We start from the raw sequence: 60948 nt of genomic DNA, 5'->3' as shown, positions 1-60948 counted from the left end.
TAATCAAGAAAATACTATGCAATTATTTTTTATTCTTGGAAGATTGCACAATTGTAATAATACAAGAAGACTGTACTGAAAATTGTAAGATATTCCTAAAACGAAAAACAATACTGTATATTTGAAGTGTTCTACCTATATTTTTGTAGGCAAAATGGCCATAGGTCAAAGAATTCTTGTGCCTCAACTTGTTGTCATCCTTCTCGGATTGTAATGGTGGTGGCCGAAACTATACATCATAAAATCGTAAGATTTTAATATCTGAATCGAGATCTTGACAATCTTGCACTCAAGCTTATTGAGTTTTTTTTCCATAAACGAATGGATACGCTCTATAAAATAAGTTTAAACTTCAAATTCAAAATCAAATTTAAGTCCATGAGAAGCCTTTTCATGATATTATAGATATATAGGTAAAAGAATTATTAAAAAATACATGTTAATTTCAAAATAGAGACTAATACTGCGAATAAGAAAATTTTGCAGTAATGGAGAAGAGATTTTTTTAATGTGGCCGAAAAACAAAATTAGGTAATTTTGTAAGGAATATATAAGTGCAATAGAAAGATGACAGGTTTCTACTAGTATCTATAGTATTTGTAAGAATTTTGGAACAAGACTTAATAATAACACTTCTTTTTTTCCAATTTGGATCTCATGCAAGCTAATAAACATGTATAACTTCGCTACAATGAATTATTACATACAGCCAAAGAAGAAAATAAGTTTATGCAAAGATTATGCCTAAAATGATGGATTTCAATATTCTTATGGACTGGTGAAAATGTGTTGAGGTACTACAACTCTGCTGTGAATTTTGTAGAATGAAACTGTCATTCTGAACCAAACCAAACAATCAATTTCAATTCTTATTGCATTAACTTGTGAATTCATATTCGTTGGCGGTATCGGATGCATTCACTCTAACTCAGCTGGAGTTTGCGCAATGACAGAGGTTGATAGTGAGGGTCGTAGGAGAATGTATATAGCAGGACCCAGCAATGGTATCAATGATACTGGAAGAAGCCAAGAACCTTTGTCAAACCTGCATATTGTACTAGCATTAAATATCTTTTATACGATCTAGGATCTCTGAGTAAAAGTTGAAATAAAACTCATGCTAATGAGCATACCATTTTCTAGCTGTCATGTCATTGTAAACCCAAAATGGTGCCAATGTTGAGAGTAATGTAAAATCAATGGACATAATATGGATCTGCAAACATGAAAACCAGATTTTAGCACTTTGCAAATTTGGCTCAATGTAACTAACTAGGTTCTAGTAGACCAGTAAACTTTTGCTTGAAAATCAACATAGTAGAGAATTATATGGCATTGCTAAAGCTCATAACGAATACAAGGACAAGAGTCGGGCCAACTATATGTAGAGTTGAGTCTGAACTTACAAATTTGCTTCCTCTGCTATACTGGTAAAATTCTTTCCATACATCTCCCCCGGCTAAACCGGCGTAAATTATGAGGCCTATCCCCGAAGCAAGCAGTATCTGTTTCACAGTTGAGATAATATATAATGATCTGTGTGCAACAACTTTGTCCTTTAAGGTTGAGATGAGAACTTACCGATGCAGTAACTTTTGATTCCAGAAAATTGAGTGGCCATGTTTTAAGCTGAGCTTCTTCGACAGGAGGTGGTGGAGGTTTCCATAGCACAAAATAAGGAAGAAGTGCATATATGCCGCCGAAAAACGAGAGTGACAGGAAAGGCCATACAGGAACCTTGCTTTTTGAGCTGTAGAACAACAGCAATTTAGTCTTATGTAAGAAAGCCAATCCTTAATAGGGTTCCTAGTTACAATATATAACAGAAAAAAAGAGAGAAAAATGCATATGAGAATGGGGATATACCTTCTTCCGGTGGGAAGTAACAGCATGCTATATACCAAAGGCCACAAGCCCATTAGATACCACTCAGATACAATCACTTCATTCATTCTGAAACCATCACCTCCTTTCAAATTCAACAGCTTTTCCAAGAAATACATGTCCATAGACTGAATAATAAACAATGAACATAAGCATATTGAAGGATGTAATGTTTGTTTGAAACAACAATAGTATTATTATTACCGGTGTTTGGTTTGGAGAGAGAAAGGAGACATAGTAGATAAGTGCAGCCCATAAGAGAAATAGCAAAATTGAGGTTGTCCAATCTCTTTTTCCTTCCTCCACAACCTCAACAACGCTTCTGCTAACCTCACTCTCTTTGTTGGAATCATGGCAAATAACAATACTACCCTTTTTCCGAAACGAAGCAGCAAAGGGTTTTTTGGTCATCACCTTGCAGGAGCTACTGAGTCTGATGAAACAACATCGTGAGACCAATGCTGTTGTTGTTGTAGTTGATGTATGTGGTTGAATTGAATACTTGTTTTTGAGAGTTGGAAAGTTGCAAGAGACAAGATTGGGTTTAGCTACTACTCCCACCATAATGTTTTCTCTCATAAGATACACAAACAACATCAATTACAATGTGATATAGTACAGTACCTTTTAAGCAATTACAATAAATAGTAATTTTCAATTTTATCAACAGTGGTAATTTATTCACATTCAGTAATAATAAACCATATTTAATATTATTTTATTATTAGATAAATGATAAAGTTGAGATTTTTGGGAGCACGTGGTGTTCTCACAACAACTCAAAATAGGAACAAAACTCTAGTACAAGGTAAGGTTTTTGTTTTGTGAAAGACAGCCATGGTTGAAGCTTCAGGGATGATGTATACCAACACAAACACTACTCTTGTTCCAGCTTTTAACCCTTCAATTCAGAGAAATCATCTTCGTTTATGTCAGCTACCTCTCTTACGAAGACACCATGTCCAATTTTCACTCTCTGCAACTGCAAGTGAAACCTCAGCATTTATGGAAACTATTCCCTGGGGTTGTGAGAATGATTCACTGGAAAACTCTTCTTCTCTTCTGAAATGGTTGTCACAGTCAGGTCTTCCTTCTCAGAAGATGGCCATTGATAAAGTTGATGTGGGAGAGAGAGGACTTGTTGCATTGAAGAATATTAGGAAAGGGGAGAAGCTTCTCTTTGTTCCTCCTTCACTTGTCATCACTCCAGATTCTGTAAACCTTTCTTTCTTCCTTTTTCTCTTCATTATTACTATTATTAGGCTAGTGAAATTTGATACTTTATGATGAACCTTAAGAACTTGATTTGAATTTTGTGTTATGATGATTTATGATTGTGTTTGGTTGTTGTTTGATTATCAGGAGTGGAGTTGCCCGGAAGCTGGCGAAGTATTGAAAAAGAATTCAGTGCCGGATTGGCCATTGCTTGCAACTTACCTTATAAGTGAAGCTAGCCTCAAGGAATCTTCAAAATGGTTCAGTTATATATCGGCCTTACCTCGTCAACCTTACTCACTTCTATACTGGTACTTGAATTCAGTTGCTCTTATCATAATATTCTTTTCAGTGTTTGAAAAAGGGTCTACTCTCAAAGTTTTCTTATACAGTTCAATTTTGTCGTTTCAGGTCACAGTCTGAACTAGATCGCTACTTGAAAGCTTCGCAGATTAGGGAAAGAGCAATCGAAAGGACTAATAATGTTGTTGGAACGTATGGACCATTTTGTTTGTACCTGATATTTTCGTTTCTCTTTTTTAGTATAATAATGCTTCAATGTCATGTGTTCTCTTGATTGAATAATCTCATGTTTTGCTATAACTCTCCAGATACAATGATATGAGGCTCCGTATATTTTCCAAATACCCTGATTTCTTCCCTGAAGAGGTAACTACCTCACATTCAACAGGATGAGAATTAGTAGTTTCTGAAAATAAGTTGTGAATCTGAATCTGTTATTTGCATGGCTTTCAGGTGTTCAACATCAAGTCCTTCAAATGGTCATTCGGCATTCTTTTCTCCCGCATGGTAAGTCAATCTGGTAGATGAAGTGGAAAAAAATGATATTCTGTTATTTTTCAATCATTTAATTCAATGATACTCAGTTTTTCTGTTTTCATATTCTAAGAGAAAAGGATGATTGTTAGAACAGATAATTCATGATATCAGTACGGTGTAGGTTCGGTTACCCTCGATGGATGGAAAGGTGGCCTTGGTTCCTTGGGCAGATATGCTGAATCATAATTGTGAGGTATGGTCTCTTCTCAAACACAAATCTTAGCAAGTTTTTCTCAGCAAGTTGAACTCTTATTTGTTATTTTCGCTGGTTTAGGTGGAGACGTTTTTGGATTATGATAAATCTTCGAAGGGAATTGTCTTTACGACAGATCGTCCCTATCTACCAGGTGAGCAGGTAAACATAAATTCATAGTTAGAACGATTAAGTACCTAAATGGAATGCAAATCCGCCGTGCCTCGCCAAAGTCTTTAAAGTTAGCAATATTGCCACAAACTGTGATTAATTTCTTGTATATCAAATTACACAGGTGTTTATTTCATATGGGAATAAATCAAATGGGGAGCTTCTGTTATCTTATGGATTTGTTCCAAAGGAGGGCACGAATCCAAGCGATTCAGTTGAGCTGCCATTGTCCCTCAAGAAATCTGATGAGTGCTATGAGGAGAAGCTAGAACTGTTGAGGAAGTATGGATTATCAAGGTGAGTACCTAAATTTTCATAGTTATTATACCTCTCACGACAGAGCGTCTCAAGATTTTGGAGGCCCTGTATAGGTTATGCGTAGTTTACTCGTGCCAGAATAAATAGAGTTCCTATTTATCCACGATTTAACTATGACAATATTTTATGAAGCCTCTATTTAGCCACGATTTAACCGTGACAAATTGTGGGCCCTGTGTGGTAGCCCGCCTTGCACGCCCTCAAAGACGATCCCGTCTCATGATTGAACCGGCTACTCACTCGATTGTTCTATTTTTGTCAGATCTCAGTGTTTTCCGTTAAGGATCACTGGTTGGCCGTTGGAGTTAATGGCTTATGCTTATTTAGCCGTTAGCCCTTCAAGCATGAGAGGAAAATTTGAAGAGGTATGTCGTTTACTATCTTCGCGAATTCTTTCTCCGAATGTTGTATAACCATATGCATGATTCTTTCTACAGATGGCTGCAACTGCATCAAATGAAACTACCTCCAATAAGGACTTGAGATATCCAGAAATAGAGGAGCAGGCATTGCAGTTCATACTAGATAGTTGTGAATCTAGTATCTCAAAATACAATAAGTTCTTACAGGCAAGGAACCTATAAATTTATTCGAAAAGCATGTCGCCAATCTCTAGATAGCGAGTTAATCTTAATCGTGTTTCCCTTTGATCGATCCGCAGGCAAGTGGATCACTGGATTTGGACGTGACTTCTCCGAAACAACTTAACCGGAGACTCTTTCTAAAACAGCTAGCCGTGGACTTGTGTACGAGCGAGCGGAGGATACTATTCCGTGCGCAATATGTAAGATTTTAAAAACTCATTATTTAGTTACTATGATTAGTATACTGATATAAATGTTGTCAAGCATGTATGATTATACATTGGTCCTTTGTACTTATACACAACAAAAATGGATTACAAGTTCACAGCAAAACTCTTACATACTAATATATTATTTGTTTATCACTAAAGCTAACTAGTTTTTGAATATTAATTGCAGATATTGAGAAGAAGATTGAGGGATATGAAGACTGGTGAATTAAAAGCCTTAACTATCTTCAATGGGTTCAGGAAATTTTTCAAATGATCATGAAATGAACTTGATCACTCTTTGACATGATCATGAACTAGTTCAAGTTCATCGCTTCATGTAATTGATAGTTGTTGCTGAGGAAAATAGGTTAAGTCTTGAGTGATAAAACAATCTCTATTGAAAAAGAAAAGAAGCAAGAAAAGAAAAAAGTGAGGAATGATTGCATCCAAACTGTTTTTTATTTTTTATTTTTTATTTTTGAGTGCTTAAAGGAAGTTGTTTATGTATACATGCCACTCCTTTTATAACTTTTTGTTAATCATGTAATTTATACCACAAATTCCCTATGCTAAAGCTGTAAGTTGCAGGACAAGTTACTTCTCTGTGTTTTGTGAATTGCATGACTTGCTATTATAGGTTGCTAATTTGATGCTGTTAGTTAGAATTTGCACTTACTATAAAAGGAAGCTTGTAACTAACTAATAATCAATCAATTTCACTTCTATCGATACAAATTAGTTGCATTTTCTCTCCTTCTAGTTTCTTTCTTCTTCATCATAAAGAACATTATGATAGTATCAAAACTCTTTTGAACTCTGTTGTGCATTGCTCATCATGATTCATGGTGCAAACAATGTAGTTAATCCTTTGATTGCAAGTCCATTTCAAATTCCTGGCAATGTTTATTATGTCCATGCATTCGATGGACATACCTATGTTGCAGTTGAATTAGTCCTCAATTGTTGAAACTATCATGCTTGGCCTCGGTCAAAGAGACAAGCACATGGTGGTAAGAATAAGTTTGATTTCGTTGACGTATCTACTACCATTCTGTTGTAAATATTAGATTGTAAATAGTAATTATTTCTATTAGTAATGAGGCCCATTAGTCAAAGCCCATTAGGTCTTCTATTCTCTCTTATTTAAAGCATGTAGATGTAACATGTAAGAGTCACTTTTTAATATATCAGTAAAATATTTTATAACATGGTATCAAGAGCTCCCGATTTTGGGGGATTCGCTTCCGCCTAAACCCTAGCCGCCTTGTAGCGGAGTTTTTTTTTTTTTTTTTACTGCAGTTTGCAGTTTGTTGTTGTTTTTGGGTGTTCGGGTCATTGTTGTTTTGCGTGCTTCTTGTTTTTGTTCACTCATCTTTGAAACCCTAACCCATCCTGTTTCTTGGTTTGTTTTCTCTCGATTGTCCTTTCAATGGCTGAGATTATTAACGATCAACCACCTCCACCTCCACCTCCACCTCCACCTCCCACAAATCCACCAGCCCCATTTAATGCTAAGGATTTTGTCGTTCAAAAAGGTTATTGGCTTACCGGCAAAAATTATTTTCAATGGTCTCAGTTCATCAGACACACTCTTAAATGTTGCGACATGCTTGATCATATTGAAGGAAATCCTCCTCTGGTTACTGCTCCTAACTTCCCTTCCTGGGATAAAGATGATTCTGCTATTATTACTTGGCTTTGGAACTCCATATCTCCAGAAATTAGTAGAAATTGCATGTATCTCTCAAGTGCAAAGGCAGTTTGGGAGTATCTTCGTCGCAGTTATTCCATGAAACAAGATATGTCTGCTTGTTATGATTTAAAGAGGAAAATCTTCAACACTAAGCAAGGAAATCTTTCGATCACTGAGTATTTTGGAGTTCTTAATGGTTTTTGGATTGAGTTGGATCAGTATCAGAATTTGAAGATGGAGTGCAGCAAGGATACTGCCACCTTGAATACTATTGTTGAGCGGGATAGGATCTTTGATTTCCTAGCAGGCCTTAATGCTGAATTTGACCCTATTCGGGTGCAGATTTTGGGTAAGGAAAAATTTCCTGATCTTAATGAAGTTTTTTACACTGTCCGTAGTGAGGAAACCCGTCGTCAAGCTATGCTTCATGAACAGCCCCCGGATGTGTCAGCATTAGTAGCTAGCAAAACAACAAGACAAGGACCACCACCATCATCATCCAAGAATGTTCGTGACAAATTCTATTGTGAGCATTGTAACCGATCAGGGCATACAAAGGATAGGTGTTTCAAACTTCATGGGAGGGAGCAGGTTCTTAGCCGAGGTGGCGGTTCTCGCAACATGCACCAGTATCAGGCACATGTTGCTACACATGTCCAGGATACTGAAAGCTTTGAAAAGAGAGGAACTGATCTTTCCTCCTTCAGTCAGAATGATGTGGAACGGTTGAAATCTATGCTTGACTCCATGAGTAAGCCTTCTGGTTCTGAGTCTCTAGTAGTTACTGGTAAGAGTTTGTGTTCCCGATCTCTTACTGTTTGTGGTAATATTCCTAAGAATGCGTGGATTCTTGACTCTGGTGCTACTAATCATATGACATTTGATTCCACATTATTATGCTCTTATACCACACCTTCGAGTATTCCTTATATCACTGTTGCTGATGGCTCTCATGCTTGTGTTGTTGGCACTGGAAATATTGACTTGTAACCTCCATTCCAGTTGCAATCTGCGCTTCATGTTCCCACACTTTCCCACAATTTAATTTCCATCCATAAGCTTACCCGTGATCTGAATTGTAAAGTAATTTTTTCTATGTCCCATTATGTTTTTCAGGACCTTTTACCACGGGGCAGACGATTGGAATTGCTAAGGAAAAGGAAGGGTTATACTACTTCTCTGATGACCATCCAAAGGTGTTGTCCTCCTGTTTCCAGTCTCAGTCTTCCTCTTCAGCCTCACAAATTTGGCTTCAGCACAAGCGTCTCGGTCATCCTCCATTTTATATAATTAAGTCTATGTTCCCGTCGTTGTTCTTACACCATTCTGTTGAGTCTTTTAAGTGTGATGTTTGTCAGTTGGCAAAACACAATCGTGTATCTTTTCCTTCCAGTTTTAATAAAAGTGATGAACCTTTTGATTTGATTCATTCTGATGTTTGGGGACCTGCCCCTACCTCTAATATTTTTGGTGCAAAATGGTTTGTCTCATTTATTGATGATTGTACTCGGGTAACTTGGATTTTCTTGATGAATACTAAATCCGAAGTACCATAAATATTTATCCAATTTTATAATATGGTACAAACGCAATTTGGGAAAGGCATAAAAAGAATTCGTTCTGACAATGGTAAAGAATATGTCAATCATACCTTTTCCAACTTCACTAGTAAACATGGCATTCTCCATGAATTCACATGTGTTGACACCCCACAACAAAACGGTGTCGCAGAAAGAAAAAATCGTCATTTACTTGAAGTTGCTAGATCTCTCCTTTTTCAAATGTCTGTTCCTACCTCTTATTGGGGTGAGGCAATTCTTACTGCTGCCTATCTGATTAACCGGGTCCCATCTCGAGTGTTAGGTAATCAAAGTCCTGCCCAATTTATGCTTTCACGTTTTCCATTTGTTCCTATCTTACACACTCTTGAGTCTCGCATTTTTGGTTGTGTTGCTTTTGTTCATGTTCACAAACAATATCGCAACAAATTGGATCACCGTGCTGTCAGATGTATCTTTCTGGGTTATGCACCCAACAAAAGAGGGTACAAATGTTATCATCCCCCGAGTCGAAAATTCTTTGTCTCCAAAGATGTCACCTTTCATGAAAATGTGTCATATTTCACTCGTTCTCAGTCTCAGGGGGAGAACATAAGTGACTTAGAGTCAGAGTCTGAGTCCGAGTTTCTGATCCTTGGTCCTAGCCTCCCTAGAACACCTATCAGTGTTCCCTCTCTTGAACCCGAGTTGTCACCTAGTTTGAGTTTGAGTCCTAGTTCAACACTTGAATCTGAGCCAGTAAGTGTTCCTGGTCCTTCAAGGCCTTCTGTTTTACAGGAATCAGCACCTCCAGCACCAACTCTAGTGTATCAGAGAAGAAGTAAACCTGACCTTCTCCAGAAACAAATTCAATCGCCTGAACCGGAGGTAAGTACTGAAAATGATTCCTCTAGTGATGATTGTGCCATTTCTGATACTTGTGACACTAATCCAGTTGATTTACCCATTGCTTTGAGGAAGGATAAAAGATCTTGGCCCTCCCTATATCGACACCCTATCTCTCAATATGTCTCCACTAAACATCTTTCCACACAATATCAAAGTTTTGTTGCAGCTGTTGATTCTGTGAAAATCCCATCATCTGTTGAAGAAGCATTGCAAAATAAAAATTGGGTCCAAGCTATGGATGAGGAAATGAGAGCACTTGAAAAAAATGGTACTTGGGAGATTATTGAAAGGAAAAGAGACAAAAGTCCAGTTGGATGCAGATGGATCTATACTGTAAAGTACAAATCTGATGGTACACTTGATCGGTACAAAGCAAGACTAGTGGCAAAAGGTTATACTCAGACGTATGGTATTGATTATGAGGAGACATTTGCCCCAGTGGCAAAGATGAATACTGTTCGAATTTTACTATCTCTTGCTGCTTCATGTGGATGGGAATTGCAACAGTTTGATGTTAAAAATGTGTTCTTGCATGGAGACTTAGAGGAAGAAGTGTATATGGAGATTCCACCAGGTGTTGGCATAACAAATGGAGCTAACAAGGTGTGTAAATTGAAGAAAGCCTTATATGGACTAAAGCAGTCTCCTCGGGCATGGTTTGGAAGATTCACAAAGGCAATGATGTGTTTGGGCTATAAGCAAAGTCAAGGAGACCACACTTTATTTTTTAAACATTCACAAGGAGGAAAACTGACTATACTTCTTGTTTATGTTGATGATATTATTGTTACAGGAGATGATTTGACTGAGAGACATTTCCTCAAAGAGAAATTATCAGCAGAGTTTGAGATGAAAGACCTTGGGCAACTCAAGTATTTCTTGGGAATTGAGGTAGCCTACTCAAAGCAAGGCATCTTTATTTCTCAAAGGAAGTATGTGCTTGATCTTTTGCAGGAAACTGGCAAACTTGGATGCAAACCTGCAAGTGTTCCCATTGAACAAAATCACAGGATAAGCTTTGAGGAGGAAAGTGACAAAGTTGACAAGGGTCAATATCAGAGATTAGTGGGAAAATTGATTTACTTGGCACACACTAGACCAGATTTGGCATATGCAGTCAGTGTGGTGAGCCAATTCATGCATGATCCGAGGGTGAGACATTTGCAGGCTGTAGACCGCGTTCTACAATATCTTAAAGCAAGTCCAGGGAGAGGACTTTTGTTTAAAAGAGGTGGAAATCTAACTATGGAGACTTACACTGATGCGGATTATGCCGGATCAGTGAGTGACAGAAGATCTACGTCAGGCTATTGTACTTTTCTGTGTGGTAACCTTGTAGCTTGGAAGAGTAAGAAGTAAAGTGTAGTTGCTCGATCAAGCGCCGAGGCAGAATTTAGAGCTATGGCATTAGGAATTTGTGAGCTATTGTGGATGAAACAAATTCTAGAAGACTTAAAGATACAATGTGAAGGTCCTATGACATTGTTTTGTGACAATAAATCGGCTATTAGTATTGCTCATAATCCTGTTCAGCATGACAAGACTAAACACATTGAGATTGACCGACATTTTATCAAAGAGAAGTTGGATAGTGGACTGATAACTACATCTTACGTTCCTTCCGGGCATCAACTGGCAGATGTGTTAACAAAAGGCTTACCAACAGAAAGATTCAGGCAACTTACTTGCAAGCTGGGAATGATAGATATCCATTCACCAGCTTGAGGGGGAGTGTTGTAAATATTAGATTGTAAATAGTAATTATTTCTATTAGTAATGAGGCCCATTAGTCAAAGCCCATTAGGTCTTCTATTCTCTCTTATTTAAAGCATGTAGATGTAACATGTAAGAATCACTTTTTAATATATCAGTAAAATATTTTATAACACATTCCTACTCAATTTGATCCATGTTTTAAGGCCTAGAAATGTTGCAATATGTTAATTCATTCTTGGGTCATGAATTTAGTAGATTATTCTATTGCTTAAAGCATTGTTTTTCCCGTACGAGAGGCCAAATTTTACTGATGAATCCCTTATCCGTGGAACCTTGTTTTACAGGTTATAGAACATGATTTTGATAATGACAACTATTAAAGATGAACACGTCCTTGATAATGACAATAACTAAAGTCAAGGATAAAGCGGTTAAGCGGTTAAAGATGCAAACTAGGATATTAGGGTTTGATGAACTTGACTCTTTGATGATGGGAACTAAATGGAATATAACTCAACTCTCATCTCAAAGAAAAATCAAGCAAGTGTCTATAAGGATGAATCATTTGACAAGTCTTGAAGTATATGAAAGCCTGCCTCGACACGTCTGAGTGAATACATTGTAAAAAGCATAAGGGCTTTCTCGTAAAACTATAAGGCTAAATCACACACACATAAACAATTTAAAAACTTATTTTTCCAAGAAAATATTTCTAAAAAGACCATGGAGTCGTGTCAGACAAGTTAGAAACTGTAGAAAATATATGACAAGTTTTTGCTCTTGTCAATCGATTGACACCTTATGGCAATCGATGAGAGGTTCAAAAATGCGCCCTGATCAAATAGGACGATGTCTTAATGTCTGTTAATGTCTAGATATATTTTCTTTCCTTTTTGAGTTTATTATTCGATTAGTTTAGATTTACTAGTCGATTGGATTTTGATGTCAATCAATTGAAACATCATACTCGACCTTAAAACTTTTCTTTTTTTGTGCCAACCTCTAGCATATCAATAGAGGTCCCTCCCACATTTTTCTTCATCCAGAAAACGTGATTTTATTTATCACTTCTCACTCTCTAAAATATTTTTGTTTGCGTTCTCTCACTAGCGCCTTTTGGGAAAGTCATTTTGCGAGTGATGAAGATGTAATTCTTTGCGAGTGATGAAGATGTAATTCTAGAAGGGTGGTTTTGTAAGTCCACCAAGGAAGTTTTGTTTTTACTTTGGTTGAACATTTTATCCACTTAGGGAGTGTTTGCTTAAGTTCGAATCTAAACCCGTAAAAATCTTTGGTTTGAGATTCGTATGATCAAGTCCCCGTTTAGGTTCGAGACCAACCCGATGGTAAAATCTCACAAGTAATTGGTTAGTCTGGTATAAAACTAAGTTTCGGTTCACAATCTCATCCCGGTGTTAAAAGCTCCAAAGGTTTACTTGAAACTTGAAGACTAACCACTCCAAAATTCTTGTGGAAAAGAGACTAACCGCTTCCATCCATTGTTTGGAAGGAAGACTCATCGTTTCTCTCTCATGTTTACTGTTTGGTTGTAAGTTAGCCGCAAACTTTATTTTTCCTTGTATAAGGTGGTTCGAGAGGTCAAATATTGGAGACAGAACTACGTCATTTTTTATTGAACCTGTATAACTCCCGGTGTTATTCTCTTTCACTTAAACTCTTTATATTTTCTCATTTTAATTTTCCGCTGCTTATTAAAACTTTACTAAAATACTTTTGAACTCTGATTTTAATCCTAAATCCTTTTCAAATTTAAGTTTTTCTAAAACACACAATTCACCCCCTCTTGTGTACAAAGTCACATATCCAATAAGTGGTATCAGAGTCTAACTCATATTTAAAGACTAATCGTCTCAGGAGGTTCCAGCAAGATATCTTTTATAAACACACCACCACTTTTAAAAAGTAATAGATTTGATATATGGCAAGTTAAGTTTATAATTTTCATTCAAAGTATAAATTATGAATCATGGAAAACTATAACCAATATTTCATTTATCCCTACTTACCAACTAAACAAAAAAATAGTAGATAAACATGATTTCCTTTGAACCAAAAAGGACAAGAGAAAGTTTGAGATAGATTACAAAACCAAGAGCTTTATAGTAATGTCTATATATGATAGTAAATTGTTCTATGTTCATCAATACAAAACGATCAAGAAAATGTGGGATACTCTTGAGTTGATATGTGGAGTTTATCCAAATATCGAACAAGAGGAGATGGGCACACGAGGAGAAGAAGATAAAAATACAATTTTTAATTGTTTTTCAAATTTTAGTAATATTAGAAATTATATTGGAACGTTCGTCACTAACCAAAGTCTAAGAGTTAAAGAGGTGGAAGTTTAATCTAATCCTTAAATCAAAAGATAACAGTCTTCACGAACTTCAGGAAAAATCAAGAAAGAATGAGATCAAGAGAGAAATTGAAAGAACTAGTTTAATTACTCAAAGATGAAGAAAAAAACTCAAAGAATCATCAACTTCATCATACTTCTATCACACAACTTCGGTAGAATTATTCGAAAGAACATACTCAATAGTTGAACAATCTCTGGAAGATTCAACATCAAATGAAGGAACCTCATATTCAAAAAACTATGAAGAAGAAGAAGTATCTTCAATATTCAAATGAAGAAGAGGAGGAGAGACATCAACCTCAGGGAGAAATATAAATGAGTCTTCTTCCAACGAATAAGATGAAGTTTGCTTAAAGGAATCCGACGAGGAAGATATTATTAAGGTAACCAAGCTACCTTACGAACAATTGTTTAGAATGAATACTTAGTTAGAGAAAGAAAATTATAAACTTAGGGAACATAACTTAGGTCTTAAGGAGTATTTAAGATATCTTAAGGAAATCAATAAATCATCCAAGACATAAATAATTAAGATCATATATTCAAGAGAAACATGTGAGAGGTGTGTCTCCCTAAAAAAGGAAGTAATTGGTTTACATGAGACACTAAGTAAGTTTACCCAAGGGAAAAAAAGTTTGACTTGATCCTATCGAGTAAAAAATCTTCCTTAAATAAGAATGGACTAAGATTAAAAAAAGATATAAAACCTAATAAAGTTATAAATCACAAGAAAAAAATTGTTCGATTTAAAAAATTTGTTTTGACAAATTAAAAATATCTAAAGGTAGCAACTTTATATATTATGGAACTGATACACCTAGACCAGTAAGATATGAGCACCAAAGGTGAAACCTTAGTGTTTTGCAGGTATGCGTTGCAGCTCGAAGCTTTAACGATTATTAATGGAGTTGTGCAAAGAAAATGTATACTTTTAATTATACAATATGTAAGAAGTCTTTGACCAAGAATGTACGATGATGGAAAATATCAATTACAGTGATCAAAGTAAATGTTATTGAAAGTACTCAAGGTTTATGATCTTTAGCGATCAGTTGAGTGGACATGTATGTAATGGACTTGTTCATCTCGTTGTCTATACCAACTCTTGCATCCAACATTGTGTAGAGAAGGACACACCATAATATGCTTGGTGTTCCATTTTAAGGGGAGTTTTTATCAAATTCTTCTGATATGAAAGGTAGTACACTATTTTAAAGTTTAAATGATCTGAAAACTCCGATTAATCCTTTAAAATAGTGGTTTTAATTTTTCTCATCTCGATAAAATATTTTCACTAACAAAAAAGATGAGTTTCTAACTATTTTATAGAAATGAGGTGCAATAAAGCTGAGTGGGGATGCAAATAATTAAAAAGAATCCAGTATATGGTCCAAAATGCACCAATGAGGTTGAACAACGAAAGCTCATGGTCTCCTTAAAATTCATCTTAAGAATCTCAAAATTCATCTCTTCTAGTTTCTTTCTTGTGTGAGTTCTTTTTTTTTGTAAGCATCATCATGGCATCCTCAAGCCAAAAAACCCGGCCAAGAGGAAACATGTTCGCTCCAGAATTGATAAATCACAATCAAGAAGAGAAGATGACAATTATAGCCAAGAAGGTAATTCATCATTGGTAGATGAAGTTAAGCCTCTTGAAGAGTCACAAAACTTATCATTAAATATGTCAAGCCTCCTACGAATATTTCTTCACCCAAATACCGGATAGATCCTTCCCAAGTCTAGTAAGAGAGTTCTACCTAAACCTAAGACTTGTAGGAACGTCACTAAGAACATATGTAAGGGAAGTGGAAATAGACATCCACAAAGATCAATTTGTGAGAATCTTTGAGCTGCCTATTATAGGGATATCCTACACCTTTGATAGACCACTAGGTCTTAAGAACTTCAAACTTTCTACTTCCAAGAGAGTTTTGAAGATGGATATCTGATGGTTTGAGAACCAATGAATTTTTCGCTTGAGGTGGCAGTGACCCACTTTTGTTTGATAATCACAAAATTTGTTTTTGTCAAGAATTTTGGTGATCCTTTTCATTCTTCCAAAACATGGAGAAGTGAACATTGACATCGCATCAGAATGAACAACATCACTTGAAATCTTACAAAGTTATGTTTTCGTCTCATTAGAGTGGAAATCGTTCTAACTTCTTGCGCATGGTAAGAACAGAACTTTATTTGCATCGTCTTAGAATAGACTAAACATCTTTCGTTTGTCAAAATGTTTTGACATCGTACTAAGGCGGAAAATATTTGATTGATTGAGTTTATTTTAGGCGGATGAAGAACACTCAAACGGGAGGCTAATTACGACCATCATCTAAATATTCGGGGATTAAGAGGGACACATACGTCCAACTATATCCTTTTTTGTCCAAGTTATTTATAAAATTTGTGAGGTAAATTAAGTCACGTATCTTCAACGGATGACGAGTGTTCGTGTGGGAGGATAAGTACGTCTATCACACAACTACTCGGGACTAAGGAGGACAATTACGCCCAACTAATCTTTTTCGTCCACAAAAGAATGAATTAGATTCAGCTATTTAATGTATTTTGAAAACAAAAGGCGAGTACTCAAACGGTAGGATAAGTAAGGTCATCATCCAAATACTCAAAGATTAAGAAGGACAAATACGTCCAACTAAATCCTTTTTCATCTGATTGATAATTGCAAAAAGACTTTTGAAACATTAATTTGAAAAGAAGAACCTGATATCGATCAAGTGTTTGATTAGTGTTATTAAATATGTTTTTGAACGAAAGACGTATACTCAAATGGTAGGCTAAGTAACACCTTAGCCCACAATGACGGTGTAATACACGGAAATAAAGTTGAATCAAGTTGAAGTCGCGAGAAGTATCGGTGAAACCAATTTTTTTTTGTTGCTAGAGTGCGAAGGGTGGTCGAAAGTGGTTGAACGCCAGCGTAGTTGTTTGGACGACAAAGTGAGAGGCTGTGGGTGGATCATAAGTGATGAGTGGAAGAGGAGAAAATGAAGTGTGAGTAGCTGTGAGCTTGATTCGTCGTCGGAATATGAAGGTGGGGTGGTGGCGACCGTGATTGTGGATGTAGTGTGGTGGTAGTATGAATGGGTTCGCCAAAAAAAGTCAACAGAAGGAGATGTATGTGGTGGATGACGGAGGAATATATGAAGTGTTTGTGTTGGTGAGAGTGAGAAGAGTGTGAAGGGAAAATATGTGACCTAAAATGCTCGCCAGAATGAGGATGAGAGGCGCGACAGGAGGGAGTGTTGTTTGAGCAGAGGTGAGAAATGGTGTGATGAAGTTGTATTGAAGGTTGTTGTTGGCCGTAGTTGATTGAAGTGGCAGGCGGAGGTGTGTTATGTGGTTGAAGATGGAGTGCAAGGGGCGGAGCAAGTGGTTGTGAGGGTGGCAGAATGAAGTTGCAAGGCAGGGCCGGCCCTGTGGGGGTGCGAAGAGTGCTACCGCACAGGACCTCCTACTTTTTAGGGCCCCGAATTTGATAGATGTGATCAATATAAATATAACACTAACTAATATATATTACTAATTCCATTTTTAACATATTATTGTAGTGTAGCCGAGTGACAGTTGTATTATTTTGGTAGTAATACAACCCGGATTTGATTCATTGTTCTTACCTTTTGTGTATATTTTTACTTCTATAAAAAAACGTCACCATATAGATTTTTACTCCTACAATATAAATAAATTATATTTAAATTTATTTAAAATTTAATACTGCAATTAACTTAATAATTTTTTTCTTTATTAGTATATTTTATAGATTTATAAAAAAATTTAAGATGTAAGTTTGGAAATATTTATATTTTTGTATATTGTGGATCGCTACATTAATAAATTTGAAATAGTAGTTGTAGGATTTTGAAAATTTATAATTTTACATTGTTGATTATTTATTAAATAAAACACTTCATTATTAATATTGTGGAAATTGTTCAAAGAATTTTTTTCTTTTATTAAATGGTATGAATTTTTTTTATAAATAGAAGATAGTAAGAGAAGAAAAACACGAATAACTAAATTTCGATAAACTAAATTTCTACATAATATTTTTTATTATCTTTGTCTCTATATATTTAATTTTATAATTAAATGAAATATATTTTTTTATTTGTTGTGTTTTTATCTATTAAATGTCTAATTTTAAAATAGAACCGGGTCTCCAAATTGATTGGGACAGCCCTGTTGCAAGGTGGTGGGAGTTTGGCGTGGGGTTGCTGCGAAGAAATTGCAGGTCGAGGGAGTTCTGTACCAATAAAGAAAAATGTTATTCATACACCAAAACATACACTACACTGTATTTTACTGTTCACCAATAGGGTGAACAGTAAAATATTATAATAATAAAATATTATTTTATAAAAATATATAAAAAAATTATTTTTTTTAATTTTTTTATTTAAGAGTACCGTGTGATTAACCCACTTTATAACTTTATTAACCAATATTTAATATTTTATTAACCAACTTTGTTTTACTACTAAAAATTATTTTTATATCTGAATGTTAATTAACTAACTTCATAACTTCGTTAACCAATTTTTTACATTTCATTAACCAACTTTATTTTAATATATAAACCACTGTTCATGAACAGTACACAGACACTATTCACAGAGGTACTGTTCATGTGCACGCATTGTTCACATGATACTGTTTATAAACTGTTCACATCACTGTTCATATACGGATTTATTGTTCACGACACTGTTCACCGTATTTGTGAACTGTGCATACGGTGTAGGCGTAACTTATAATGTAAACATAACAATGCTGATAAAAGAAGCAGCTATCTCTCCATGTTTAACTTTTCTCTTTTTTTTTATTCTTTTTTTTTGCTGATGGGTAAGAAAATGTGGAGAGTGTAGAAATAGGATACTCATTTTCAATTTTGGCCAATGCATAAACTTAAATACAACTAGGATTTTAAATTTTAATTAATTCCAATTCTATCATCTGGGTCTTAATGTGTCACCAAATAAATCTTATTAAATCATAATTTTTTTAAATAAAATCAAACAAATATATTTTTATTCTTATCTATTCTTTCTAATTATTTTGATAAAAAATAAATAAAAAGAAATTAAGATTAATAAAAATCAAACGTGCAAATGTACGAAAAAAATAAAATGAACGCATTAGAATAATTTACACGAAATATAGTTCAGTAAAACAGACAGTCGCGAATCAAATCTTGCACTTAAAAATACTCCAATGAAAATGCTCAAACTGATCAAAATATGAACGCATACAGATGCGAAAAATAAAATGAGCACACCAGATTAAGATACGCGTAATATAGATCAATAAGACAGATAGTTGCATGTTCAAATCTAAAAATATTGTTCACTAATTTTACACGCGATTAAGAAATCGATTCAACCGGTCTGTCTGTAAAACCAATATTTTATTCTGGACCAAACAAAATAAAGATGATTGGTTGAAAAAAATGAAAAGTCTAGACAAAATTGGGGTACGACACATGTCAAGACACCTCATGACCATATCATCATGTCTTTTATAAAAAAAAAGGTCTCTTTGTTCCCACACACATAGTAGATGATGTTGTGGAAAATAAACTTAGAAAAATCTGGACCAAAGAGGATAAGGAAAATGTGCATTACAATTTGAAAGCAAAAACAATCATCAATATTGGTTTAGGTAATGGACGAGTTCTTGCGTCTTTTACATTGTAGTTTTGCACATTCAACTTGTTTGTGAAGGTACTCCTGAATGAAGAAGACAACAAAAAATGTCTTGTTTATAGAGGCGAAGCACATGGAGTGATAAGATAAAAACAGCCAAAATGAAAGTGATGAAGACATGCATATCATATTTCAAAAATTCAAAGAATTTCTAAGACACGAAAAGCAAACTTCAAAATTTCATAAGTTAAGTAAAGATAGATTAATTGTCATTCTAACTTACTTTCTATTCTGGGCCGACCAAAAGACCATGCAACCGCGGTCTAGAGAAAGCAATAACTTGTTATGTCATCCGCTGGATAAGAACATTATCCTAGGGGTAGAGCACAGGAGATATGAATCCAAGATCCATCCAACAGCTTCCCGCATCACATGTCCGAAGATTAATGGGTCCCTATAACGGCTCCATTATATAAAAGGGAAACATGTTATTTCAGAAATACATAATTCAAATTCAAATTTCATTCAGTTAACTTACTCACCATATCATCCACATTGATCTTCTTTTTAAAGATCCATTTGCATTCTATTAAATTAATTCCTTTAGACGACTCTACCAAATTTCATATTTGATTAGTATACCTGAAATCCATTTTAAATTTCATAGCCTTTAAGATCTAGGTCCATTAAGGCCTCTTGAAAAGTCACATGCTCATCTTCATTCAAAAGTAATATTCCCTCCGTTTTTTATTATAAGTCGTTTTTGACTTTTCACACGTATTAAAAAATATAATAAGTATGGTATTAAAAAGATAAATTAGGAAGGATTTTACAAAATTATATTTCATTAATGGTATTGGAAAGACAAATTGACATAATTGAAATGAGAGAGAATAATAAATATTTAAGGGTATAATAGAAAAAATAACATTAATGATTCATTGATATTATAAAATGACTTATATTGTGGTACAAAATATTTTTCAAAAACGATATATAATAAAAAACGGAGGTAGTACATAAAGATTCCTTTCTTTATTTGACTCAATATAAAGAAGTTATTAAGTAATGATAGCAAATGAAAATATTTGACACGACATTCCCTATGCATTCACTATTGTTCCATTTATGAGATATAACACCTTTCTTTGTAAAATATACAATAATAGTTAAAATAAAATTTATTTTAAAATTAATATTATTTTTCATTTTTTAATGTATAAATAATTACTATTTTTTTAATTATATCATTTATTTATTATTGTGTACATTATTTCTAATAAGTTAATAAAATTAATTTAGTAAAAGTGTAGTTTTTTTTATTATATTTATTGTATTTCTTAATTTGTAGACAAAAATCTTGAATGATACTCATTTCAAAACAGAAAGAATTCTTTTTGTTGAAAATTTTCCTAAAAATTATGTCTCCTCAACTTGTTTATAATCAATAGGTTGAGTTGTTTATAGTTTGGTAGAAAGAAATAGTCTTTTTACTCAATTTAAAATTACACTCGTCAATGATTTTAAAATTATTTAAAATAAAGAAACAATTAATATAACTAAAAATTTGAAGAAATTTTTGTTAAATACATTTTAAAAAAATAAATAAGATCCTATATTTAGGGACATCAATTGTAACCCTTTATCATGAACATGAAAAAGACAGAGGAATTGTGAGTACTCTTTTTAGATTGAATAGGAATAACAAACTAAAATCTCACTTAGACCAAACCATTTCTACACACATTTGCACACTATAGATATGATCTTTTGTGCAAGTTTTATGATAATCTATACTCTAATGATGATTAATTTCACATTAAACATACTTAACAAGGTAAGATTCTTGATTAAAAAAACATTAGTAATAATAATATATCACACAGGAACAGTCCTAGTAGAAGAGGCTTGTGCTTCAACAGAATCACCACCTTCATCTTCTTCATTCTCCCCACTCATCTCTTCCAACGATTTTCCGTTAGCTTCCGGCACAAGAAATGTGAAAAATATGCCGAGACAATTAACCACAGCAAGCAAAATAAGAGTGTTCTTCATTCCAATCCCAGCAGGGTACCCTGCATCTCTCTTTTTCGGATCCTTACTTTGTGAAGCATACAAGAATCCAAATGCGCCTATGATTGCTCCGGCTTTCCCTGCCGCAGAAGATATTCCATGACATGTAGATCTCAACCTAGCCGGAAAAATCTCGGCAGGCACAACGAAAGTTGTTGAGTTTGGACCAAAATTCGCAAAGAAAAAAGTCATTGCGTACATAACAAGAAACCCAACTCTGTTTTCTTTCTTAGTCCAATGATGATACGGAAGCGCGAGGGCAAACATGAACACGGTCATAAAGAAAAATCCCATTATTTGTATTGCGAAACGGCCAACTATGTCGATAAAAGCCACTGTAAACCAGTATCCCGGAACCGTTCCACAAAGTGCTATAAGCGTCGTCGCTCTAGCAACCTTGAAAACTTCGTGGATCGCGTTCATTTCTTCGGCCGGTGGAAGCCAACCAATACTACTATAAATGTCTTTTTGAAAAAGATTTGAGCTGTAATAAGCAATGTCAAGAAGAAACCAGGTAGAAGTCGTTCCGAGCAGATGAAGACCGTGTCGTCTAAGAAATTCTTTACTAAACAAACCAAAACTGTTTTGTTCTCTCACTCCTATCTTCTCTACTTTCTCTTGCTCGGCTTCAATTTCAACCTGCAACACCATTGACATGTCTTGCGCCGCTTGTTTTGCATTCTTAGCTACAAGTGCAGTATACCTATAGATAAATATATATCAGTTATTCAATAAATTTAAAAACTGAATTTAACCACTAATTCAGTAACATTTGTTTATCGGAAGAAAAAAAGTGCGTACCTCGCTGTCTCGGGCATTTTCATACGCCAATAATAAGTTAAACCAGCCGGGACAGCACCAAACATGAGAATAATTCTCCAAACATAATCAGCTTCTGGTACAAGTGATGCTGCAGCATCCACCTTATAAGCTGGAGCCTTATAAGCATGATCAAAAGCAGTCGAAACTACAAGAGAAACAATTCCACCCGCCAAAATTCCGAACCCTTGCATAGCGAAAACGGAAGCAATAAACGCGCCACGCGTCTTTTTATTAGCATATTCAGACATGATGGTAGCAGAAAGAGGGTAATCGCCACCAATACCAAAACCAAGCCAGAATCTAAAGAAACAAAGAGTCGCAATTGTACCCTTTGCTGAGTGACCAAAAGAAAGGCCAGAAGCAAGAGAAGAGAACACCATAAGAGCAAGAGTTAGACCATAAACTTTTTTCCTTCCCATTTTGTCCCCAAGCCAACCAAAGAAAAGTTGACCTGCTAAAGTGCCACAAAGTGCAACACCATTTACAGCTGCTGATACATTTGGAGGCAAAGTTCCTGGTTTTAGAGAATCCGGGTGTGTGTAGTATATTCTTCCGAGTAATTTTGTAACATTTGGTATGCAAAAAAGATCATATGCATCAGTGAAAAATCCCATACCAGCAATTATGATGGCTGTGAAATGGTACCATTGCGTCTTGGCTGAATCAAGAGCACTTAGAACTCCTAGTTGTTCACGAGCCATAGCTTGATCTTTGGTACAGAAACTACAATTCTGGCAGAAGAAGGAATTACAAATTAGTACTATATATAGTGAGCGTATCTTATTCCTACTTCATAATATTTTCTTCGGAAGCTTCTACGACGACGCTGTATCGAAATGATCTATTTTTTAAAACTTTGAATAACTACTAGAAATTCACACAACCGCTAAATTAAAACATACAATTAGAAAATTAAGATTTTGTGTTGGTCCCTTGACTAATATTTGGTTGTTGTTACTCCAAAGACTTTTTGACTAATATAACAAATACCAAACAAACACGTATTTTGAAAAAGGAGTGTCAATTATTCAAATTGAAAATGGCATTATGTGACCAATTTTCAAAGGAAGTAGTTTTCATAGGAACTCTCAAGGAAAAAGAGTGAGACAGTGAATGTGACCCTTAAAAAGATAACATGTTAATTTTCAATTTTTCTGCCTTAGCTTTACCGGCACTCATGATGTGATGTCTGTCTGAAAAAAGTAAAACGAACAAACTAAACCCAAATGGAAGAGGTGCTATAACTTTACATATTATAGAAAAGTGAGAGAGGGACTAACCAGTTTCTAAGTTATGGAGTAGCTAATAATATTATTGTGAATGAAGATAAGTGATTGAAAAGCAGATATTTATACTACAATTTAATCTCGTCCTATCATCTTAGGACTCGTGATCAATTTTGATCTCGTACGACAACCAAGCATATACCATGATTCCTTTGTGGTTTATAGTTTTAAATTAGTAAAAGTCAAATGCTAGTATTTATGTATGTTTTCCGCATTCCACGTTGCATCATCTTCCTAATGTGAAACAAATAGTTTATTTGGAATACTAGTTTTACGAATAATAGGAGGAAGATTTTGACTTTTGCTAATAGAGCACGCTCCCATCGCTTGAGTTTTTTTAATAAACAATTGAGTGTAGTGTTTTCTAGTCACATCTTAATTTAGGTACATCATCTCACACAAGAACACTTTAGCGGATCAAATTATGATCTTTTTGATGACAATCAAGCGACAATCCACTATTTATAGTACTTTATTTGCAATTGATTTTTTTTTCTTAGTTAGATATGTAGTCACTTAACATGGTTTAATGTTTTATTTCGATCTCTTAACTAATAAATATAATTTTAGTACTTAATAAATTTATTTTAGTTTTTTATGTTATATTTTCATCAAAAACGTTAATGTGTTCTTATGTGAGAATCTAACTCGTAAAAATTGTACACATTGATCCAACGAATCTCAATAAAACGTGTATTTCTCTACCTCTGAAAGCAATTTAGTTTGAAGTGGAGATTTTCTAGAGTTCGTTTTAAAAAAATTAAATCATTCTTCTTTAACTTTCTCCAACTTATTTTCAAATTTCTAAATTTGTATCACGAACTATTCTTATCTAGATTCTCTTCATTTTTATTCTGAAAATGACAAAGTTTACAACAGTGGTTAACTGTTAAGCAACCAAAACTTTGGTACTATTGAATAAGTACTAAGAAGATTAGGGAGAAGATAATATTTTTACCAAGAGAATTGTGTTATTCGTACTCTGACGGACATGAACAATTTAAATTGTGGGGAAATTTTATGGGATTTGTAGTGTTATGTTGTGAAGGACCTAGCTAGGGCGACAATTATAGGTCACCCTAAGAGCGGGTTACAATCATGTATCGCCCATGGAGATATCACCCCGTCCATCAAAGCCTCATTATCGCCCACTCATTAGAAACGTGGTATAAGATACTTTTAGGGCAGAGAGAAGTCTGGGTCAATATCTGACTCACATCCTCCTTAGAAATAGGAAATCAACGGTCTACTATTGAATAGGTGGGCGGCGACCTTTCCCAAGGAAAACCTAGGCCTAAAGCCTCTGTAAATAACTTGCCCCCAACGGAAGAAGAGACAAATCTTAACTAATACATATCACAACCTACATACACTTATAGACAAGCAGCCAACAGATATACAAGGCCTCTCGCCTCACATGAGTCGGTCCTTAAAACCACCACAAAACACCATCATACAAGGCTTCTCGATGTTGCAGGTAAGCCCTAACCACCATATAGTATAATATACCTATTAAGGCCTATGAGAATGTTTATCCTTTTGCAAGGGTGACATGCATACCTATACTTTTTGATCAGTATAATGGTGCCCACCGTGGGGCCGCGGTAAAACTAACATGGGTCTCACCTCTTTCACTCTAACTTCTTCCATCTTCCTTTTGAAGATGGCATGCAAAACTCTACATTCTAACACCAACACCATAGTCAAAGGGTTCGCTGGTGGAGGTAGCTCTAACTCCACCCAAAAGAAATACACAAGGCAGATGTTTGCAACAATTGTAATATCGTATGGTTTCCCCAGGGGCGTGCAAGGGAAAACAATAGTTAACATTGCCTTTTTCGACGAGGACGCCAGCAAAGTCAACTCTCACGATAACCACCCCCTGATCATTACGGTGCAACATGACAACATGGATATCAAGTGATTCTTGATAGATCCTGATAGCTCTATTGATGTCTTGTTCTGGGATGCTTTCTAGAAACTGCAACTCGATTCTAGCAACATCAAAATATTTAATGGCTCACTAATAGGATTGTTGGTAGAACATGTACAAGTGAGTCTTGATAGATCCTGGTAGCTTTGTTGATGTCTTGTTCTGGGATGCTTTCTAGAAACTACAACTCAATTCTAGCGACATCAAAATATTTAGTGGCTCACTAATAGAATTATTGGGAGAACATGTACAAGTGAGAGGCCATGTGACCTTATAAAACATATGTGACGAGGGCGCGAATGCTAAGGCGATTGACGTCAGCTACCTCATTGTGGGCGCCTTGTCACCATACAACATCACCATTGGGCAACCCGCCATCAACGAACTAGGGGAGGTCACTTCCACACTGTACCTAGTCTTAAAGTACCCGGTGTAACACCCTATTTTTATAAATTATTTATTTAATTGAAATCGTATGTATTTAACTATTTAAATTGATTTCCACGTGCATTGGATGGTGCTGGGTGGTTAGCAGTAGTATTTGATGCTTTGGGTTGATAATGCAGAGTTCTAGTTATTTAAATAATATTAGAATAATGAGAATTATTATTATTAAATAATTAGAAGATAGTTATTTTATTTTATTTGTTGGAATAATATATAAGATATTAGAGTCAAGAGGGACATTTTGGTAAATAGAGGAATAAGTAAGGGTAAGGTGGGAAGTTACTAATTCAGGAGATTAGGACTCTAATAAGAAGAAGTTAGTGAGGGTTTGAGAATTAGTATGTGAAAAACATAATTAGGAGAAGGAGGCAAGGTTAGAGTTTGAAGGAGAGAGAAGAATTGGAGCAAATTCTGATTGTTCTCAAGCAATCTACGGTAATGAGGGAAATACTTAATCCCATTAGGTTTTTCTATACTTTTCACTTTTTGATAAATGATTGATGAACATGAAGCATATTCTAAAATAACATGAGTGATATGATGTACTTTTTGATTTTTGTGCCCTGTTTTACTATGGAATTTGTGTGTTCATATTCATAATGTTTGTATATGTGGGTGATGAATTTGATAAAATAAAGCATGCAAAATTTGTGATTAATTGATGAAATTGCATGTTAAATGGTGGATGATTGATGTTTTGATGTTAGATATTATATTACCCGTTGTTGTTGTGCGATTACGGAAAGGAAAATCAGAGTTCTTATTTGAACTCCCATGGCAAAACGCAGTTCTGCCTTCTAGCTCATGGAGACCGGTGTCACCCTAATGACACCTTAGTCGTCATCTCTTTGGAGGCGATGACGAACGTCAACTGTATGACGGTAGACCGTATTGGTCTCCAGACTTAGTTGGTTGGAACGGTCGTCATAGAGGTGACGTGTAGGGTGACGGGTAACCCGTCATGCTACCGAAATGAGTGTCATTCGCTCATTTGTATTGAATTGTTTTGTCGTTCCGAGTTTTGATATGTTGTTGTGAATTGGCTACTGTTTGGCCGTAGTTTTGAGGTGTTTGATGTTGTTCATTATGTTGATTGATTTGATTCACTTGTTTTTGTGTGGAGAATGATGTTTTTTTATGGTAATGATATGGTGATTGTATGGTGATCATTTGGTGATATTGCATGTCATGGTGAATCATGCATCATGGTGAACGGACTTCGGTCCAGTTTTTGTGTGCTCTAGTCTGGTGGTATGGATTTAGGAACGGGTAGCTAATTTCAATGAAGAATTAGTGAAGTATTGTTTATGGTAATAACAACGAATTTTTGTGTACTCTAGTCCGATAGTGTGAATTCAGGAATGAGTAACCAGTGTTGAGTATTATTGGGTGATAAGTGTATAAGAAGAAGAAGGAGTATAAAAGAAAATTGAAAACACTTCTTAGAATTTGGGTGCCACTTGTTAAAGGGGGGATGTATAGAAGGGGGGATGTATAGAAGGATGATTAAATGGAGACATTTGTCATTTACATTATTAACCTTTTTTTAATGAGTAATTAGTTTTTACTAATGAGGACCGTTTAGAGGTTTCGTTAGCATGTTTAAATAGTTGTCATATAGTTTATTAAAGTAAGTGATTAAATTACGTGAAATTTTTACTCAAATATCCCTGTTTTTCAAAAAAAATCCCAAAATAACCCTGTTTTAAAAAAAATCTCAAACTACCCCAGTTTAAAAAAAAACGTAAGGCATAGGCGCCAGACCAATTGGCGTCTACCCTTAAACTTTAAGTGGATGCGCCAATTAGATTGACTACATCACATGGTGCTGCCAATTCAATTGGCGCCCATGTGTAAGTTGGAAGAGGAGGCACCAATTGGTATAGCGTCTCAGTCTAATGTGCAATTTTTTTGGTTATAAATAGATGGGTTGTGTGATTCATTTTTCCACATCTCATTTCGTTATATTGCAAACATGTTTGGTGTTCATCGTTGCTATGGAAAAGTGGTTTATTCGAGAGACAAGTCTCCGATGTTGATGCTCTTCTGGAACATTTGTAGTTTCGATCAACTGAAGAGGAAGTTGGTTCGTTAGTTAAATGGAAAAATACCATAAGGGAAAAAAATTAGAAGTACTAAGAGACTCGATAGTATATTTGGTTGGGTGCGAGTCAAAACTGATAAGGATGCTAGGAAAATGATGTTTGGATGAGATGACATCAGTTTGATTGTTGTAATTAGTTAGAAATATTCTGCTTTAAGTTTGCTTATGTTGTAGTGATGTTTGTTGTTAACCTTGTTGTAACAAAAAGATAATGATATATAAAAAATCCAAGGTTACAAAAAGATTATGATGCAGATGTTGCTCTAGATTGGGACATTTGTTCTTATTGTGTCCTGGTTGACAACATATATTATATAATCTTATCATTTTATCAATCGTATCCGTTTCTGTTGTAATACGCGTGCTGTTTGACCATCCTTTTTTCTTTCTTCGCATCCCATCGTTGTGCCAAACTATGTCACCTTCATATGGAGGCCAATTTTCCTCCATTGGTATCACTGAGAAGCTTTTGTTATACACATTCGTGACAGTAATGGCCTTGTAAACATCAAATAGATGGTTGTAAGCGTCCTGGCGAGTATGTGTGTATACCGCAATGACATGGGAGCAAGGAATACAGAAGGCCTGGAACTTTCCACAATCGCACCAACTTCTGTTTAGTTTGACATCATAGGATAAATTTGGCTTCCCCTCATTATGGTCCATTGTTTCCTCTACACTAAAATTTTGCCTATGACGGTCAAAGATTGTAACCGCGTGTGTGCTAGCTTTGATACTTTCCTCTTTCATCACTTTCATACAACATTCGTTGAATATTTAACCCGACATTAACACTGCACTCCATCTTTCACCTCTGGTTGCGAAGGTAGAAGCCAACCTAAAATAGGTTGTTCTGACCAAAGGGGTTATTGGTAGATTTCTAAGGCCTTTGAATACGCCGTTCATGCATTCCACAAGGTTTGTTGTCATGTGGCCCCATCGACAGCCTCTGTCAAATGCCTTTGTCCACTGCTCTACTGGTATGTTATACACCCATCTTCCTGCATCTGCATTAGACAATCTAATTTCATCACGGTAATATTGAAATGACGGCTGAGTTAGAGCATACCCTACATTCACCATTTTTTGCAAAGGTTCTTATCTTTGATTGCACGCATGAAGTTTTGTGCGATATGTCTAATGCAATAGACATGGGTAGAATGAGGATCATGCCATCCGTTATCATGGTTATTGTAAGCACTCTCAATGGAAGCATGTCTATATGAAATTAAACAGAGATTGACTTATGGAGTGACATGTGTTCTGAGATATCGAAGGAAGAAACCCTAACCACTAGCGGTTTCACCTTTAACCAGAGCAAAGGTAATGGGAAAGACATTATTGTTGCCGTATTGTGAAATAGCCGTAAGCAAAGTACCCTTGTATTTTCCGTATAAACATGTTCCATCAATTTGAATAATAGGTTTGCAGAATGCAAAACCTTTGATGCACGGTTCGAACGCACAAAAGAGGCGGTGAAAGATTATATTTCCAGCAACACAGGTTCCGTCTAGCGTAAATGCTGGAAATGTCTCCATAATTGCAACAGTTCCTGGTACGTATGTTTTTAGGGCCCATAAAAACCATGGCAATTCTTTGTATGAATCCTCCTAGTTGTCGAATACCTGTTCAACAACCTTTGTCCTTGCAATCCACGCTTTCTTGTAAGATGGAGTGTAATTATATCTTGTGACAATATGAGATATTATTATACTCACTTTCACTGATGGGTCTTTATTAACAAGCGGAAAAATGTCTTGACATATCAATGCAACGCTTAATTTACGGTGATCTTGTTCAACATTAGTTGTAATGCAACTGTGAGGTGGGTCTATAGAAGCTATCTCCCAAGAGTCGCTTCTCTTTTTGTGAGACGCAGCCAATCGAAACTTGCAAAGTATGTTACGACATTCGATGACATACCTTCTCGAATCAATGCGTTTCACGGTGAAATCAACAGAGTTATTCATGTGAATTTTTTTGATAGCTCGCACACATTCTTCTTTAGTGCGGAACATGTCTCCCACTTTTAACTCACCCTCTGATCGTGGATACGTGTTATAAAAAACACTGTTGGATGTTTCATCGTCATGTAAATCCATGTTTTTCATATGTTAGGGCAAATTATATACATGACTTGAAGGTAATAGCTTGGATGATCATCATCTTCAATGTTGTTGTTCAACATAGGATCGACCTGTGTCTCGGTATCTTCTTCTTCTTCATCAACGACGTTGACTTCTGCTTCTGCTTCTGCGTCAACTTCATATGAGTTTTCTGAATCAAATTCATTAGATTCAACTTGATTAGTTATCTAAGATTGCTGAGATGGTATACTTGGTTGAAGAGTAATATATAACTCAATAGAGTTGCAACCAGAATGTTCGTGATTAACAAACATATATTCAACATCATCATCGTCCCGTACCTTTAGCGGGAAAAATTTGCATTGACTGTTCTCGAAAAAAATTGGATTTTGATACGTGATCTGTGACACAAGACCAAATCCTATGCAGGATTCAATTCGTTTTTTCAAATGCAAGAAATCTGAATTTCTCTTGATCGTAAGTCGGATAGTATCGGTGTTTCGAAAATAAAACATGTATAGATCAGATTCATATGTCTCGTTGTTGCAGTGAGCATTGATAGTATATTTTGGTGCAGATGACATTGTAATATTTCTTGTGCAGATGAGAAGTAATATTTTTTTGGTGATGATGAATTTGTGTTGATTGTTGGATGTAGATAGTAAGACACTTAAATAGGTAATTGATGTGTCAAGCATGCAAGCTAGAGGTAAGTGATGTGTCAAGCATGCAAAGCTAGAGGTAAGTGATGTGTCAAGCATGCAAGCTAAAGGTAAGTGATGTGTCAAACATGCAAGCCCTAGCGCCAATCCAATTGGTGCTAGCTTGTATTCCTTCTACATGGGCGCCAGTCCAATTGGCGCTACCATGTCTTCCTTGCAGACCTTGTAACTAAGCATGCAGAGCCATGCATGCGCCAGGCTAGGTTAAGATCAAGCTTGCATGCAAGCCTAGGAGGCGCCACTTTTATTGGCACTAGCATGTGACATTTGCACATAGGCGCCAAACCATTTGGAATGAGCATGCAAGTACCATTATCGATGCATTCAAACTTTTGCATGTCTTTGCATGTCGCACATTATAAATAGCCAAGCAAGTCTCACATTTTTTCCTCACCAACAATCACTTTTTCCTCAACAACAACAACTATTTCATCTGTAACAACCATTGTTTCAAATATTTACTCTGAATGTCTCTCCTCACAATGGGTGAATCGCACAGAGGCACAGTTGCAAACATAACAACTTAAGTAAGCGTTTAATTCTTGTATTATTTGTCTAGAATAATTTTTAATAACGATACTTAATTTGTTTTTTTTATCTTTTATAAAGTAACGTACTTTGTTGTTTCTTTTTTAGGATGTTTCTAGGTTTCAAACTCGGGTCCACGAATTTGTACACATGGACCCGATGATTCAACCGTATGTCGAACTCGTCGATTTTGAACATATAAGCAAAATAATATCTTGGTCGTTGGATAGTAAATTTATTCTTGCGTTATGTGAAAGATGGTGTCCTGAGACACACACATTCTGGTTTCTAACCGATGAATGTACCGTGACATTAGAAGACGTCTACATGTTATTGGGACTGCCTATCGAAGGTAAGATGGTAAATGGTAAAACCAACTATGCGAATTCAATTTGCATGGACCTCTTGGATGCTGATTTGTTAGATGATAACTCGAGAGGTCAAGGTATACTCCTTTCACGCCTTAAGGTATATTATAACAACTTACAATTAGATGAGAATTCTACCAAAGAGGCTCGAATAATAAAAACTAGGTGTTACATTATGCTTTTAATTGTTTCATTTTTATTTCCCGAAGGTAGTGGTTCTAGTATGGATGTTATGTATTTACCTTTACTAAGACATGTAGATAGAATAGGAAGTTACAGTTGGGAGTCCGCTTGTTTGGCTTATCTTTATAGCTCTCTGTGTAAAAATGCACACAAAGAAACATCTATATTTTTTGGATGTGCTGTTTTGCTCCAAGCATGGGGTTGGTCCATACTACCATCCATAGCGCCCGTCAACAATAACCCATTCACATTCCCGTATGCACAAAAGTAATTTCTTAAAAATGGACTATATTTACTTACTTTACCGATTATTATCTCTAAATAATATTTTTAATTTTATGGTGCAGATGGTCGACACGTGTTATAAGTTATAACAGATGTCATAGACACTGTATTACCTAGTATCGCAATCTCTTGGATCACCTTCGACCGACAGATGTATGACCATTAATCTAATTATTTCGTAATAATTTATTAATTTCTTCTACCAAATTTATAATCTAATATATATTCACATTTCAGTTCATTTGGCATCCATATCTAAATTTGGATCATGACCATGAAATCAACGAACAAGACGCATCCGTTTGGTCTGCATGCACATCGATCATAAGATTCACCACTATGGAGATGCACAATAGTGATCGTGTTAAATTGCAGTTCGGTATGCTTCAACACATCCCATATCCCCGGGCAAACCTAAGAGAATGACATCTACACAAAGTTAACGACCAATGGAACTTTAACCCATGGCAAAGCTTCGCTAGATCTGAGTGTCGCAAATGGAAGCACCGCCAAGACCATGTCTTAACAGACATTGTGATGCCAACTGAAAAAAAAACAATTCGTAATTATATGGCTTTGTACATATCGGTTGGATTTGAGTTCACCGCAGAGGATATGTACCTATACGACCATGCCAGGCAACTTACACACCAAGAGGTTCAACATCTAACCCCCAACAACATTGTCAGACCGAATATTCACAACCCCCTATCCATCAAAGTTTCTGATCCACAAACACACAAACATACAACCCTAACATGCCATACACCCAACCACAATACCAAAAGCATACCCCGTACGACCACCACCAACTAGATCATCATCAAGAGACCCAACATCGCCATGCACCCAACACATCATCTTACCATAGCCGCCTTAGCCAAAACACTCAACGAACATTTAACATCAATCGTCCCTCCTCCTACAATAGCCAAGAAACCCAAACATCTCAAAACCAAAACTTTCAACAACCATATGTCTACCAAACACCACAACAATCATTTCAACATTTCCTCGACGCATCATTCACATCAATATCTCCCTTCAGTCGTCATGGTCGCCCTCCAACAACTCAAACACAACCCAACTACTCTGGCATGGATCATGAACTCAGCTATGGCGGTATCCCTTCGATGCATACACAAGACTACGCTGATTTGTCTGACTATCTCAGGCAATCTCCTGCAGTTGGTGGTGATGTTTTTGGGCCCTCAGATACTTAAACACCTGGGGTGAATCATCGACGCGGGTTATGGCCACGAGTTCGGGTAGCTAGGGGATGTGGGGCCGGAGGTCGGTTAGGTGATCCCGGTCATCGACATTAGTGTTTTTTGTGTAAACGGGTATTAATATTAATATGAATTGATCTGATTTCGACTTTATCTATCATGTACAATATTTTTTTTTTAAAATTACGAAACACACACAGGTGTCAGACCAATTGGCGTCTCCTTTAAAACTTAACACATAGACGCCAATTGGATTGACAACACAAGATGACCTAGCCAATCCAATTGGCGCCTCCTCTCTAAATTTAAGAGCAGACGCCAATTCATATGACGTCTCCTTTTCAAAGTGGGATAGATTGATTATTTTTTTGAAAAACTGGATTATTTGGATAAACAATTCAAAGTACGTGGACAATCAACTTAAAGGTGAAAAAGTTATATGATAAAATTTTACCATTTATTAATTAAAAAAAAGAATTTTTGATAGGGTAAATTTTTATATCAGTGAAGAATAATTTAGAGTTCCTTTTTATGTTTTTTAGCTAGATAATTTTTTCATTAAGGGAAAGATTTGATTGTTTGTTAAAATATTAAAATAATCTTAAATTAAAAAAATGATAAAATAAATTGTATTAATATTTTAGTTAAATTTTCCTAGTATAATAATTCTTTATTGGAAATTCAATTTTAAATATTTAAAAGTTATTAGACTTAATTATAAATTTGGTCCCTCTATTTTAGTTGAATCACAAAATTGATCTTTTATTTTAAATTTAAATAGTTTTAATTCCATATTTTAAATTTAAACAGTTTTGATCCCTTTTTTATACATTTATCTTTAAAATTAAGAATATTTTTATTTTAAAAATTATTTATAAAACATGACAAATCATCGTATATAAATCTATTATTAAATTTTGTAAATAAAATATAAGTTAAAAAACAAAAATATTCATTGATTTTCTATAAAAAAGAGGAGTAACAATTGTTTGGATTTAAAATAGGAGATTAAAGTATTAATTTCGTGAATTACGCAAATAGTAAGCTTAACTCTAATTTAACCAAGTTATTATTAATAAAAAATTATATTATTTTGTTTTTATTTAGTTTTCTAATTTTCTCTAATAATTTAATTAATTAATAATATCATTTATTCTGTAAAAATATTTTTTTCTAAATTATAAATTAATTTAAATTTTTAATAGAATATTATTAAAAAGGTAATTTTGTAAAATTCTTCAAAAAAATATTTTGATACAACAATAATTATTTTTTAATATTCTTGAAATGCTCAAAACTAACTTATAATAACATAATTTCAATTTTTAATGTAAAATAATTGGGTAACTTGTTGCGAAATGTCCAAAATCTCCTTTTTCTAACCTCCCTCACTTTCTTTACGAAATGAGAATTTCTAACCTCCCTCACTTTCTTTACGAAATGAGAATGAAATACACCCTCCATTTCAGTTCAAAATAGTGAAAATCAAATGAATAGAGAATTGGTATCCAAGATGCGTTACAGTACGGAGTTTAGAAATCAGGAAGATGATGCTTGGTACACAGTCATGGTAACTCTTGAAGAAAAGGAAACACTGAGAATAACCTACGAAAAATTCACCGATGAAGTCGATCAATTGTTCATACCATCGTTTTTTGATTCCTTGGAAGATCTTCAAGAGTTTGAAAAACGATTCCGACCTCTCTCCATTCAGGTTCAGGATCACGAGTGCCGGAAACTCGTTCCAGGTGTTAAGGTCTGTGCTTCTCAGCATTTCATCCCCGACGACCTTCGTTTCTATGACGCCATTGTTGAAGCGGTTAGTCATTTTCTCATTCCATTGTTGCTTTTGAGTTGATAGTGAAGTTAGTTATTAGGGCAAATAGTGTTTCAATTTTGGGGAAAGTGTTTTTTAGTGTGTGTGGATTGAATTGGGAGTGTGAAAGTTTATTCAATTGCATGCAAATATTTGTATTAATTGATTGAGGGGATTGGTAGGGTTATTATTCAATTATACACTTGTTAATCTAGTTCGTTCAATGCATGCATTAGTTGGTAGATACATGCAAAGATATTTTGTTCATAAATTTTTTGATTAAACCTAACTTTAGAAAACCTAGAAGCACTATATAATATTAGGGCTTTGGATTGCTTTTTTCTGCGATAACTGTTGTATTGTAGCGGCAGCATTTAAATCATTTAGATCAGTAATTGAAGTGGTTTTTATAGGTGGAAGAACGCCCACATTCTCGTAAAAAAAATGAAGAGTGTCATTGTACGTTTATACTTTTCTGGTTACATGGGCCAAATTCTGGAAACATGACGGCTGCAGAAATTGGTGATATTTGCACTGTTCAGCCTATAATTGAGGTTGATCCAGTTGTGGCTTCTTTCCTGGAGATTGTCAAGAAGAGGATAGCATCGAAATCTGGACAAGAAATGGTGCCGAACTGCAACAGAGGAATAGAAAATAAGAACAGACTAAGTCTTTTCGAACAAATGCAAAAGGTGAGTATTGTATGCATATCTTTATGTTCCCAAAGTACTCTCCATCAGTTTGCTTGTTAAGAAATTTATAGTAATAGCACATGATTCTTGTATTTTTTGTGTTTTAACATTATATATTCCGCTCCAGGGAAGGCGACGTGCCAAACGATCTGTTTTGGGTGACGGTTCTCCTAAAGGTAGGTTTGTTTCTATCATTCTTTGTAATAGTAGATGTTAATGTTAAAATTGAATTCAACTCATTGGGTTTTGCTTCATAAATATTTTTTTTACCCGTGACACTGTTGAGACTTTGGTAACCATAGTTGTCAAAATCAAATATCAACATTTAGATTCTATTGAACAGGCAAATGAGTAGGAGGATTGAGTATACATATAGTAATTTGGATTGCACATTGCTATTTAATTCTGTTTTTTGTTTGGTATTTGCCAAAGTTTTTTATTTCTCAAATTGATGAGTTCCCTTGCCATTTATGTTGTTTGGAACATTGTTTCTCTCTTTCTTTTGCCATATCTATTGATATGAACATTACTTATCATAATTATATTTCTTCCTAATTAAAAGGTGATAACTATCTGTATTCCTTTTTAATAGATATCTCATGTGAATCTCTATTTTATATTATTATACGTGTTTTATAGATACAATTCTTCTAAGTTTGGACAATATATGATTTGATGTCTATATAAAAAGGCTTACTATCCTCGAAAGACCTTGTGAATTTGGGAACCCGCGTATCACTTTTTCTCCAACCTTCTACATGTTTATAATTATATAAAAAGATTCAGACCTTATTTACTCTACAGCATACTCTCTACACCCTTTTATCAGATTCATCCTCTGTCTTTCATTTAGTGTGCAATTGTTCTTTATATTTTTTATCATAATGTTCTTTAATTTAAATCTTCAAATCCTTTTCCTCAGTTTTTCATTTTTTGGGTTTTAGTCAGCCTTGACGAAAATATGGAAGATATAGAGTTGGAAGGAAAAAGAAACGTGTGTATGATATTGATGGGAAATCTTGATAAAGAGTTATGTCCATCAACAGCTGTAGAGTTCTTATGCAAACATACTCAAGTATCTACTAGTGTCTTCATTTTTTCAAGTTTATCATCAGAGATATACACCAGGGGTGCCATTATGTCGCAAACCGAACAAGATTTCCAGAAACTTTGTGACTTCTTGACAAATCCCAACCACATCATAACATCTTCAACTGGCAGGTATTATGTTTGCGTACAGTTCATAAACATTGATATCCATGTTATATAATAGATAAATAGCTTACTTTGGTTATTTAGTCTTGCTTCAAATGTGAAAAGTCAATCGTGATTCTTGAACTTAAGTTTATTTAGTCTTAGTCCAGGTTTTTGTTATAGTTATTATTTTTGTAGTTTAACCACAATAAGCTAAAAGCCAAGGTAAGAGAATCATGTATGTATGATTGTTTTCGTATGCCACTCAAACCTCTTCACTGTTTTTTTTCCAGGCCATGGACGGTAATTGAAAAACAAGTGGGTCTAAAAAATATCAAAGCATCTATAGGAATATTGGTTCCTGGATCTGAGGTAGCTTATACAAGTTTCTTTCTTCCTCTTTCCCAACAAAGAATAATTTAACGGTTTGGTAGTAGAGCATGGCCATTGATCAAGACTATAGGATTGTCACATTTGTCGAATAACTGAGTTCTGAAAATTTTACTATAACCTTCCAGCTAACTTTATAGTGCTAATAAGCTGTTCCTCCAAAATCACTTGATTAAGCACTAGGGACTGCAAGATTTGACTAGGTTCAATACTAGCTAAATGTAGTTCTTTGCATTTTTTTAACTACTGCAAAACGGTTTCTTTTTCAGGATGTATCACAGGAAGGAAAGAATAGAACTAGCAACAATTTGAAGGTTGTATATTCAGGAACTCATGAATTCAAGAGAGCTAGTGCTATGAGGGAATTGTTTTTAGAATTTTCTGATCACCAAATACGGCTGCACATGAAGCTTGCTCTTCTGGAGGGGGAGTGTGTTTGAAATCTGAAACCAAGGTGTCCTTTAATGTACTTGCTTAACAGTTAACATTACGTCCTCTAAGCTTTAGTTGTTACCGGTTTTGTATGTAATTTTGCAGAAATTGTTAATATAACCATTCCTGCTTAAGCTTAGAGGATAACAGAAGTAGATCCTGAATTCCCTTTTATCACAAATAGTTGACATTCCTCACCTGGGATAAGAATCCATATTTGAACATCTTTAGGTATAAATAGGGACTAATATTGTCATATTCAACTTCAATTGTAGCATATCTCTATTTTGTATAGAGCAAATACAAATATTTAGACATGACTTTGTGTTGGTTTAATTTCCCTGGTTTCATAGTTGTTTAATATTTTTTCACGAGTTTGGTCTGCAATGTGTTTGAAATTCTAAATTTCATTTATTTCAACATCATCCTATTGTACAACAAGAACTTATTGCAGAGACAATACAATTAATGGTAGATAATTTTATTTATAAATCTAATATTTACTACCCAATGGAACATTTCTTTTTCACTCATCATTCCCATACAGCTCCACCATGCAAGTTTACTTTCTCCTACAAAATAATAAAATTGTACAGTTTACTTTCTGTTACAAACTAATAAAACTATACTGTTTCATGTAAGTAATTCTATCGTATGCTTCATTTTATGTCTTTGAAGTGAGAGTAGAAAAGGTTCCAGAAAAGAGAGATATAAGTTTTTGATTTGAAAGAGTTACAACCTAGAAATTTTTAAAAAAGAAAAAAGAATCACATAAGAGCAATATATGAATAATTTAATTTCACACCATGCTAAATTGACATAACTATCCCTAGTACAATTTAGAGTTTGGCATAAAATTAATCCTACCGGGTAGGCGTCATTAATATCATAGAAATCAATTTATGAAGCATCCAACACAGCATTGGAAATAGCTTTAGGAATGGCAAGGCTTGGTGTTGGAAATAAGTCTGGTGCCTGAAAATATCAACCTAACCTCAAGTTTGACTATAGACATGCAACAAACCGTCTTTCAAAATTGGATCAATTACCGTTTCGTGTCGAAGGCGATTAGATCCTTTCATGAAGTTTTACTATTAGATCAGCAAATGTCTTTTGACACAAGAAATTAATCTTAACAGAACTGTGACATAAAAGAGAACTTCAATTTAACCTTGCATCCGGCAAGTACTTAGGAGGAAAAATAAAAGAAATCAATTATAAAATTGTTTTAAAAAATAATATGTTTAATAAAAGAAATTAATTATCCCGTTAAATCATTTTAATTAGAAGTTATGCAAAAGCTTGAGTTTGGAGTTCGCGACATATCACTTAATCATCTTTAAGGGGTGCAATTCGTAAAAATAATGGTCAGTTGACTTGAGATCGGTGAGAACATTGATACAAGAAAGATGAGTTGAATTTTCGGCCATATTCAATAGTTTAAAGTCTTTAGCCCCTTAGCCTCGACTTATGGGCAATTGTTATGGAAACATCAAAAAGCCTTACATTGTTTGGGACACTCCTGAACTAACACTGCATATTTTTTAAATGACAATTATTATCAGTTCTATGCTCAAAGTGTACAATACTTCACAGATGTAGTGGTCGGTTGGAACATTGACACCATCATAGATTAAAAATATATTAATGTTAAATATATATTTTTTTTCAAAAAATATTAATGATTTCTCTATATTTAAAAATGAAACAATTTTTCGAAATCCTCCCTTCCAAACTTACTAACAAAGACTAAAAGAACCAAACACATCAAATAACTCCAAAATCAATAATCCACTCCTAGAATTACTTTTGACTCTTCCAAAAGATAAACAAAACATACACATATATAGCATCAGATCATGTAATACACTAATATATATCAAACTACTACTAATTTAAACATGTTCATATCAACTCTTGAAGAATTTATCTGAACTACAAGGTTCAAGTGCTGGAAATGTTTGGTATATTTAATCACTTACAAGAGAAGACATAAATTGTTTAGCCTATAACTATAGTATCCATGGTTAAATTACAAATTTGTTCTTTCCTTACTATATCTATGACATTTTCTTTATCAAGAAGAAATAGTTTCTTACACTTTCAACACCCTCCCTCCGATCTTTCTTTTTTCTGTAAAACTATTATTCGTATAGCTTCGTATATATAAGCGGGAAAAAATGAATGTTATGAACAATATTAACATATACATGAAGGAATTGGATTTTTGTTGAGAAAGAATCATAACATTTTCTCAAACTTGTCAAGCTTATTTACCCTTTGCATAGACCTCAAGAATAGAGTGAATAAAATACCTGCATATGAATAAGCTTATACCAGTAAGTCACAAAAATAAAGCTGATGAAAAAACTATGTGATATAAAAGTCACCTGCACCAACAAATGATCCATTTGCAAAAGTTTCATTGCCTTGGCTACTCAAATTAACACCAATATTTAGCAGGGTTCCTCCTAATACTGTGTACATAGTAGCCATTTGTAACACCGTTGCTTTCCGAGCAGCTCTTTCTGACTAGAAAATCGAGATATGCATTATAAGTTGAAGAATCACATACGTTGTTTATCCAAACGGGACTTAATTCAATATATAGAAATATATGTATGTAACCTCCAGGGGTTGCCTGGTTGGCGAAGGCTTGAGACCTCAGAGTGTGCTCCTCTCAAGGTCTCAAAAAGGTAAAAGAATTTGCATACCTCTAGTACTCGAACTCGAAGTTTCAGATCCCCTGCCTCAACTTGTTTTACAAACTCCTCTATTCTTTGAACTCTGTATGGCATTGACATGGAATTTGTTCTTACCTATAAATGTTCCATGAGATTTGTCAGTTCTAGTTTTACACAGTGCCATCATGAAAATAATGCTTCATATCAGAATGGAAGTTCCAGGTAAAGTTCGTTACATCATTTGCTTGCTTTGTTATCTGCTCGACGAATTGTGGCCCGGTTGGCCGTCTTTGCCTTATATCTAGAAGTTCCTGTAAAAGCATGTATGATGTTTTGAGTATTACACGAAATTTTAACCGAGAATGGGAACAATAACTGGCCATAGACAGTATGAACCTGTGCATAAGGTGCAGCAATCTTCACAAAGGAGAAATCTGGATTGAGTGTGTAACCTATGCCTGCCAGAACAACAAAAACCAAAAAACGATTACATAAAATCGGTACAAAGGAGAGGTGTTAATTCATGCGCATAAGAAGAGAGGGGGAAAACCTTCAAGTGTAGAAAATGCTCTAATAACAAAGGTGAAGGTAGATGGAAACCGGAATGGCTGGTCTTGAGCTATTGCAAACAAATCCTGCCACGAAATTTTCATCAGTAAAAGAAATGTTATAAAATTCTGCAGATAATATGGAACAAACCAGTAAAGCAATTTTTCTCCTTCTTCAACAACGAACAATGGTTGTATCAGTCCAAAAGAACTAAATACTCGCATACCTCTCCGATTGCAGACAATGTCTGCTGTTGATCTGGCGTCTGGTTTAGAAGATTGTCCAAGAAGAACTGTACAGATCTCCTAACCTGAAAAATAAATTAAGAAATTTATAAGATTGAGAGATGGATTATAATTTCAAACTGTTAAAAGAATCTTGTAAATGATTAAAAGTGCTTCGGATCCTTACAGCTGACAGGTCCCCAGTGGGTTGGAGTGCTCCAAGATCAATAAGGCATTGCATAACCTGCACCATTGTCAATAAAAAGTTTAATTGGTAATTTCAAGTTCAAAGAAACTTCAGTGTTCGACAGTTATGTAAAGTCGTGTATTAAAAAAGTGCAGATGATTTTAGATCTTTCCTTTCACTTATGTATCACAATGTTATTTTTAAATCATGCTTGATAAAAAAAGTCTGCCAATGTTATAATCTAATTTCTGTTCTTAGAGAGAGATTTTGTAGAAGACTCTAGAAAATAAAGGAGTTAAGATTGCCTATATTAGAAAATTCTACGAAAGAAAGGAGTTAATATTGCCTATATTCAAGCAATCAAAGATATGAAGGGGTATCAACTAGTGTAAGGACACAAGGTGGAGACACGGATGATTTTCCCATAAAAATATGATTGCACCAAGGTTCAACCTTAAGTCCCCGTCGTTTTGGATGTATTTACCTAACACATCCAAGAGGTAGCACCGACATGTATGCTTTTTGCAGATGATGTAGTCCTACTTGGAGAATCGAGCAAAGAATTAAATGGAAGGATGGAAACTCAAAGACGAGCATTGGAAGCATATGGCTTCCGCCTGAGCATAAGCAATACGGAGTATATGAAATGTAATATCAGCAAAAGGCAAAGCATGTCTAGCTTAGAGGTGAAAGTTGGAGATCATATCATACCACGAGTTACATGGTTAAAAATATCTTGGGTCTAGAGTAAAAAATGATGGAGACATGGAAGGAGGTGTAAACAAACGAAATCAAGTTGGGTGGGTGGTCGAAATGGAGGAGGGTCTAAGGTGTTTTAGAAAGTACTGCTCAAACAGAAGAAAAGTTTTTATCAGACAACTATAAGACCGACCATGTTGTATGAGATAGAGTGTTGAACTGTCAAGAACCAAAACGGAAATAAAATTAAGTGTAGCAGAGATGAGGATGCTGCATTGGATGTGTGGTAAGACTAAACGGGATAGGATTCGAAATGACAACATTAGGAGAGAGTTTGAGTAGCACCTATAGTAGAAAAGATGGTGGAAAATAAACTTAGGTGGTTTTGGCAGAGAAGACTTGTGGTTTTTGTAATAAGGTGAGTATATCAGATGGAGAATAGTCAAACCACTGAAGGTAGAGGAAGATCTAGAAATATTGTAAGATAAAATTAAGAAAAATCTAAGAATTAATTAGTTGGATAAAAGTATGGTATTTTGATAACACATTATGGCGACATTTGATCCATGTAGTCGATCCCACTTAATGAGATAAGCTCGGTTTGTTTGTTATTTTCTATTCCATGTACTTCACCTTTGAACAATTAATGTCAGAGACAATAAAAGGGGAAATAGACACATATCCTACTTCTTAATGCAACTATTCTATTACTAATTTAGAACCCCTGGTTAAACTTCATACATACCAAGTTCCTCGCAATGTTGGACAATTTTATGCATCTTTGCTTTACACGAAGACACAGACATGCAGACAAGAAAACATGTTTCCCTAATAGCTTATCAAGATATCAGATTGTAATTGTTTTGTAAGATGATGTTCAAAGCTTTAAATATTGCAAGTATACAAAAAAAAGTAGACCTTTTTGGCGTCCTTTTCATAAACAGCATAAAAAAGTTCAAGCAATCTCTCTCTGGTGAAAGATTTTATCTCCCCCATCATGCCAAAGTCGTAATAAATAATTGATTCATCAACATCAATGGCAAGATTTCCAGGATGTGGATCAGCATGAAAGAATCCTGTTTTCAATATCTGTAATACAAAACAAAAATTATATAAACCAATGAGATGAATATATTCAACATCTGACATTAGATAGTCGAGTTTCAGACAGAAACAAGGTTGAGGACCTGAATCAAGTATGCCTCAATAGCACGTGATGAGATCCTATCTCGATCATAACCACGAGACATCAATGTATCCACTTGATTTATTTTAACACCTGTTCCCAGAAAGTAAAATCAAAGTTAGGGCAGCTACGAATCCTAGTTCAGTGGCATAATGACAGAGACAACACTTCAAGAAATGTGCACTAGTCAAGATGATAACCTGGTACATACTCCAAGGTCAACACCTTCATAGCTGTGTAATCCCAATAAACTAGCTACAATGGTGCAAATGAAGGATATGTGATTAATATAGGTTATGTATTCAACAATTTTTCAATATATGAGACGTGGGGATTTAGTATTGTAACAAGAAACATACAGGTACTCGGACCCACTTTATGTTTCGAAAATCTCGACGGAACCTATCAGCATTCTTCCCTTCATTTATGTAATCAATTTCTTGATACAAAATTCTGAAAAATAGCATGTGCAGGGCGATACGATATCAATTATAAAAAGGCAATGTACGAAGTATTAAGAATGATGACGAGAATAATTAGCGACAGTAGATTACTGAACCCCAAAAAGAGTTGCGTAGACTCTAACTTGTAACGGGGAAGGTGAAATTTTCTTCTAAAATAATGTCGGTACAACTTACGTTGCACATTCTTCATATATACCGATCCAATCTCTAGTTGGACCACCTAGAGTTTCACTTCTCTGAAAATACTCCGCAATCAGCTTCAAGTTTTCTGGACAAGACAAACAGACTTGTTGACTCTACCAAGATCACAAAATGTGTAAATGGTAGAAACAAAATGAGCGCAACTTACGCAAGTCAATGTCAAAAAGCTTCTTCAAGCCAGGCCTTTGAACTTTGATAACTACTTTTTCTCCATTGTGCAGAATTGCACGATGAACCTGACCAAGACTTGCAGCAGCAATTGGCTGGTCTTCGAACTCTTTAAACAATACATTAATGGGAGCTCCTAACTCGCTCTCGATAAAGCCTCTTGCTTTCTTTGGGGAGAAAGCAGGGACCTTGTCCTGAAGAATCAATGAATACAATAAATCAATGGATCTCCAGTGAACGTGAAAACATCGACAAAAAACTACAAAAGTACCTGCAATTTTGCGAGTTCATCCACAAATTCACGGGGAAATAAATCAGACCTTGTTGATGATAACTGTCCAAGTTTAATGAAAGTTGGACCGAGCTGTAATACACATTCCCTTAGCCATGAAGCAGTTTTCCGCCTTCTGCTTTTCTAAAACGAAAAACTAAATTACTTCAGCTCATTAAAGCATAAAAAGAAACTTAATTGATTATTAAAATGAATAAATAAAACTAATGGACCGAGCGACGGAGAAATGTTTTCTGAGAAGGTTTCAACCAGAACCTACCTGCTTTTCTTCTGTAAAGCCACCCACATACGCCCATTTCGCATTGTCCAAAAGAACACGAACACGTAAAGAAAGAACAAAGGACCATACATCAATAGATCTCTGCCAGGAACTGTAGTTTTCATTGGCCCAACTGAAGCCTTCGTCCGACGGCAAAACCTTTAACTCTTCTAACGGTGGAAGTTCTTTGGAGGTTTCCGGTTTCGCTATCTTTGTCTTTGTCAATGCCGGTGTAGGATCTCTTCTTACCAAACTTGCTCCATTAACCGCTTGCTTCGAGCCATTCACCGTCTCCGCTTTATTCTCTGACACTGTCTTTCTTTTCGCTATCTCAGTTACCGGTACCATTTTAACAGCTCTACCATTAGTACCATAGTTTGACGGAGGCGTTTCTGTCTGCCGCATTTTCACAACAAATCTATGAAACTTATCATTTTTAGACTTATCAGATGCTGACCTTTTATTCTTTAACAATTTGTGAACTGAAATCGAGCTTGTAAAACCAAGATTATCGAATGGTCTTCGCTGATTTACCGACTCTATATTGTTACCGTAACAGCCATGCAAAGCCATTATTACTGCCATTTATGGTGATGATACCTGTAAAAAAATCAGTATAAACAATAAGCATAAAATGAAACTAAGCAACCAATAACACATAAAGGTTATTGCATTTTGATCCTTCGATATCGGCTCTTCCTATCATTGTAAAAACCAAGTGTTGGATTGTTCACCCAACAGTAAAAAAAAAAAGTGAGTTGGGTTTAGACTATCGTGAGACAGGTTAGTTTTATCCACCGATGAAAGTGGCGCAATAGTAATTAAACATAGTACGGGAGCAAGCGTTGATTCGCACGATCATCGCTTTTGGTTGAAAAGTGAAGTGATGCACCTAACTAAGGAAAATAAAATCTTAGAGCCAACCATAAAAAATAAAATAGAATTTGCAATCAATCAATCAATAATCATTTAGAAGCACTAACGAGAACAATACTGTATACACAAATAGATTAACTTTTCATCAAATTATTAAAAAGGCAAATCTCAAATCACATACCAAGTTGAGATAACTTAGGGAAGAACAATACTAACAATTGATGAAAAAAAAACATATATGAAGAATTGAGAGAAGAAGAATGGAAACATACGAGCAGGGTTAAAAGAGACAGAAACCCTCTTGAGGACCCACAGAGTACTAGGAGGATGTTTTAGCTTCCACGTTTCAAAGGTTTAGTAAGTGGTTGAACATGAAGTATTATTGATTTACTCCATTTTTTGTTTTTGTTTTCGGTATAAACAAGACAAAAGGAAGTGGATTTTTATTATTATTTCTATAAAAGAGAAAAGAAGAAAATAAGTGGAATCTTGGACAACCACAGTTGAGAAGGCTTGTTGCGTGTGTTTGAACCGCATGTGTCTAGTTCGTTTATTTGGTGAAGAAAACGTATGGTACTCTTTGTGTCGGGAAATAATATCCGTTTAAATAAATAACTCATGGAACTATGGCACACAAGATAAAGATTTTGCATTTCACTTAATTGCTTCTTCTTTTTTATGGTTATAAAGAGACCTTTTTTTATATATTATTATAAAGAGTTTAGGGACAAAATTCACAAAGCACCATAATGGAAATTCAAAAATACCTATACTTCATTTCACTTAAAAGTGAGACGCACTCCTATTTAAAATATAAAAAAAAAATTAGTCAAAAAGCATATTTTCTATCAAACTCTTTTAATGAATTTGTTCATTTAACAACATAATGACAAATACAGATGAGTAGTTTTAGATTTGTCAAGCAAACAGAAATATATATGTTGAATTGTAATTTCTTGTGTCGAAGTAGATTGCTCGATAAAAGTAAAGAAGTGTCGAATTGTGATAGTTGTCGCAACGTCAAAGTAGAGTACCTCGACATAAATTTCGACTTGGGTCTAACTTTGTAGTATTAACAGAATTAGGTATTTTGGGTTTTACTTGAGGAGCAAGCAAACCCAAAATCTATAAATATGGAGTAACTCATATCATTGTAATATAACACATACTTGCGGTTGCAAAGAATAGAATTATCAGTTTGAGAGCAAAGAGAAATTCTGCATAAATTTCTTCTTCTTCTTCCTTTTTGTAGCGGTGTATTCGTCGCTATATGATTTATTGATTAAATCATAAGCAAAGTATACAATAACATAGAGTCGCCACCGCACTTTTATTTATCCTAAGGACTGGTTAAAAAGCGAACAAAAACCTAAGAAGTTTTACACGTAGAAAACTAATGAAAAAGATCAGAGATCGGGGTAAGGGGTAAATTACGCAAAGGGAAGGTGTTAGGCACCCAATGCGTCCTAGGTACTCCTAGGGAGCCCTTTTCACACTTTGTTGTTTGAAAATTATTATTTGTCATGACATAAGTATTGTGCAAACATGATTGGGATGATGAGAAAAGAATGTACAAGTTAATTATTTTTGTGTTCGAACGGATGAACCCGCTGCCTACGTACCTTCCATAAAAGGTAAAGGATCAAAACGCCGTAGTTCGGCTAAAAAATTTCCGAAAGTTAGTGGATTCAATTTTAAAACACAAGCTCAAAGGTCTTACGTTACCCACGGGAGAAAACTCAACCTTGTATAACAACTAGTCCACCATGTGAGAAAAGCTTCAACTTGCTAGAGAGGGGTTAACCCTATAATAAGCAAGGAAGACTTACAATTCATCTACTAAGGACAAATAGGTGAGATTAATATCAACCAACTAGGGTAAATCAAACCTATAGCTAATGTATGAAAACTTAACAAACATGGACAAAGCCACAAAATCACTTGAATGGGTGAAGTTATTTGGATTATTTACAAAAAGTCAAAGTATGATTAAAGTCAATTCAAAATGAAGTATTTACAAAATGAAGTTTGGAAAATCATGGACTTAAGGTCCAAGTTTCTAATTTGGAAAGAAGGTGAGAATGTTTGCACAACACTTATTTCAAGTTTTTAAAAGTATGTGTGAAAAGGTAGGACACAATGAGGTGAATGGATAATGGTGGAATGTAAAACTTCTTAGGAGGGTCCGCCTCTTGAAATCATATAGAAGATGATTCAAGTGGGTCCTTAGGAATAGGCTACAACTGAGCAATGATATGAACATGGTAACAGATGAAAGTAAATAAAAGCGGATACTGGATGCCACTCAATGGTCTTATACCTGTCTCCTAAAACAAGTAAGGATATCAGAAGCCACTCTATGGACTTACACTAATCTCCATCAGAATAAAACAAAAAAATAAAACAGGGAAGTCAACTGCCAATCTATCTGGGCTTATGTTAACCTCCACAGTATGATCCTAGGAATACAAAGGCCACCTCACAGGGACTTACAATGAATCCTCACATACAACAACAATGCTCAAACAAAGAGCAAAGAAGATATGAGTGACCAATGAGGTCTTACACTCTATCTCTTCCATGTCATGGGAACAGATGCCAACTCACAGGGACTTATAACTGGTTCCTCAATGGGAAAACATCAATGTCACGAGGACAAAAGAAATGATCATGCACTAATGGCAAACAAAGATGATAAATGCCCAATGGCAATCAAGTAATCATGTATAAATGAATCAAGTAATCAATCACATAAATTCAAGTAGCACACGCTATAACCATTCAATGAGGCTCAAGCAAAAGGGTTTGACTATGAAAGTCCACTGTAATAGGTAAATGTCGCTCTTAACCTGGCCATTGAGGGGCTCAGGTGAAGCAGATGAAAGGATATGAGGGGTGTGCCTCATTGCTTCTATCTCAAGTCCGAGAGAGCATGCAAATATAAGAATGTGGGGGAGTTCAGAAAGATGGAACTCTTTCCCCAATTAGACTCGATAGATCTTGGGTTTGGATCTCAATGCTACAACCATGTAATGGGAGCAAGGAGAAGACTCACAGAATAGTGGGAGATAGGCTACTTATCTCTTTGATCCACCAATTGCCTCGAATGAGGACTTTTCCTGCTTGGGACAAATATAAACATACACAAGCATTGCCTCTTAAGGAGGACTTCAGACAGTTTGCCCGGCCAAATAACAGGTCGGGTCTCCAGACTACATGAAGAAGGAGGTGCAATACCTCGATGCTAATTGCTTATAAGCAAAGCAATGCAAGTTCTTAAGAGAACTGAGCAACTAAGGGTACCTGGAAAAGTCACACAGAATCAGCATCCCATTCAAAATCAAACAACAATACAAAGAATCAATCAATAATGTACAATCAAACAACAATAATGTGCATAGCACAAAGCTCAATGTGAACCAACATCCTACAAAACAGCCACATTAGTTTACAAGTATCAAGCAAAACATCCCAAATGTGAAACAATATCCTTAAGGCTTAACTTCTTAACCTGAAAAGCCAAAGACAAGTTCAAATGTAAGTGACAAGACCACTAGGGCTAGCCTAGGGTCCAAAAGAAGGAAAAATCCTAAAACAGCAACCAATTCATGATCAAAGTCAAGCTATTTCAATAACAAAGGGATCCCAATTGGTCCCATATCCAAACTATGTACACATCTCAATCTATGCAACATGTAAGGCAAAGTGAGCAATGTTAAACCACATATGAGCAACCAGCAAGATCACATCAAAAAAATATCAAAACAACACAGTAAATTCCACAAAAATTATATCCTAAACAGAGGACATTCAACAAGCTACATGTCAATTTTCAAGCAATTTGGATAAAAGGAACTATGGGAATTAATTCAACATGTCAAAGCATGCAAAAACACAACCAAATGAAGTCACAAAATGTACACTAACTTCAATCCAATGGCAAACAGTGATGGTAAATGGAAAATTAGTAGGACCAAAGCCAAATGATAGCTTGACATGTTAGGAACTACTCTATCAATTTTCATGATCATTGGATAAGGTATGTGGATTTGGCAACATATATACAAAGGTGTCACCAACAAGGTCCCAAAAATGATAGGCAGAAGATAAAATTCCTAATCAAATTGGAAATGGATTGGAAAAATCCACAAAAATTCACAGTGAATGCTAACATGTTAATGGTGCTACATGCAAAAAATTAAGGCCATTGGCCAAGGGGAAGCATGGTAAAAAATTTGGAGAATTCAGCATATCACAAGGTGTCACATATTGTCACATTCAATTTCAATAATTCACATTAAAAAAACAGAGGTCTAAAAATTATAAAACCTATGCCAAAAATTCCAGAAATGAGTTAAGAATCATCATGTCAATTTTCAATTAATTTGGATATGGTATGGTGATTTCATGATTAAAATGGTGTAACATGTGAATTTGGCATACATCATGAACATCTCTATGGCACTTCAAATTCTCTCAAGCACTACTTTATTTTTTGTATCTATTAAAAAGTAGAGAAAAAAATGAAGATCATCAAAAAAAGCTTCAATCTATTTGGATTATTATTGATCATTTTATGATTTTATGAAGTTGTGAAATATTTATTTCATAATTATTGGATTTAATTAGGATGGTTAAATTAAATAATTGGATGAAATGGCATAACAGTAATTATGTTGCCAAGGCTAAAACGACGTCACTTGGCACTTATGTGCTGGCGCGCGAACATGATTCGAAAACGGAACCGCAAGCTGAAAGATCAAACAGAAAATAAATCCAGAAAATTCTTCTTCTTCGCGCGGTACGTCCTCCATGTCCAAGCTCGAGTTCAAGCATTTCATCGCCAAATTGCACAAACTAATATCCGTTGGAATCGTCCTTCCACGTACAACAACGATATGCCTACGAAATCTCCTAACTCCTATCCTACCGCACAGATCGATCGAAAGAAGGTTTCGCGTCAAAGCTTCGAGTTCGGATTTCTCAACCTATAGTCCACCGTTTCACAAACCGAGCCTAGCATGATAAACTACGTCTAACGAACTACCACACGCATATGAACATTTATCAATTCTTGAGGTTCGAAAATTTACCGTCGTTTGATGACAGTGATGAATCGTGAGGTATTGGCGTGTGAAAGTCAAAAACAGTCGTAGAATGATCTTCCAGGAGTTGAATGCTATGCTCAAATTCAATCGAAATTGCTTCTAATGCGCGAAAATCGAATTCACCATTGATGGAGCTTTCTTGGACAGTTGCGAATGGTGGCTCTTCTCGATTCAAACTTCCAAAACAGATGGAGTAGAGGATGGTGGGAGATCAACACAAAAGGAATTTTCAGAATTGATCAAGAATTGGTGAAGTTTGATCAATTTTTGTGTGAAGTGTTCTTGGTGAAAAGTGAGAAAGAAATGAGAGAATTGGAGAGTTTTTCTTGAAATTTTCTGTTAGATTGCTGAATTGTGATTGTGAAAAGTGATTAGTCCTCCAATTCTGTTATAGATTAAGTTTATATATGGATCACTAATACAACTATAATTATGATTAATGAAAAATAGTGAATTAGTGAAATTAAGCTTATGTGTGAATTTGGCCCTTATGCCCTTCCTTCAAACCAGTCCATATCAGTCCAATTTTTTGATTCAAGCAAGTCCAAAATATCATATATGATGTGTAGAAACAAGTCCCCTCTCCATTGACCATGTACTTTGCAAATTCACCATGTCATGGTAATGTCATGCAATTTCAAGTCCATTTCAAAAGCTAGATATCAAACCATGGGGCCTAGGCATATTATGATTATTCCAACAATTTTCAAATGCCATTCATGAGGTGTTGCAAAAATCCCCACTCAAAAATTCCAATTATTTCACAAGTTGGACGATTTTACCCCTGGTTCATTTAACAGTCCAGTTGAAATTTGACCTTTTGCATTGAGCCTTTTCAAAGAAATCCAATTATGCACCATTGAAGTACACATTAAATGGAGTTTGTGCATATAAAGAACTTGCACTTTGGACAATCCATGTAGGAGTTATGGCCTCCTGATTACGGGTCTTTTTTGAAATTCACTGAGCCATATCTTGCAAACCACACATGGGATTCTCAAGTTCTTGGACTTTTTGGAATTGTGAGAACAAGATCTTCAACTTTCATGTTGGACACATTTTGATTTGAAGCTTGTATGGTGAATTTATCTTGAGGGGAAAAAACTTTCCACTTTGGGCAGGTGAGAATTACAGGTCCACTTCCATTTTGGGAAACTTTCTGTCTGACTTCAATTCCTTCAACCTTGGTCTTTGAAATGCCAAATGAGGTTTATATAGACATGAATGAGACCTTTCCAACCAATTCCAATCATCAAATCACTGATTAAATCCGCAGTTGACCACGGTTGACTTCTGTTGACTTTTGGTTGACTGGGCCATATTCTGATGAATTCCAAGCCTCTTTCACATGAGATCTTGATTCCAAATGATATCACAAGTTATATGAACTCTTAATGAATGATCATGGTGTCCAAATTCTTCAAGAATGGTCACCATCAATTGCTCAAGGCCTGATTTGACTGATTTGACTAATTTGCTTCAGCTGCAAGAATCATGGTTAAATGACAATATTTTTGTACTTTTGGTTAGTAAACATATGAAAAGCAATGATATACAAATGCTAGACATGCTTGGTGATCAAGAACCACACTCACAAGGTATCCCACCCACTAAGAGGGCAGCTAAGGTATGCACTGATCCTTGAGGCCATGATATGATATGATATGGACCATGAGGGATCTTAGGGCCAAAATTGGGGTCTTACAGATGCCCCTATTTAAGGTCATTCTATCCGGAGAAGTGAAGTTTAAAAATCTTCATCTCGACGCGGTAGAATGGGCTTAAATAATAGTAATGAGACGAATTTTGGTCCCTAAGAGACCTCATGATGCAGATGTATGCATGCAAAAGCAAATTCTGTGGGGAATATATGGTTCACACAGAAGAAAAGACGATCCATCGGAGTAATACACTCACCAGGAACAGAGATTCTAACAAGACTCTTATTAGGGGATAGTAAAGAAAAGAATGCGTGAGCAGGACACGACTTTGATTAGGGAAATGACAAGACTGATACAGCATGAACAAGACGCGACTCCGAGTGGAGATAACAGACATCGGACTGGAGAGCTTGCTGGGGAAGCAAAGGACTCACACCGGGGGAATGAAGAATTCCAGAGGAAAATAAATCCATTGGAATGACATAAGCTGACTCCAACTATCCATAAGGATACTTCGGATAAAAATCCGGACTCGGACCAGGAAAAGATTCACATAGAATCTCCCTGCCGGGAAAATGCATATATTGGGGAACAAACACCCATATAGCAAAGGGTAAAAATCACCAAAGGAACTCCGCAGGGGGATGTCTAACACAGAGACTCTCCTGGGAACAGCAACAGGAATGAGGTGTTACAGGTATAAGGGTAACAAACTCAGGAAGAATGAATATCTAAGACCGGTATAAGGGTGAGAGATATCAATCAACCAACATCTGAGAAAGACCAACAAAGGTATAATACTCAGGAAAATCTGACTCCACAAGGGACCAAGGTCATAATAGGGAGTAGACAGAAAGGAACACCAGGGATACCGAGGTATATAATAGGTGACCGGCCGAAATGTGAATTGGTATATATGCCAAGACACTCATCATCCGAAAGGAGGGCTTGAAAAAGCAAAATCTTAAAGGATGGACATTCGAATCCGCAACGGGAAAACGAATCTTACTCGACTGGGGACACAAACCCAAAGAGTGCATGAGATATAATATCCATTACCGGCAGACCGTGGATAAGAATACTCGCATGAGATATATTATCTATTACCGTCAGAACGTAGATAATACTCGCATGGTAAGAAACACCAGAGATACCGAAGTATATAATAGGTGATCTACCGAAAACGTGAATTGGTATATATGCCAAAACACACATCCGAAACACAAACAGGTTAAAGGATGAATATTCGATTCTACAAAGAATGCGAATCTTGCTCAGCTAGGGAAAATCAACAAAGGATTCCAACTAAAGAGCGCATGAGACATATTATTCATTACCGTCAGAACGTGAATAATGTACTCGAAAGGAAAAGACACCAGAGATACCGAAGTATATAATAGGTGACTAACCAAAAAGAGAGACAATCGATACCAAGCATCCGGGTAAATGAGAGACAACTCAAGGGATAAATTGCAAGCATCCGGCAATTATCCAACAACAGGAATATTCGACTCCTCAAAGGGGAAATAACGAATCTTACTCGACCAGGGAAACACAAAAGGCTTCAACTGAAGAATGCATGAGATATATTATCCATTACCGTCAGAACGTGGATAGTATACTCGCATGGAAGATTATCCACAACCGGTATAAGGGTTAATAAAGGATAAATCGTCCGAAACGAAAGGCATCGGGATACCAAACAGGCATATAATGATGACCAATCAAAGGGAGTAACAACATTACCAGCAAAAGGGTAAATGAAAGACTCACTGGGGATTAATTGCAAGCATCCGGCAATTATCCGCAAAGGCAAGGAATACATTGATAAACAATCAATGATCCGGGGAACAAATCATTAGCAAACGGTGAAAAGACCCACTGGCGACTTCAAAAGGATAACATTGCAAGCATCCGGCAATGATCCAGGAGACTGCTGGGAATACAAGTGCTTACTCAAGAGCAACTACCCAAAAGCAGGGGGAAATATCAACATCGAATATTGAATGAAGATAACCACAAAGGAAGATTAGGGTTTACATCTACCGAATACGGGGCAGAAGACCAAAAATCTAGCTGAGGAAACAAGAGGTTTAACAATACCGACTACTGGGTAAGAAACCAAAGACTCAGCTGAGGATAAGATTGCTAGCAACCGGCAATTATCCACATGTATCATTAGATACAACTCCGCTGGAGAGCAAAATCACAGCGACATGGGGTTTACAACTACCGAATACAGGGTAGAAGACCACAAACTCCACTGGGGATATAAATCACCACAGGGAACAAATTCTGTTTGGGATAACACCACAACAACAGAAAATCCACCACTAGTCAGACCGAACCACAAAGGTTACCACTGCTAGGGGAAAAGAGATAGGACTTACGACTACCGGTATGAGGGCAGTAGCCATACTCTGGTGGGAATAACAGCAAATTAGGGTTTACATCTACCGAATACGGGGTAGAAAACCAAAACTCTGCGTGGGGATAGAATAAATCACGAATCCGCACGAGAAACCAAAAATGAGGTATATAACAGACCCCAAACTCTGTTGGAGAGTAGGGAATTAGGATTTACGACTACCGACTATCAGGTAGAAAACCAACAACTCTGGCTGGGGACTAAAAGGTATATAACCACAAGTTCCGCCAAGAAAGCCAGGAAAATAGGACTTACAACTACCGGTATAAGGGTAGAGGCCAACATCGACTCTTGCGGAGGAATAAAAGGTATATAACCACAAATTCCGCCAAGAGGAAGGGAACAATAGGACTTACAACTACCGGTATCAGGGTAGAGGCCCGAAAACTCCGCTGGGGATAAAAATCACCACTGGGAAGCACAATGAACAGACGACAAATGTCAATTCAGGAAAGATCCGAAAAGACAGACTGAATCAAGACACGTCCTAATGAGGATATAACTCAAATAGGAACATCCATCCCAATATATGTGTTGGGAGGAAACGGAAGAAACCGTCATCCACGAGGGTATATCTCAGTGGGGAACTGCAGAAGGACAGACATACATTTTCTGCTTATGGGGCTGACTCTATATGGAGAGATTTAACACCCGACATCTGCTTAGGAAGATCTATAAAGATCTATATCACCATAGCAGGGAACAACAATCAAAGGATATATGGCCAAATGCAACATGAATATCTGAATGTTTTATGAATATGCATGGCTATGCGTAGTTTATGTTTGATGAATGCTGACTAAACAGACATTTCTAACACAACAGGTCCAGGAATCAAACGTCCGGTATTACACTTCCAGGGGAAAACCAACTGGAAAGCCAATTCTGCTGGAGATCTATATGCTATAAAGCAAAGATCTGCAGGTACTGCTGGGAAGCAGAGGCAAAAGAATCAGAGATATCTGGAGAATACCAAATCTCTGAGTGATGGATCAGCGATCGTCCCAACTAGGGCACAGAAAGTCACAACAGGCAAAGAGCCACAAAGACAAATCTGTTGGCGAACAAGAGAATCTCAAAGTCCTGCAGGGGATCCTAGCAGCACTGCTAAGGGAACGGATCCAACATAACTCCATTGGGGAACAACCCACTGAGGGAGCAAAGGTCACCCGGATAGATTCTGGCTGCATAAGCAACTCTACTGGGGATATCAGCTACTACTCTCTTGGGGAACAACCCACTGAGGAAGGAAAACACCAAACAAGTAGATTCTGCAACAAACCACTCTACTCGGGGCGAACATACATCTGTCGGATCACGTCAGCAGATTCTGCAACAAAATCCGCTCTACTGAGGATCGAAAAGTGATCAGGAAATCAATACGATCTCTGGGTGACGGAGCCATCAACCGATCATACCGGGGATTGAAGGAGGTTCAACGGGCAATATTGCCACAACAACCGCTCTGCAGACAAATGCTGGAGAAAGATTGATGAAAATACTGGGATATCAACCCAATCAACCACGGAGTAGGAAAATAAATCCTGCTCTGCTGAGAATAACAAGCACTCTGATAGAGAGAAAGTAAACAACTCCACTGACGACTTTGTCGGGGAAAAGGTAAAGTACCGGGTATCAAACCACTGACTTACCGAGTCTTCCAAAAGGAATGCGACCGTGCTGAGAAAACAGACCAATCCGCTGGCAACTGCGCTGGGGAGAGTGACGACAACTCTGCTCGCGACTTCGATGGGGATGTCAATAACAGCTCTACTGTGCCAAGGAGACAAATAAAGTCTGGGCATAGCGACCTACTGGAGAAAGTGGCGAGGCGCCAAGGTGACAAACCAATCAACCGCCGAATCTTCCACAAGGAAAGCATCCATGCTGGGGAAAACTGTTGTTGGAGAAAACTGAGTCTTCGACAACACTCTGCTTGGGGAACAACCCCACCAACAACTCGACTTGCAATTATGCTGGCAACTCACTTGGGGGGAAATACGGGATACGGGGATATCAACCCACTAACCGTAAATTCTCTGAACAATTTGAGCAATCAAGCCGGGGAGAGACTACTGCTGGAGAACAGACTGAGTCTTCAATACACCACTCTGCTTAGGGGAGTCAAAATCCACAGAAGCTCTGCTTAGGGAACAACCCTAACAATCAAATCTGGAGAAGGAGGATACAAACCAAACCAGGAGAGTGAACAAATGTCTTACCTGTTGGAAACCATGCCACCCTTGGGAGAGCACTGAGAAATTCTTTGAGTATCCTTTTATCATTTGTGAATGTTCACTTTGTTTAAAACAATAATCTTTGAAAAAATTTGTTTTTAAAACAATGATATTTTTTTTCAATTAAAACATGCAAAACATTTGTTGAATTGAAACAAATAAGAGTGCAAATAATTGGATAAAAGCTCAAATTTATTTGATGGAATGGTAGCCTGCAAATGGCAAGACTCCCTAGATCTGTACAAATTTGAAACCAGTGATATATATTGGAAGAGGGCTACATTGAACATAATGATCCTTTCTCTACCAATTTGAATCTCGATGTATTCGAAGCTTCAGTTGACGACGAATCGAGAATCTTCTGACGAAATGACGACTGATAAACCAGAAAGTCTTGTCAGGATGCAGTTACTTGCCAAATCCCTAATTTTTGCCTAGATTGCCCCAGGGTGAGGTACTCAATCTAGCGGGATGCAAATATGTTTTTTTTTATTTTTTAGTCTCTAATTTTTGCCTGGACTACCCTTGCAGGTTTTCCATCGAGACGCTCATTTTTGCCTAAGCCGCCCTTTCGGGTTTTCAACTTAGCGAGATATTCTGTTTTTTATTTGCATATACTTTTTTTTTAGGCAAAGTATCTCTTAACTGCATCTGAATTCACAGGACGAGTGAAATCCTCCCCATCCATTGTTGTAAGCATCAAAGCTCCGCCTGAAAAGGCTCTCTTAACAACATATGGACCCTCGTAGTTTGGAGTCCACTTGCCCCTGGAATCGGGCGCGAAAGACAAGACTTTCTTGAGCACAAGGTCACCTTCTCTAAACACCCGAGGCTTGACCTTCTTATCGAATGCTTTCTTCATTCTCTGCTGATACAACTGACCATGACACATGGCAGTCAATCTCTTCTCTTCAATCAAATTCAGTTGGTCATAACGACTCTGAATCCATTCAGCATCAGTCAACTAGGGACTTGAGGGTATCATTCTTCTTTTTTCTCTAAAAAAAAAATTCCTGATTTTTCATTTTATTCTGATTTTTCACCCTCTTCTCCTCTTTTTTTTTTTTTTTTTTTTTTTACATTACATTTGTAATGCCCCAGTCTGACTGTTGCTGGGTTCTTGAGACACAGCTGAATGATCTGCTTTTCATTACTCAAGTGCTCGGGTAATCTCATCAGGAATCCCCTTCAACATCATCTTCCTCTGCTTCGAATACAAGGAATTCAAGATTGGGAGATGGCGTTGGATCATTATGTTCAATGGGTTTAGAAATCCCTGCATAATGATTCTGGATAATGAAAAGCTTTTGTATTTAAACAAGCAAATCATTTATGCAGATGAAAAAGCTGTTTTTGTTTTTCATGGTTTTTTGTGATCACTGATTTCATGCAAAAAGAAAAAAGTGAAAACAAATGGAAAAACAAATGTTTAACAATGCATTAATTGAATGAAAACATCATTGTATTAAATGCTGCCAACAATGTCATCACTTCTCCTTTTGGCATGGGAGAAGGGTTTTAAACAAAGTGAGCATATTACTCTGATCTATGGATAACTGCAGGAACATCCACAGCGACCCAATTGTGGCAGACACCACCAGGAATAACAAAATTGCTCATGTCCTCTGCATCTTCTTCAATGATAGCAGCAGCTTCCTCTTCTACAGACTGATCATCATGGATGAATCCTCCACTTGTGAACAGACCTTGCTCATTATATGCCCCAGAACAAAAGCCAATGCCAGCCCGGGATTGGTTAACCAGGAATAAATCCATCAACAGTACTAAGTCTGGCAAAATCCTCCTCGAGTTCACAATTCTCTTGCTCAAGATGATCCATCAATCTCGAAGAATCGGCTCTGGTATAATACCGGTGAGGTGCGTCTCCAAAATAAATGAAGATCGCAGGGTCAGACCACAGGACGGGAGACCGGAACAAAACACCCGCTTATGCAAATGATGCATGAAGTGTTTATGCATATGATTGATTTTTATTTCAAAGGAACCCGAGGGTTTTATTTGCAAACTTTGAAATATTTAAGCATTTTGATCGCATACGAGAATATCTCATCAGATATATCAGGTGAAAAAAATTTCCCGGTTTTTTCATGTTTAAGAATTTTTTGCAAATAAACTCCTTTGAGTTCCTTGAAAATTTTCTTTTTATCTGATGATATGGATGCGGATGAATGTATGAATGCATGAATGCAACAATCACACTCAAGGATCAAGCAAAGCACACCAAACAAAGGTCATGGGAAAGCTCATTGTATCCCTAATATCAATCATCCATTTTGGTGGATTTAGGTTTTCACCTTATCGACACCCAAGTTCCATTGATATTAACGGTACATGAACCAGCTCAATCATCCTTAATATCAACCAGCCGCTTTGGTGGATTTTAGGTTTTACACCTGATCCGGGATCCATTGATATTAACGATGTTTGAACGACTCAACCACGAATCACGGGTTTGTTGATAGTCACGAGCATGGAGTCTTGGTTAAGAACCACCCAGAGGGAGTGTACTAGGGTTTAAACCTGCCAGACATGTTCTATCAGAGGTTCCCATAATCATCGTTCCATCTTTCGGATATTATCGGAGGAACGAATACTCGTATTCCAAAAATATTCTCAAGAGAAACTCTTATGAGTGTAGTATCGCGTGACAATCGCATCAGAACTTACATCTGAACGACCTCCGCACTACGTCCTAAAAATAGGCCAAGATGGGTTTGGTAAACTAAGGTCCTTGGCTTCTAAGGCACATGATTGAAAGAATAATGCCTAACCACAAATAACTTGTGTGACATTATTAATCCAACATGACCTCCACCAAGTGAATGGACTCGCAAGTCAACTGGCTAAGGACTACTCCACACCAGTCAACAAGACTATGCCATTCTCCTATCCTAGAGTGCACTCGAGTTCGGGTATAGAACTCATCTCACAGAGATCACCAAAGCAAACAACATTTGTATATCAAGCAATTCAAACATTACAATCAATACAGTTATCCCAAATTGTACAAAAATATGTCAAATAACAAATAATAATATATCATACAACAATGGTGAAAAGTTGGCAATACCACCAAGGAATAATCTTTCCCCAGCAGAGTCGCCACTTTTCTGTAGCGGTGTATTCGTCGCTATATGATTTATTGATTAAATCATAAGCAAAGTATACAATAACATAGAGTCGCCACCGCACTTTTATTTATCCTAAGGACTGGTTAAAAAGCGAACAAAAACCTAAGAAGTTTTACACGTAGAAAACTAATGAAAAAGATCAGAGATCGGGGTAAGGGGTAAATTACGCAAAGGGAAGGTGTTAGGCACCCAATGCGTCCTAGGTACTCCTAGGGAGCCCTTTTCACACTTTGTTGTTTGAAAATTATTATTTGTCATGACATAAGTATTGTGCAAACATGATTGGGATGATGAGAAAAGAATGTACAAGTTAATTATTTTTGTGTTCGAACGGATGAACCCGCTGCCTACGTACCTTCCATAAAAGGTAAAGGATCAAAACGCCGTAGTTCGGCTAAAAAATTTCTGAAAGTTAGTGGATTCAATTTTAAAACACAAGCTCAAAGGTCTTACGTTACCCACGGGAGAAAACTCAACCTTGTATAACAACTAGTCCACCATGTGAGAAAAGCTTCAACTTGCTAGAGAGGGGTTAGCCCTATAATAAGCAAGGAAGACTTACAATTCATCTACTAAGGACAAATAGGTGAGATTAATATCAACCAACTAGGGTAAATCAAACCTATAGCTAATGTATGAAAACTTAACAAACATGGACAA

At 36.0% G+C, this 60948-nt stretch overlaps 5 protein-coding genes across 7 annotated transcripts; 2 read left to right on the top strand and 3 right to left on the bottom strand.

Moving 5' to 3' along the window:
• Positions 1–620: 620 nt before the first annotated feature.
• On the bottom strand, positions 621–2496 carry LOC127083297 (uncharacterized). The gene is made up of 6 exons (XM_051023601.1): positions 2089–2496; positions 1867–2012; positions 1582–1750; positions 1407–1505; positions 1134–1216; positions 621–1045 (listed from the first exon to the last, which is right to left on the bottom strand). The coding sequence occupies exons 1-6, from the start codon at positions 2479–2481 to the stop codon at positions 919–921; spliced, it is 1017 nt and encodes a 338-aa protein (XP_050879558.1). The 5' UTR covers positions 2482–2496; the 3' UTR covers positions 621–918.
• A 129-nt stretch (positions 2497–2625) lies between these two features.
• Positions 2626–6010, top strand: LOC127083296 (ribulose-1,5 bisphosphate carboxylase/oxygenase large subunit N-methyltransferase, chloroplastic). The gene is made up of 12 exons (XM_051023600.1): positions 2626–3099; positions 3247–3410; positions 3511–3594; positions 3711–3768; positions 3856–3909; positions 4061–4132; positions 4214–4294; positions 4428–4600; positions 4884–4986; positions 5059–5190; positions 5283–5405; positions 5605–6010. Exons 1-12 carry the CDS (start codon positions 2722–2724, stop codon positions 5689–5691), a joined length of 1509 nt encoding a protein of 502 aa, XP_050879557.1. The 5' UTR covers positions 2626–2721; the 3' UTR covers positions 5692–6010.
• Positions 6011–20983: 14973 nt separating this feature from the next.
• Positions 20984–23590, bottom strand: LOC127083294 (low affinity inorganic phosphate transporter 1). Of its 2 annotated transcripts, XM_051023597.1 has the most exons (3): positions 23498–23590; positions 22197–22948; positions 20984–22098 (listed from the first exon to the last, which is right to left on the bottom strand). In XM_051023597.1, exons 2-3 carry the CDS (start codon positions 22916–22918, stop codon positions 21201–21203), a joined length of 1620 nt encoding a protein of 539 aa, XP_050879554.1. In that variant the 5' UTR covers positions 22919–22948; positions 23498–23590; the 3' UTR covers positions 20984–21200. The 2 variants fall into 2 exon arrangements, with proteins under 2 accessions (XP_050879554.1, XP_050879553.1); XM_051023596.1 differs by lacking the exon at positions 23498–23590 and having other exon boundaries at positions 22197–23097.
• Positions 23591–34791: 11201 nt separating this feature from the next.
• Positions 34792–38249, top strand: LOC127083292 (uncharacterized). The gene is made up of 6 exons (XM_051023595.1): positions 34792–35208; positions 35619–35897; positions 36025–36073; positions 36842–37118; positions 37385–37463; positions 37751–38249. Exons 1-6 carry the CDS (start codon positions 34879–34881, stop codon positions 37919–37921), a joined length of 1185 nt encoding a protein of 394 aa, XP_050879552.1. The 5' UTR covers positions 34792–34878; the 3' UTR covers positions 37922–38249.
• Positions 38250–39798: 1549 nt separating this feature from the next.
• On the bottom strand, positions 39799–46160 carry LOC127083291 (protein ACTIVITY OF BC1 COMPLEX KINASE 7, chloroplastic). 2 transcript variants are annotated; one of them, XM_051023593.1, is made up of 17 exons: positions 45884–46160; positions 44827–45426; positions 44547–44690; positions 44256–44469; positions 44081–44174; positions 43802–43895; positions 43643–43697; positions 43444–43535; positions 43175–43345; positions 41558–41614; positions 41373–41456; positions 41148–41232; positions 40994–41055; positions 40834–40908; positions 40628–40732; positions 40304–40445; positions 39799–40228 (listed from the first exon to the last, which is right to left on the bottom strand). In XM_051023593.1, exons 2-17 carry the CDS (start codon positions 45409–45411, stop codon positions 40155–40157), a joined length of 2133 nt encoding a protein of 710 aa, XP_050879550.1. In that variant the 5' UTR covers positions 45412–45426; positions 45884–46160; the 3' UTR covers positions 39799–40154. The 2 variants fall into 2 exon arrangements, with proteins under 2 accessions (XP_050879550.1, XP_050879551.1); XM_051023594.1 differs by having other exon boundaries at positions 45975–46160.
• Positions 46161–60948: the final 14788 nt, after the last annotated feature.

This window comes from Lathyrus oleraceus, chromosome 5, assembly GCF_024323335.1.
Source record: "Lathyrus oleraceus cultivar Zhongwan6 chromosome 5, CAAS_Psat_ZW6_1.0, whole genome shotgun sequence".
NCBI lineage: Eukaryota > Viridiplantae > Streptophyta > Magnoliopsida > Fabales > Fabaceae > Lathyrus > Lathyrus oleraceus.
This window is presented reverse-complemented; position numbering and strand designations above follow the sequence as displayed.

Coding starts and splice junctions, on each gene's coding strand:
- LOC127083296 (XM_051023600.1), top strand. CDS start 2,722: ATGGTTGAAGCTTCAGGGATGATGTATACCAACACAAACACTACTCTT. Junction 3,411..3,510: donor CCTTACTCACTTCTATACTG/GTACTTGAATTC, acceptor TTGTCGTTTCAG/GTCACAGTCTGAACTAGATC. Junction 4,601..4,883: donor AGGAAGTATGGATTATCAAG/GTGAGTACCTAA, acceptor TATTTTTGTCAG/ATCTCAGTGTTTTCCGTTAA.
- LOC127083297 (XM_051023601.1), bottom strand. CDS start 2,481: ATGTTGTTTGTGTATCTTATGAGAGAAAACATTATGGTGGGAGTAGTA. Junction 1,751..1,866: donor TTACTTCCCACCGGAAGAAG/GTATATCCCCAT, acceptor GTTGTTCTACAG/CTCAAAAAGCAAGGTTCCTG. Junction 1,217..1,406: donor ATAGCAGAGGAAGCAAATTT/GTAAGTTCAGAC, acceptor TCATGTTTGCAG/ATCCATATTATGTCCATTGA.
- LOC127083291 (XM_051023593.1), bottom strand. CDS start 45,411: ATGGCAGTAATAATGGCTTTGCATGGCTGTTACGGTAACAATATAGAG. Junction 44,175..44,255: donor GCTTTTTGACATTGACTTGC/GTAAGTTGCGCT, acceptor TGTCTTGTCCAG/AAAACTTGAAGCTGATTGCG. Junction 41,457..41,557: donor CCACTGGGGACCTGTCAGCT/GTAAGGATCCGA, acceptor TTTATTTTTCAG/GTTAGGAGATCTGTACAGTT.
- LOC127083294 (XM_051023597.1), bottom strand. CDS start 22,918: ATGGCTCGTGAACAACTAGGAGTTCTAAGTGCTCTTGATTCAGCCAAG. Junction 22,099..22,196: donor AAAATGCCCGAGACAGCGAG/GTACGCACTTTT, acceptor ATTTATCTATAG/GTATACTGCACTTGTAGCTA.
- LOC127083292 (XM_051023595.1), top strand. CDS start 34,879: ATGAATAGAGAATTGGTATCCAAGATGCGTTACAGTACGGAGTTTAGA. Junction 37,119..37,384: donor ATAACATCTTCAACTGGCAG/GTATTATGTTTG, acceptor TTTTTTTTCCAG/GCCATGGACGGTAATTGAAA. Junction 37,464..37,750: donor TATTGGTTCCTGGATCTGAG/GTAGCTTATACA, acceptor TTTCTTTTTCAG/GATGTATCACAGGAAGGAAA.